Below are 71,728 nucleotides of genomic sequence, written 5' to 3'. Positions count from 1 at the left end.
TCTCAAAGTAAAAATATTTCTGACGCCGGGACGTAATGTTCCCTACTGCTGTCGAACTGGAGGGACCGTGTGATTCCACTTCCAGTGCATCAGATAAAAGCGATGTGGATGACGGGCCCACTGCCGCTTCCTCAGAAGTGGCTCAGTAGAGCCTGAGAGTGGCTCAGTAGAGAAGACTTCTCACAGAGGTGGCCGCTTCTCAGCCAAACGGCCTCCAGGTCACTCAGGACATGCTCCCAATGACGCAGTCCAGCTGGAGGAGATGCAGCCCCCATCTTACAAGTTGAGAATGGATTCACTCAGTCATTTCAAAAAGACCCGGGCCTCGTACATCTCCATACTGCAAGGAATATCTTATAGGATGGAGTGAAAGTGCCTATTTGGTACCCCAAGATTTTCACGTGGTCGCTAAGACATGCTTAAGCCCTTCTCGGCACATGCAATGGAGGACGTGGTTCAGTGATAAGGCCAAGGCCAAACTTCATGACTTAGGTCATTCTGGGTGAAAATTTTCAGAGATCAAATTGACCTATGAGATGTTAATAGGCAAAGGGAAATGGCACGACCCAAAAAGGCTAGTCACCTTGCCTCGTGCTGTTTTGGCTCATGTGCGCGAGGCAGCCCTGTGGGCTTGGAAGAAGATTGACACAGATGTTGAATTGAAGGGAAGCTATGCAAAAATGGTTCAGGGGGCCTCGGAACCATATGCAGACTTTATAGGGAGGTTGATGGATGCGGTTGCGAGACAGGTTAAGTGTAAAGTGACTCAGCAAAACCTGTCAAAACAATTGGCTTTTGAAAATGCTAATGAGGACTGCCAGGCTATTCTACATCCTATTAAGGAAAAGGAGGACATAATGGGGTACATAAAGGCGTGTGGTAATGTGGGTTCTGTTAAACATCAGGCACAGATGAATGCTGTTGAGGCCTGTGCAATAGAGACAGGCTCAGAATAAGTGTTTCAATTGCGGGAAATGAGGCCATTTTCGATAGGATTGCAGGGAACCCTAGGGACCTACTTCTTTGAAAACACCACCCAGGCTCTGTAAGAGAATAGCACCTCCCGGGCCCTGTCTCCCCTGTAAGAGCGGAAAGGGATTTGATGCTATGGGTAACCCGATTTTGGGAAACCAGCAAGGAGGCCAGCCCCAGACCCCGTTAAATCAGGGGACATTCCGGACTGCAGCCCCTCTTCCAACCTGGTGCTCCAAAGCTCCATTCAGTAGATGTCTTGCAGCTAGACGCAGCAGGGAGCATCATCTTGGATATTTTCTGCCCTGATACAGTTACTGTAAGTCCCACCCAGGGTCCCTACAAATCAAATTCTAGTGTAAAGGGACCAATCCCACAGGACTACTCTTAGAGAGAAGCAGTTGGAGTATTAAAGAAATTACTGTTCATATTGGGGTCATGGATTCTGATTATACTGGGGAAAGAGTAATTGTTATTCCGGTACCAACTGTTTGGACATTTGCTAAGGGGGAGTGCATAGCTCAGCTTCTGTTACTTCCTTTTGTTATGTCCAGTCAGTCCACTTGCCCTCCGATGGGAGGCTTGGGCAGCACTAATTCTTTGATTGCCTATGTCACCCCTCTTAGAGAGGGCAACTGCCCACTTGTAAACTCTTGAGATCCATGGAAAAAAAATTAAGGGAACAAGACTCAGGGGCCGACGTCTCTATCATCTCTACCCAATACTGGCCTCGTAACTGGGCCGTGCAGGCAATACCTTATGGTTTACATGGAGTAGGCATGATGCCTTCTTCTGTCCAGCAGAGTATCAGAGGGATAAAATGTATTGACCCCGAGGGTGTTACCGCCACTTTCCGGCCCTATGTAGCCCCCATACCTCTGAACTTACGGGGACGAGATTTACTTGAACAATGGCCAGTGGGGTTTAGAGTTCCCACTCCGCCTCCCCCTCTGAGCCTCTGATTCTGAGGCCACCCCTTTTTAACAGGAGACACTGCGGCTTTATACCCACCTCTCCACATTTGGTGGACATGTAGACTGTCGCACTGTCACACTGTCATCCCGTTGTTCATTGATTTGCTCAAGCAGGCACCAGTAATGTCTCTATTGTGAGACTTGTTGTTACTGTTTTTGGCATATCGAATACACCATGGGTAGCTTGCCAGGCTCCATGCGGGCAGGATACTCTCGGTAGCTTGCCAGGCTCTTGGAGAGGGACGGAGGAATCGAACTCGGGTCGGCTGCGTGCAAGGCAAATGTCCTACCTGCTGTGTTATCGCTCCAGCCCAGTGGACATGTAGAATATTTAAAGCAAAACCAAAAAAGGAGGTATTTCTCCCACTTGAATTGATGAAATTGGCACGTCCAATTCCATCGGGGAAACTTCATAGGGGGGAAAGTCTATGCTTATATTTTAACAGGAGACAGACCCTCCGAGAACCTCTGGGTCCCGCTATGCCTCATCTGGAGCTGAATTCATCTGCCGGGTTCAGCCCTCCACCCCAGACCACCAGAGACTCCACATCCATTCAAACTTCAACTGCTTGATTTGGCCCACAGACTGCCAGAGACCCTTCAACTCTCCAAACGCCAGCCAGCCAAACCAGCTTCAGCTGGAAGTCACAAGGAAATAAGAGGAGGAGTCAGCGCCAGAGAACCTGTGGAAAGAGACCTCTAGCTCCTTCACCCGACTGCCCCACCGTTTGTTAGACTCCTGATTGCTGTGACCACGACCGCTGCTGCTGCAGGAACAGCTCTTCAAACCTCCGTCCAGAAGCGTGATTTCGTCCAAACGTGGCAAAATGACTCTCACCACCTCTGGACGGTGCAGGCGACTGTCAACCATGATGTTGAGCAATGACTGGACACTATATAACAAGCATAGCTTTTCACTGGGCTCTTCCATGTCTCTATTATACATTAGGTTTTTAAAAGCAAGGACAAATCATCTTTGAATATCAAGAAGCTTCTCTGGCTTCTCGAATTATTCATGTATTGTGTAGGACAGTCAAATGGCTATTCGATTCCATCTAACCGCTTTCTTTTTAAAAATTTTACTCTTTTTTGGGGGGGCTGGAGTGATAGCACAGCAGGTTGGGTGTTTGCCTCGCACGTGGCCAACCCAGGTTCGATTTCCAACATCCCACATAGTCCCCTGAGCACTGCCAGGAGTAATTCCTGAGTGCAGAGCCAGGAGTAACCCCTGTGCATCACCAGGTATGACCCAAAAAGCAAAAAAAAAATTTTTTTTTTTTTTACTCTTTTGAGCCAGAGAGATACTACAGCAGGTAGGATGCTTATCTTGCACATGGCCAAATTGGGTTTGAACCCTGACACTCCACATGGTCCCCCAAGACCACCAGGAGTAATCCCTGAGCACAGAACCAGGAGTAAGCACTGAGCACTGCTAGATGTGTCCCCAAAACAAACAAGCAAACATGAAACAAATTTTATTTTCTACTTAGAAACATATTTCATATATAATACTATTACAAAATTCAGAGAAGAAAATATGACTTTAAGTCTAAGTTCCTGGGCCAGAGAAACAGTAAAGGGTTAAGGTACTTGCCTTGTATATGGTAAACCTTGGTTTGATTTCTGAGTTCTGCCAGGAGTGACTCCCTGAGCAAAGAGCCAGGAAGAAGCCTTCAGTAAACACACTGCTGGGTGTGGCCAAAAAAACAAAACAAATCTAAATCAAAGGTTCTCAAAATTATTTGGCATCCATTCCCTTTTCAGGAAACAGAAAAAGGGGGGTGGAGGAGAGAGAAGGAGAGAGAAAGCGGGAGAGAAAGCGAGGGGGGAAGAGTGAAAGAGAGAGAAAGAGAGAGAGAGAGAGAATTTCTCAAGACTCCTCTGGAAATCTACTTTCTTGAAATTAACAGCATAAAGCGCCCCTTAGACCAGTCTGGACTCCCCATCAGGACTGGCACATTCGCCCCCGCCCCCAGGGGGCAGTATCTACCACTTTGCTTTTTGGGTCACACCTGGCAATGCACAGGGGTTACTACTGGCTTTGCACTTAGGAATTACTCCTGGCAGTGCTCAGGGGACCATAAGGGATGCTGGGAATCGAACCCGGGTTGGCCACGTGCAAGGCAAACTCCCTATCCACTATGCTATTGCTCCAGCCCCAGTATCTCCCACTTTGAGAAAAATGGATAAATAACACTGTAACAGACTAAAGGGATTTCCCTCCTTCCTTAAGTTATTTAGGAAATATTGATTTGAGATTTTCATAAAAGGTGTGGCATTTGGAAAGAGGAGTTTCCCTGTTGCTGACAATGACATGGTCCTTCTCAGTTACACAGGAGGATCAAGAGCAGAGAGGGAAGAAGTGACAAAATATTTTCCAATGAAAACGTTTTCCTAGTGGCTTTTTAATTGTCTTTGTTTGGGGGGGGGGCACACCTGACAGTGCTCAGGGGGTATTCCTGGCTCTGCATTCAGGAATTACTTCTGGCAGTGCTCAGGGACCATATGATATGACAAGGATTGTTCAATCCTGGGTCAGCTGTATGTAAGACAAGCACCCCACTTGCTGTACTATCATTCTAGCTCCCTATTTGGTATTTTTGTAAAATAAAATGACTACTATATCCGGGCTCTGCAAATTACTGCTGGAGGCTAAGAACTGTAAAGCAGTTATGTCATTAATCCGGCAACTTAACCTCACGACTCGGACTCTGGAAGACAAATTTGAGGTGCAAAAAAAAAAAAATCCTAAAGATTTTGTTTGTTTGGGGCCACACCTGGCAGTGCTCAGGACTTGTTCCTGGCCCAGCAGTCAGGGCACTCCTGGTGAGCTTCAGGAGACCATATGTGGGCCAGGGTTTGAACCCTAGGCTGGCCATATACAAACCAAGCACCCTACCCTACCTACTGTGCTATTGTTCCAGTCCCAAACCCTAATGAATTTAACTTACAATATACCACCTCTTTCCCAATCATTTTTCTGATCTCTCTATCTATCTTCAGGTATTTTTCAATATTAGTAGCACTGTACTGTCTGTAGCAGTGTCGTCCAGTTGTTCATCGATTTGCTCGAGTGGGCACCAGTAACATCCCCATTGTCAGACGTATTGTTACTGTTTTTGGCATATCCAATACGCCATGGGTAGCTTACCAGGATCTGCCATACGGGCAGGAAACTCTCGGTAGCTTGCCAGGTTCTCTGAGAGGGGTGGAGGAATCGAACCCGGGTCGGCCGCGTGCAAGGAAACACCCTACCTGCCATGCTATCGCTCCAGTCCTCAATATTAGTAACTACAAAAATGGGCTGAAGCCTTTTCAGACACAATTTAAAAAGTGGTGCATGTGGTCTTATTTTCTTGTATAGAATTAATTTTTCTAAGTCTCTAAATTTGGCACCCATGGGCTGCTGGAAAGGGAGAAACAGCACTTCCAGGGGGAGGGGGAAAATCATGTTATCAGAATGCAAAGAAGGTGGGGAGAAGGAGGAAGTGACCATGGACAAACGTGGAAACAGACCTGAAAGTGAGGCCAGAAGCCCCCACCCCGCAGTTCCCCACCCCCCTCGCCTGACTATTGCAGACCACGTCAGCAATGATGACCGCCCAGAGGTCAGTGCCGAAGGTGAGGAAAAGAGAGAGAGCGTTGCCCAAACCGTTCAAGAGGAAGCTCTCTGTTGTCTCAGCCACCAAGGGGGTGCCAGCTGGAAACAGTGACACAGGAGTGGGGCCGGCCTGGTGGGACGCGGCACTGGGGAGCCAGCACAGCAATTACACAGGAGAAACCACCCATCAGCACCACCCCGAGTGGCTCAAGAGCCTCGTCTTGACATCAACCCCCTGGCAGGGACAGGAGGCCATGGTGGAACTTCATGCCGAAGACCCCAGAATCTCTGAGGAGGAGACAAAGCATAGAGGCCATGATGGGATTCATGTAAAGGGCTGAAAATGTGCCAAATATGTCACTACATAAATATGTAGTTACTAATATGAAAATATGTCACTCGGGTAGTGTCTGCTGAGGGCCAGGAGAATGGGTAGAGGGAAGAGGAAGAGAAGGAGCTGGAAGCAGAGCCCCCTGCACCCCCCAGGTTTCAGTAGAAATGGCCTTGCCCCCCCCCCCACCAAAGGCACATGAAAAAATGCTCCACATCGCTAGTCATCAGGGAGATGCAAATCAAAACAACAATGAGATACCATCTCACACCACAGAGACTGGCACACATTCAAAAGAACAAAAGCAACCAGTGCTGGCGTGGATGTGGGGAAAAAGGGACGCTCTTTCACTGTTGGTGGAAATGCCAACTGGTCCAGCCTTTCTGGAAAACAATATGGACAGTCCTTCAAAAACTAGAAATTGAGCTTCCATATGACCCCGCAATACCCCTTCTGGGAATATATCCCGAGGATATATAAAAAAAAGCACAGTAGAAATGACATCTACCTATATGTTCATTGCAGCACTGTTCACAATAGCCAAAATCTGGAAACAACCCAAGTGTCCCAGAACAGACGACTGGTTAAAGAAACTTTGGTACATCTACACAATGGAATGCTATGCAGCTATTAGGAGAAATGAAGTCATAAAATTTGCTTATAAATGGATAGACATGGAGAGTATCGTGCTAAGTGAAATGAGTCAGAAAGAGAGGGACATACATAGAAGGACTGCACTCATTTGTGGAGTATAGAATTACATCACATGAGGGCTGACACCCAAGGACAGTAGATACAAGGGCCAAGAGGATTGCCCCATAGCTGGAAGCCTGCTTCATGAGCAGAGGGGAGAAGGCAGATGGAATGAATAGAGAAGGGATCACTAAGAAAATGGTGGCTGAAGGAATCATTCGGGATGAGAGATGTGTGCTGAAAGTAGATAATGGACCAAACATGATGACCTCTCAGTGTCTGTGTTGCAAGCCATAATGCCCAAAAGTAGAGAGAGAGTATGGGGAATATTGTCTGCCATGGAGGCAGGGGGAGGGTGGAAAAGGGGGTGGATAACACCCAGGATATTGGTGGCAGGGAATGTGCACTGGTGGAGGGATGGGTGTTTGACCATTGTGTGACTGTAACCCAAACGTGAAAGCTTGTAACTATCTCACGGTGATTCAATAAAATTAAAAAAGAAGAAGAAGAAGAAGAAACGGCTTTGCCCCGGTCTGTAGAGTTTGAAGTAAAGAAAGTGACATTAGGGGATGGATACCTTGACCGGAAGATCCGTTAGCCAGCAGAAGTCTGCAGTCTCCATTACCATGGAAACCCAGTGAGAACTGCTCGGGCGGCCTCCCCAGCCCTGGGCAAGATCAGTCACACTGTCCACACCAACAATTTCAGATCAGTCCCATTGTCCACATCTCCAGTTAAGATCAGTCCACATCTCCAGTTTGGTCTGCCCCTTCCCTGCCGGCTACCTGAAGGAACTGTCGGGCTGAACAGGAACTTGGGTGGAAGAGGCCTTCTGGGTCGATAAGACCAAATGTCCCTGCTTTTATTTTATTTTTTATTTTTTTTATTTTTGGGTCACACCTGGGTTACTCCTGGCTCTGCACTCAGGAATTAACCCCTGGAAGTGCTCAGGAGACCATATGGGATGCTGTGAATCGAACCCGGGTCAGCCGTGTGCAAGGCAAAAGCTCTACCCACTGTGTTATTGGTCCAGCCCCCAAATCTCCCTGCTTTGTAAGGCCCACAACCGTAGGGGAAGCTGCCGCCACCCGCACAGCTCCACCTGGGGTCAAACGGCCCCAGGGCAATCTGAAGTTCCTCTGTGCAGACAAGGCGGAGCCAGATGAGCAGGATTATCACCGGGGCCTCTCGAGGGAGGGACCGTCCCTCTGCAGCTAAGACAGAGGAGCAAGGTGTGCCACGGCCCCTGCACAACACCCCGCACCCCCAGGCCCAGTCCAGCCACCACAGCACCCCCCAGGCAGCACAGCGGGCGCAGGAGCGGGCAGTGAGGGGACAGTGGACAGGGTGGGACGGGGAAAGGGAGTGAACTGGGTCAAAACGTGAATGGGATTGGGACCAAGTTGGAGCAGAACCTTCCCCATCACGGTCCTGGGACCATCTCCATAAGGAACGTGCAAAGTCTCAAGAAAAAAAGAGGGAGAAGAAACAGACAGCTCAGGAGGCTCCTGGGCAGCCTTTCCCGTAAACCCAAGGCCGCGCCCTGCCGCCGCGGGCAGATTATACGGGAGGAGGCTGAGCGGCCGAGCAGGGCTGAGCAGAGGAAGGAGCAAGAAGTGGAGCAGGAGGAGCAGGAGGAGGAAGCGGAGTGAGAGCAGAACCCAGAGCCGGAGCATAGCTGGGAGAGGGACAGGCAATGTGACAGGGGGACTCTGGACAGGGAGAGGGACAGGGAATGTGACAGGGGGACTCTGGACAGGGAGAGGGACAGGGGATGTGACAGGGGGACTCTGGACAGGGAGAGGGACTGGGAATGTGACAGGGGGACTCTGGACAGGGAGAGGGACAGGGGATGTGACAGGGGGACTCTGGACAGGGAGAGGGACAGGGAATGTGACAGGGGGACTCTGGACAGGGAGAGGGACTGGGAACGAGGCCGGGAGAGGGACCCAGAACACCAAGTGCCACAGCAGGAACGGGGGTCAGAGCACACCTGTGCACGACTGGGTGGGCGTCGCTAGCTGGGGGACACCGGGGACAGCTGCAGGTGGCAGCGACCCTGCCCCTGGTGCTCAGGGCCACAGAGATGGGTAATAGATACAATCCACTCCGGAACCAAGGGTCTCCACACCATCTGCTCAGTGCTGAAGCTCGGTTGCCGCCCATCCCCCCTCGTACCAAATGGAGCAGTGGCCGTTTTGTTTTTCCCTCCTCTTTCCCACAGCCTGTCTGGAGACTTGGCCCACGCCTCTCTCTCTCTCTCTCTCTCTCTCTCTCTCTCTCTCTCTCTCTCTCTCTCTCTCTCTCTCTCTCTCTCTCTCTCTCTCTCTCTCTCTCTCTCTCTCTCTCTCATTTCTCATTACTGAGCTTGAGAGGGAAGGGTGGGCCAGTGAGGGAGGAAGACGGTTGGCCAAGAGGTGGGGAGCAGCCAGGAGCCCTAAATAGCTTTCGTCTTTTCATCCCTCCTGCTCACCACCTCCCTTGGCTACTCACAGCCTCTTTCTTGGGACCAGCCGGCGCCAGGATGGGGTCAGCTATGAGGCCAACCCAGGTTTGATGCTTGGCACCCCATCTGGTCCCCTAAGCTCTGCCAGGAGTGATTCCTGAGTGCAGAGCCAGGAGTAACTCCTGAGTATCACCGAGTGTGACCCCAAAACCAAAACCAAACCAAGCCAGAACCAAAAATAAGAATAGACCCAGGGAACCAACCCCCTGGTAGGAAGGACGACTGGGTGTTGATGAATTATCAAAGTGGAGGAACTCGGCCACAAGGACCCCCGCCCCTTCTCCCTTTTCTGGCCCCTCTGTGGCGGAGGCACACTGAGCCCCTTTTAGAATATCAAGTATTTTATCTCAGGGACAGGGAGTGCTGAAGTGCCGTGGGGTAGGAGTGGTCAAACATCCCCAAAGTCTTCCTATTTGAGGTAATTTTTAACCACTTTCTAAATACATTTATCTTTCTGCGACTCTAGGAGACAGAAATAAACTCAGCTTGTAGTTAGTGATAACACAGAATCATGCTCAGGTGATGGAAAATACCACCCTCGGGTGACTTGCAGGCCTAACCCTGGGCCCTTGACAGATTTGTTTTTTCCTTTCCGTAAAGAACAAAAGTAGTGCTTCACTTTGTTTCACACGGAGCGTCTGATTATACCTTTGAAGATCGGGGACAAAGGTTACGCAGCTTTACGAAATTTAGGGACACCGTCTCTGTACCACACTCGGCTAGGTTGTGGGCTCACGTGTGTATGCCTGTGTGTGAGAATGTTCTGGAAGATGTGGGGGAGGAAAAGATGAACAAGGCGTGAGGTCAGCTCTGCCCTGGTGTGGACTCCTGGGGATGGATTCAGGGCTGGCCTCTGAAAGTCAAACGAGCATAGCACTGAGGAGGAAGTTCATCAGTGTTGAGTAGGATCACTCTCAGAATGTTCTAGACTCTTTTCCCAACTATCTTTCATTTTAGTTGCTTTTGTTTTGTTTGGATTTGGTTGGCAATGCTCAGGGCTTACTCCTGGCTCTGTGCTCAGGGATCACTCCTGTCTGGGCTTGGGGGAGGGGATGATCTGTGGTGCTAGGGATTGAAGTGGGTTGGTCAAATGCCACGCAAGCACTTTAAGTCTTTTACTCTCTCTCTAGCCCTCATTTGACTTGTTTTAAAGGTCTATTCACCAGGACTAGAATCTATTATCTTTTATGACTTTTCCCAATTTCCTCCCCCAATTCTTAAGTAACATTTTCTTCCAGTGAAATTGTAGGGTTTTCACAACACCCAAAAGGAGAGAGAGATATCAAATTGGAATGCCCCGCCACAGAGGCGGGGTGGGGTGGGGGGATGGGACTGGGGGTGGTGGTGGGAGGGATACTGGGTTCATTGGTGGTGGAGAATGGACACTGGTGGAGGGATGGGTTCTCAAATATTGCATGAGGGAAAAACAAGCACGAAAATGTGTGAATCTGTAACTGTACCCTCACTGTGACTCACTAATTAAAAAATAAATAAATTTCAATAATTAAAAAAAAGAAATTGTAAGGTTTTAAGAGTATTATAAACAGTGGTACATTGGTTTGAAAAGTACCATCGGTTTAAAAATAAAAAAAATCTAATTAAGGGCAGGAGAGATAGTACAGTGGGTAGGGAGCTTGCCTTGTACGCAACCAACCTGTGTTCATTTCCCAGCATCCCACATATTTCCCTGACCCCTATCAGGAGTGACCCTTCTGAACACAAAGCAGGCATAGGCTCTGACTAAGTACCTAAGCACCCAGTTTTTGAAGTCAGCTGTGCCCCCCCCCCCCCCCCCCGCAACAAAACAAAAAGAAAATCTGAGTAATACTTAACGCTTTAATTCAAGTGCTTTTGTTTTGTTTTGTTGGGTATTGGGGTCATACTGGGTCACACTCAGGGCTATTACTAGCTCTGGGCTTAGAAGTGACCTCTGGTGGTGCCCCCTTCTCCAAAAGAAAGTCTTTCAATTATTTCCTGTGGTAAATTATATCCATTCATCCAACTTTCTTATTTATTAAATTTTTGGTGGTGGGCCACACCTGCTGATGCTCAGGGGGAACCCCTGGCTCTATGCTCAGGAATTTCTCTTGGCAGTGTTTGAGGGGCCATACAGGATGCCGGGAATTGAACCCAAGTCTGTCACATGCAAGGCAAACACCAGCTCCCTGCACTTATCACTCCAGCCCCTCAACCAACCTTCTTTACAGGGTGGGGGTTAGGAGGGAGTTAGGAATCAACCAAAAAACAAGACTTAAACAGCATCATGGGGCTGGAGCAATAGCACAGCGGGTAGGGCGTTTGCCTTGCATGTGGCCGACCCGGGTTCGATTCCCAGCATCCCATATGGTCCCCTGAGCACCGCCAGGAGTAATTCCTGAGTGCATGAGCCAGGAGTAACCCCTGTGCATCGCCAGGTGTGACCCAAAAGGCAAAAAACAAACAAACAAACAAAAAATACAAAAAAACAGCATCATGGGAAGTGCTTCAAAGGAGCTGCTCAGAAGGGTTACTAGCAGTGTTAAGGGCTAGGGGATGGAAATTTGGTTGAAGGAGTCACTGGGACATGATGCCACCATGGAGACACCATCCTCTAAGGAGGGATGTCTCTAAGGCAAAGGCAGGTTCACAGGGCTTGTTCCTGGATGACGGATACTCCAATTGCCAGTGTCCGGGATGTGATGAGAGGACAGTTTACTCCATGTGAAAACATAAGGGAAAGTCAACCTTGGATTTCCCAGAGTCTCAGAAACATTTGGGGCTAATTTAAAGGCTGTGGTGGGCTTTAAATTAGGAAACGTGGTCTCTGCCAGGAGGGACATGAGACAAAGGTGAGATTCAAGGTGGAGGGAAGAAAGTGAGACAGTATCTAGAGAGTGAAGGAAAGTCCAGAAAGGAACTGAGAGGACTAATGAGGAAACAGACAGCTGAACATTTCAAGCTGTTGTGTGGGACCGGCGAGGACTGTCAAATTAATGCACTGTGTCCTTTTGGCCTTGACACTTAAAACTTACAAGATAATGGTCTAGGTAGGTGCTAGGAACACGAGGGCAACCAAACCAGCCGTGGGTTGAAGATGTAGTAGAGAGGTTAAGGTGCTTTCCTTGCCCCTGGGTTTGATCCTTGCCATCCTCTATGGTCCCTTGAAGCTCAATCAGGAATGATCTTTGAACACAGAGGCAGAACTAAGCACTGAGCATCATCTGGTGTGGTCCCCCCAAAAAAACAAACAAATAAATAAGTAAACAAAAAAACATCTGAAGAAGCATTAAACATTCAAAGATCAGTCGCACAAATTCTCAATAGTTTATTAAACTGGATTGCTGGCAGTGGAAAAGGCTTCCTTTCCTATTTTGAGCTAAAATTCATCCACTGGTAACCTGACACCGCTAAATACATCACCCAAGTCAGTCAGTTGCATTACCACAGAATTTGCCGGTCATTCCTGAATGACATATTCTAATAATCATCTCTATTTCTAGTAATAACAATTTATTATCTTATATCTAACCCCGGGCTGGAGCGATAGCACAGCGGTAGGGCGTTCGCCTTTCACGTGGCTGACCTGTGTTCGATTCCTCCACCCCTCTCAGAGAGCCTGGCAAGCTACCAACAGTATGGAGCCCGCACGGCAGAGCCTGGCAAGCTACCCATGGCGTATTGGATATGCCAAAAACAATAAGTCCCTCAGTGAGAGACGTTACTGGTACCCACTCAAACAAATCGATGAGCAATGGGATGACAGTGATACAGTGACAGTGATATCTAACCCCAAGCATCAAGAGGATCCCTGAGTGCTGAGCCAGGAGTAAGCCTTGAGCGACCAGATGTAGCTCAAATCCCATCCCACCCCCAGGTACAAAAGTAACAAAACAAACACCAAAGTTCCTAGAGTATTCAAATAAAATAGTGGTTAACAGAAGGAAGTGGTGAAGCACCTGGTCTCTTCTGAATTAATTTTGTTTGCACGCTCCAAGGTGGACCTTGGCTTAACAGAGACCAACAACTGTTGACTGAATAGAGCTCCCAGCAAAACTTTCAGGGGGTCACAGACTTATTTCCCTCCCCCATTCAAGAGTAGATGTGGTACAGGGGCTCCTGGGCCTCATCCTTCCATTACATCCCAGGCATGCAGTAAACACTCCAGAAATTCTTCCTGAGAGTTGTCCTTATTATTGAGCTCGGGTTTTACCAGTAACATCACCTCCTTTCATTTTCTTCTCCCTAAATTTTGGCTCTTTCTTCCTCCTCTTCTTTCCACTCCTCTTCCATGGGTTGATCCTCTCTGGCTTTTCACGCGTATTTTGGGTGTGAGTCTTTCCCTACTGGCCTTTCCAAGATGATTTTTGATGCTCGCTCCTTCTTACCCGACTGTCCGACTATACTGAGGGGAGGTTGCATCTTCTGAATAAACCCCGGGCACTGATGACGAAGTGATTCATCAAGGGCAGACAGCACAGAGCTGTCACACGGGGCTGCAGGTGTCCTTCCCAACGGGTCAGCTGCGGGGAGCTTCGTGCGCGTGCCTATGTCTGTGCATTCCACAACCCATCGCTGCAGTAATAGAGGTTGAAGCCCACCGTCTCCCCCCCTCTCCTCTTGTGGTCTGTTGACTCTTCCTTGTCACGAATTAATAATAATGCGCTTGGCATTAGCAGATACTCACACTCATTATGTCTGCGGTTATCCACGGGTCCTGGGCTTCACTGGGATGTTTAATCATCCGCAAAAGCACTTCATTACGCTTTCGACTCCACTGCCACGGACATTATTTCTTAAATATATTTTGATTTAGCTCAACAGGGATTCATTCATTTCTGAAAAAGAAAGTGACAATTATGGTGTTTTGATAGGGTGCATCTGACGGTCATTCGTCTTTGTGCATTCCGGCACTAGAATTGTTTCCAGCGGGCTTAAGAGAGCGACGTGAAGCTAACTATGAGTTTATTTGTTTGGCCTCTCAATAAATCATACCCCCGTGATACTAGCATCTTGGATTGAGAGCTAACACGGTGGGTTTGCTTACTATTTTTCCTAATCCCCAATCAATTCCCCCAAAATGATATTCTTCACCTCGCTCAGTTGAAGAGATTGAGGCTTAGCAGATTTGATAACCATTCGGCTCAGTTTACTAAAAAGGCGTTCCAGCGCATAATTTCCAAAGGGGATTCTATTTTATTATAAATGGGTGAAGAATGGTGGGAATGAACAGAAATGCAAGTGGGTCCAAGAGGGAAAACAGATAAAGCGATTTCCCCTTGACACAGACATCCCCAGGAGGCAGCCAAGCCCCGGGTTCCTGTCAGCAATTTCTAACACAGCTGCTAGAGGGAGGTAAGAGGCTGAGAGAACAGCAGACCTGGGAAGGTCGCCATAAACCGCAGAGAGAAAATAGACACACTGGAATGGGAATAGGGTTGAGGCCACTTGCTACCTTCATCAATTCACCAAGCGTGCTTATTCATTTATGTACGTGTGCATTAAATTATTGGAAGGTCACCCCTTGTAGTGCTCAGAAGCTATTCCTGGCTCTAATCACTCCCGGTAGTGGGAGCAGAGGGTTGTATGAGGTTCGGGGATTGAACCCAGGTCAGCGTGCGGAAGCTAGGTGAACGCCTAACCCTGGTACTATCGCTCCAGCCTATAGCATGCTAATTTAAAATGCATGCTAATTTAAAATGCAGGTTCTGGTGGGGGGGGGCGCAGGGGGGTGGGGAGAGGAGGAGTTGGAGAAATAATACAGGAGTTAAGATCCTTGCCTTGCATGCAGCCGATCCTGATTGAGCAAATCCCCAGCACTGTGTGTGGAGTGCCCCAATCACCAGCAGTGATCCTTCAAGCACAGAGCCAGGAGGAAGCCCTGAGCACAGCTGGTAGTGGCCCTCAAACCATAAATCCATAACTAAAGTACAGGTTCCTGAATAAGAGTCAAACTCACAATATACCTTAAAGAACAGCTACTATCAAAAACACAAGAACAACAAATGTTGGTGAGGATGTGGAGAAATGAGGACCCTGAACTGTTGGCAAGAGTATAACGTGAGGGCTGGAGCAATAGCACAGCGGGTAGGGCGTTTGCCTTGCACGCGGCAGACCCGAGTTCGATTCCCAGCATCCCATATGGTCCCCTGAGCACCGCCAGGAGTAATTCCTGAGTGTAGAGCCAGAAGTAACCCCTGTGCATAGCTAGGTGTGACCCAAAAAGCAAAAAAAAAAAAAAAAGAGTATAAAGTGGGGCAGACACTAAGGAAACACTATGGAGGTTCCTCCAAAAATTAAGACTGGGCACCTGATCCAGCTGTGCCACTTTTGGGTATTTACCCAAAGAGATTGTGGAGCATTATTTACAATAGCCCTGATATAGAAACCCAAGTACCCATTGGCAGATAACTGGACAAAGATATGTTACCAAAAAACACTGTGATCTCACTGTATCGTCACTGTCATCCTGTTGCTCATCGATTTGTTCGAGCGGGCACCAGTAACGTCTCTTGATTGTAAGACTTATTTGTTACTGTTTTTGACACATCCAATACGCCATGGGTAGCTTGCCAGGCTCTGCCGTGAGGACACGATTCTCTCAGTAGCTTGCCAGGCTCTCCGAGAGGGGCAAAGGAATTGAACATGGGTTGGCCACATGAAAGGCGAATGCCCTACCGCTGTGCTATCACTCTATTGTTAAAAAAAAAAATGAAATCCTGCCATTGGCAGCCACATGGGTATAACTTGAGGATAGATGTTCCGTGAAATAAGTAATAATGGAAACGACAACCACAATATGTGAAAAACAAAGAAACAAAATGATAGGCTGGAGAGACAGTATGGGATGAAGATGTTCCACAGAACTGACCCCAGTTCACTATTAGGCTCTGCATATGACCCCCCAAACATCAGGAGGATCCCTGCGTGCAGAGGCAGGAGTCGGCCTTGAGCAACACCAGAGGTAGCCCAAATCCCATCCCACAGAAGGGAGGCGTGAAAATGGTCTACTGGGTAAGAGGAATCAGCGGTGGGCCAGAGCCAGCACAGTGAGGAAGGCACTTGTTTTGGATGAGGCTGACCCAGGTCAGTACCACGTATGGTTCCCCGAATGCAACCCCGGGGGATTCCTGAATGTTGAGCCAGGAGTGAGACTTGAGTGCCACCAGGTACAGCCCCCAAACCAAAAAGAATAACAAAAAAGAGATCAATTGTATAGTGAAAGATGGAAAGTTGACTTTTGGCGGTAACCATGACATGGTATAATAGAAGACTAATCTGTAACGCTGTACAGTTGATGCCTATACAAGACTGCGAACAAGTGATGCTTCAGTAAAACAAACCAAAAAAAAGCTACCTGCTTTCGACCTAGTTCTGTTCGCTTAGGCCTAGGGGGAGGCGGCAGGCCAGGTGTATTGTGGACATGCAGTGGGGAGCTGCTAATTTAAGAGATGGGAACATGGGGGTGGGAATGGGTCTGTGGCAGGAAATCATGATGGAAAAACTGAATGTTTCCATCTTGGTCTTCACACTTTACTGAAAGTGTGAGCTTTGCTAGAACATAAACTGAAAAGAACGAGCAAAGGAAAACAGAAGAAATCATTTATTTAGGGTTCAATGGGGTTATCTGGGGGGGAAGGTGAGAAAATTTCGAAAAATGTAGCACTGACGTCCCATTGTTCATCGATTTGCTCGAGCAGGCACCAGTAATGTCTCCATTGTGAGACTTCTTGTTACACATTGGACTTGTTACACAAGGACTTCTTGCTCTTGTTTTTGGTATATCGAATACAGCACGGGGAGCTTGCCAGGCTCTGCTGTGTGGGTGGGATACTCTCGGTAGCTTTCCGGACTCTCTGAGAGGGATGGAGCAATCAAACCCAGGTTGGCTGAGTGCAAGGCAAACGCCCTACCCGCTGTGCTATCGCTACAGCCCTTAGAAAAATATATGAAAGAAAAAAATTTAAATCACAGAAAAGTTCACCTCTAGAGAAAAATATTAAATAATGAGGAAAAAACAAACAAAAAGTCTGAAAGGAAATTACCGTTATGATCCTGGCTATTTCCTTTCAATTTTTAAAATTTTGTTTTCTTTTCAGTGTTTAAAGGCCAATATAGTTATATGATTGATATTTGGGCTGGGGAAACTTTTTATTTTAGTTTTGTTTTGGTTTGGGAGCTACACCTGACAGTGCTTCCTCCTGATTCTGTGCTCAGGAATCACTCCTGGTGGTACATGGGGGACCATATGAAGTGCCAGAGGTCACACTGGGTCAATCATACACAAGGCCTTACTCCCTGTACTATCTCTCCAGCCACTAAACTTTTTTCTTACACTGCATCTAGCATCATTTTTATCAAAATTTTTAAAGTTGAATTTCAAATTTGCTAAAAATTCTATGTGAAAATAACCCCCATAATATTTTTCATTTTTTAATGACATTTTTGTCACTGAACATTTAGTTGCTTCTACTTTTGCCCCAAGATACTCAGTAAGTTAAACATGGCTTTTATTATTACAATTCCACTTTGGAGCTGGAGTGATAGTACAACAGGTAGAGCGTTTGTCTTACACCTGGCCTACTCAGATTCAACCCACATTCAATCTGTGGCATCCCATGTGGTTCCCTGAGCACTGCCAGGAGTAATTCCTGAGTACAGAGTTGAGGACGGCCAGGTGTGACCCCAAAAGTTCCCCCCTCAAAAAAATAATTTAAATACTAAAATAAAATTCCACTTTACAATGTAAATCAATTTTGGCCTTGCATCACTTAGTTCTGGGTTGCTCTTCAACCCAGTGCTCACCTTTGAACTCTGTTTTGCTTATCTCTAAGTATTTTTGCTTGCATTGGAAGCAATGGAGAAGCCTCCATTCTCTCTTGAACATGTATTTTGTCTCTCTCCTCTCAAGTTTTTCTAAATAAATTTCATTCAATGAAAATTATCTTGCTTTGCTGAGAGAGAGAGAGAGAGAGAGAGAGAGAGAGAGAGAGAGAAGTTCAGGCATGTTTCACTGCAGTAGTTCTGAAAGATCAGAAAGTATTTGGGGCATTTATTTTTAGTATTTTGTATTGTGAGATGCATGTTGACCTCATTGGGTTTCCCTGGGAATAAATTTCTCTGGACCGTCCACCGGGAGAGGGGTCTTGCATTTGACTTAGATCAGTCTATTATCAGAAAGAATGAATGAAAGCTATCTTAATAAAATCGAAACCAGGGGATTTTGCTGAAGCTGCTTTCAAACCATGAATGACCTATGCTGACATAAGGAAAGAATAAAGATTACAAGGGTTGGTTTCTATATGATTGTTTTGGGGGTTTTCCAGTTTAAAAAGTGTTATTTACTAGCACTGTAAAATGGATGCCAAAAATATGTCTTCAAATGCAGAAGAGATAATTAGGTTTCACTGTCCTGGGTCAAAAAGGAATTACTTTCTGGCCGATCTCTAAAACTTTGGCCACCTGCCTGGTATTTCTCCTCAATTTCACACTTTGGAAAGGCCTCCAGGCAGACACCATTCAGGATTGGTACCAATCGTGATGGGTCATAGCAACATAACCCTTCACCCACTTCTCAAAGCAAACTGCTCGTTTTGAATCTATAAATAGAAGGATTTCCAAAATTAACTCAGCTTATAAAAATTATTGGTTTTGTGTCATGTTTCTGTAGCGATTACAAGCCAGCAAAATGCACGGAATTTATAATAAAGCTATCTCACCTAAATCTTCAAGCTGATAGAATTTTAACTAGATTATGTTCATTTCCCCACAAAAACTAACCCTAGGCAAATTTGTGGAAAGGACCAAAAAGTGTGTTTAGATATTCTTCCATTGATGTTTTGGGGGATCCTTACATGTTTTCTCTTTACATGAAAAACATTCACACCAGGTTAAAAGCATAAGCAGCCATGTAAAATGTTATTCCTCCTGGATACTATCATTTATGGGCAACATTTCTCAAATCTTTAAGGTGTGAAAATCTTAGTTTCAATGCAGCTCCTAGTTCACCTTGCTGGATAAGGCCCAGGAACCTACTTTAGGGACTCTTAAGTAGGTGTTGGAGAAGCACCCCGGTAAAAAAAAAAAAAAAAAAAAAGTTAGAATGGGTGGAATATCACCCACCAGGGGCCAGGAATGTGGTTCATCGGTAGACCACTTGACCTATAAATGTGAGGTCCTAGGTTCAATCCCTGGCAACACACACATACACACACACACACACACACACACACACACACACACACAACTGAATTGATCAACTTTGGTCCTTTGCCTGTGGCTCCTCAAGCGAGACCAGTAAGTATTCTCAATGTGCCCCCACCCAGATCAAATTTATTCAACTTTCCATACATCTGGCTGTTCATTCCCCTACTCATTCACTTTATAGATACACTGTAAATAACAAACTCTCTTAGGGAACTGAAGTGAATGCATGAGGGGTGAAGTTTCTTAAATGGAAAAAAATTCTATCTGCCCAGAAATTCAAATGGAATTTGGTCAAGCTAACAAGAACCACAGGATGAAACAAATTTTTTTTTTGTTTTCTTTTGGGGTCACACCCAGCAATGCTCAGGGGTTACTCCTGGCTTTGCACTCAGGAATTACTCCTGGCGTTGCTTGGGGACCATATGGGATTCTGGGAATCGGACCTGGGTCGGCCACGTGCAAGGCAAACGCCCTACCCGCTGTGCTATCGCTCTAGCCCCAGGATGAAACAAATTTTAAATGAGATCAAAATGTTTTGGAAATTTCTGTTTACTTATTTCTACTTTTGTTTCAAAAAGTGATTTAGGATGGGTCTATGGAATATACATATAGAATAGAGCAGAATAAAAGTAACACTGACCAAGAAGCTAGAGAAATAGATGAAACACAAAATGTCTGAGCATTCATTCTATACAGTTAGAATAATACAGTATGTGGTCTCTAGTTTTCTTTCACCAACTAACTGTGTTTTCTGGGTCCATTCATTTTGCAGCATGGGTCAGACTTCATTTCTTTTTCACAGATAAATAATATTCCATTGCATGAACATTCAATGAATAGAATGATGGAATCCATAATTCTAGTAATAAATATTATTAACAATGCAGCTATGAACACTCATGCATAAATTTTTGTGTGGACATGTGTTTTTATTTTGGGGGGAGTTATACACTCAAGAGGAGTACTGCCCAGCCAGTTATTCTTATATTTAACATTTTGAGGATTTTCTGGACTGTTTTCCACAGTAGTTGTATGTTCTCATATGTCTGGGCCAGAAAGATAATACAGGAGTTAAGACACTGTCTACACATGGCTAACTCTGTTCTGATCCCTGGCACCACTTATGGTCCCCTGAACATCGCCAGGACTGATTCTGAGCACAGAGCCAAGAACAATCCCTCAACAGGACCAGGTGTGGTGCACACACATACACACAAGCACATACACACACACACACACACACACACACACGAAAAAAGTTTGAGAAGTTCTGATTTTTCTCTAACATTTGTTGTTATCTGATTGTGATTATAGCCATCCTGTTCAAAGTGAAATAGTATCTCCTTGTGGTTAGATTTGCATTTCCCTTATGACTAATGATGTAAAACATCTTTTCATGTGCTTATCGTTTATTTTATTTGGAGAATGTCTGTTAGAATCCTTTGCCCATTATTTAAATGGTGTCATTTGTCTTTTTTAATTATTAAATTATAAACACTCTTTACCTATTTTATAAAGAAGCTCATTATGTTTGATTTATTTCCGTTGTATCCTTTGAAGCACAAAACATTTAATGTTCATGCAATCCTGCTTATGTTGTTTGTGCTTTGGGCATCTTATGTAAGAAACCATGGTCAAGTATAAGGTCACAAAAATTTACACTAACATTTTGTTCTAGAAACCTTTTTGTTTGGTTTTGTTTTGGAGATCACACCCAGCAATGCTCAGGGCTGACTCCTGGCTGTGTGCTCAGGGATCACCCCTGGAGGTGCTCAGGAAATTATATGTGATACCAGAGATCCAGCCCAGTCAGCTGTGAGCAAGTCAAATGCTCTACCCCTGAACTATCTGCCCAGCCCTCACTTCCTCCTTCTCTTTTATAGTTTTTTTAGTTTGGGTGGTGATTTTTCACTTTTTGCTTTTGGGTCATACCCGGTGATCCTCCAGGGTTACTCCTGCTCTGCACCCAGGAATTACCTCTGGTGGTGCTAGGGACCATATAGGATGCTGGGAATCGAATCTGGGCTGGTCGCCTGCAAGACAAGTGCCTGATCCGCTGTACCATCGCTCCTACACCTTCTACAGTTTTTAATTCTGGTTTTTACTGTTTTTTGTTTATTTGTTTGTTTTAGATCTCAGATCCATTCTGAATTATCTTTTTCTTTTTTTGCTTTTTTTTTGCTTTTTTTGGGTCACACCTGGTGATGCACAGGGGTCACTCTTGGCTCTGCGCTCAGGAATTACAGCTGGCAGATGCTGGGAATCGACCCAGGTCAGCCGCATGCAAGGCAAACGCCCTGCCTGCTGTGCTATCATTCCAGCCCCTCTGAATTACCTTTTAAAGTATGTTTAAATTAACTAAAGAACCATGATTTACAAAGTATCGATCGTTGGGTCTTACAATGTTTGACAATGCTTACAATATTTTGACACCAATCCCACCACGAGTGTCACCTTTCCTCCACGAGACCCTTTGCTTCCCTCCTGCCACCCCCACTCCTCTCCTTTCATAGGCACATTTCAAAGTTTTGTGGTGGGAGTTTTGATCTCCTTGTTTTCAGCGTTGTTGACCCAGTGCTTTGGATATGCACTATTCTGAGTTACTTTTTGGGCATAAGGTGTGAGGTGAGGGACCTATGGCTATCCCTGGATTTTTTTCTTTATACTTCCATAATGTATTTTAATTTTTTTTTTTAGTGGGAAAAGGTGTTTATTTTTTCTATCCTGGATTGTTTTTATGAAACATTTCGGTATTATAATGACTGGTCCTAGGATACACAATTTTGTATCTTTTTGAATGGATAGTGGTTGATAGCAGTGTCTACTATCACAAATTCTCATCTAAAAAGACCCATAAAAGGGGTTGGAGTGATAGCACAGTGGGCAGGGTGTTTGCCTTGCAGGCGGCCGACCCGGGTTTGAATCCCAGCATCCCATATGGTCCCCTGAGCACCGCCAGGGGTAATTCCTGAGTGCAGAGCCAGGAGTAACCCCTGTGCATCGCCGGGTGTGACACAAAAAGCAAAAAAAAAAAAAAACAAATAAATAAAATAAAATAAAATAAATAGACCCATAAAAAAGACTTTGGATTGGGGTCAGGGAGGAGGGTATGGATATGTCCTGAATCAAACTCAGGTTTCATGCACGTAAAGCATTTACTCTGCACTAAGCTAGATCCCCAAGATGTAGGAGACAGAAAGCAGATTAGTAGTTACTTAGAACTGAGGAAACAGATAAAGGACTGCTAAAGGAAAAGTGTTTTGTTTATTTTGTTTATTTGTTATGTGGGGCTGAAGCGATAGCGCAGCAGGTAGGGCGTTCACCTTGCATGCAGCCGACCCGGGTTCGATTCCTCCGCCCCTCTTGGAGAGCCCAGCAAGCTACTGAGAGTATCTAGCCAGCATGGCAGAGCCTGGCAAGCTCCCTGTGGTGTATCCGATATGCCAAAAGCAGTAACAACAAGTCTCACAATGGAGACGTTACTGGTGCCCGCTCAAGCAAATCGATGAGCAAGGGGATGACAGTCATACAGTGATTTGTTATGTGATTAAAAAAAATCAGATTGATTATGGTGATAACTCTATAACTCTGAGCATTGTAAAAAAACTTTTGAATTATATGTTTTAATGAGTAAAGCAGATGTTACCCTTCCCTCCAAAAAACCCTAGCGGAGTTCAAAGCATTTTAATAAGGACATGGGTCACTGATGCCGGCTTGGTGCCCACAAAATCAGGACTATCTAGGGATAGTCCAGTTCTATCTTTCTGGAAATCCACCATTAATATCATTTCTCCTGTCTGAGCTCTGATAAGGGGAAGGTAGCAGAGAGTTCAAGATAACAGTTTCTGGCAGGACTCTAACATGCAATTTTTTAAAAAAAATTATGATTAAGGATGAATATACTTACTTTGGCAATCCCAAACAGGATTTTTTTTTTTAGTATTTTTTTTCACGTGTTCTGATGCTTTCAATATATTCTGTTGAATGTACTTGGGGGTCTTTTGTTTAAAGCACTGTTTGGTAATGAAGCTATTGCTTAAATGGACACAGTGATTTTCGTCAATAGTAAGAATCATTGTTCACGACGTAAAATGGACTTTAACCACAGAACTAACCATGACTTATACGCAGTGAATTGAAAGACACTGCAAAATTAAATTAAATTTTAAAGAAAGCCACAGAAACTGAGCCCTGAGAGGTAATGCAGAGGTTAAGGCACTTGCCTTGCTTGTGGCCAATGTAGGTTTGACCCCCCCAGCACCACATAAAACCCCCCAAACACAAGAGTCATGACTACTTCCTGAGCACCACAAGGTCTGACCCCACTTTCACACCCCCAAATACCGCAGAAACTATAAAAAAAATATTTTTTTCCCTGTTTTGGGGAAGAGCAACAAAGCTCAGGGGTTTACTGTTTCGGTGCTCAGAAGTCATTCCTGGCATTGCTCAGGGACCATGCAATGTCAGGGGTTCAAGTCGGGGGGTTCTCACATGAAAAACACATGCTTGAGCTTTGAGATGTTTATGGGTCCCTGAAAGAGATTTTTTTTTAAAGCATAGTGCTCAATGAGCAATCTCACGTAATTCACCGCATCTCGAGCTATTTTGCTGTCTGAAGCCTGTGGAGTCCCCAAACCCTCCCCCCAAACACTGGCTGGGATGCGCGGCTTTGTGTAGAGCAGACGCCTCCCCTAATCACTGGCGCTGCAGCCACAAAACGACAAACCGACAAACCGTAACATAAAAGGCCCGAGGGGGCTCATCTTGTTCTTGCTTCCATAGTCTTCCAGAACTCTCTTCTCCCTGACGGTCTTTCTAGCGAGGAGCAAGTAGAAAAGGAATCCAGGAGAGCCTTAGGAGGTGAGCAAGACGATCACAGCCAGAGAGCCCAGCGGTGGATACGGAGGAATAGCCCCGTGGCTTAGAACAGACACCTACGCTGCCTGGCAAGTTGATGGCCCCGGGTTCGAGTCCCTGGTTCCTAGAATCCCTGATTTTGGCAGCTCTATCTTCGATCCTCAGTACGACAAGTAATTTCTGGGGACTCCAGGATGAGAAGGGGGTATGTACCATGTCCAGGACGTGTGGTTCCTGGTGAGCATCTATCTGTGCAGGCACCACCTCTGTGTGCACCCCCTCCACACCCACCCTACGCACCACCACAAAACCCCCATGAAGGGAAGGAGTGGGGGAGGGAAAGAAAACAAAGAGCAAGGCTTGCAAACGTTACATCACCTTCCGAGAGAACCAGCTGGCCACCCCATTTTCAGAAAGGAGAAAAATCACCAGGCATCGTGCTGGATGTTGTCACGGTCACTGTCATCCCGTTGCTCAGTGATTTGTTTGAGCGGGCACCAGTAACGTCTCTCATTGAGACTTATTGTTACTGTTTTTGGCATATCCAATACGCACGGGTAGCTTGCCAGGCTCTGCCGTGCGGGCTCCATAGTCTCGGTAGCTTGCCGGGCTCTCCGAGAGGGGCGGAGGAATCGAACACAGGTCAGCCGCGTGAAAGGCGAACGCCCAACCGCTGTGCTATCGCTCCAGCCCGCTGGATGCTGACCTCCCTAAAATCAATAGGAAGTTGCTTCTGAGGCTACCCCCCCCCCCTTCTGGACCCCTGGGGAGGTAGCATCACCCCCTTTTTGGAAAACGCTGCTCTATAAAATTAAAAGGAAAAACTGTTTGATGGTTATTCAGGGATGGAATAGAAGGGACCTTGGAGCTTTACATTTCTAACTATCTTAACTGATTTTTTTTTTTTTTGGTTGTTGTTTGGTTGGTTTTGGACCTCACATGGCTCTGTGCTCAGGGTTCACGTGGTGCTGGGATTCAATCCAGGGTCGTGGCCATAGCCACATGCTAGGCCAGTGTCTTAACCTTTGTACCATCTCTGTGGCCCTTAGCTGATTCTCCTAAGCACAGGGAGAATCACATTGTGTTGCTGACCTGTTATTTTGTTCCAGGAGGAGAATGGCTGTCATACTGCAAAGAGAGACGCAGAGAGACCTGAAGCCCGCTGTGGACCGAAGAGCAAACGCTCAGCTCTGACCCTGACTCTAAGCCCGACTGATGCAGGAATCCAGCTGCCTGCCAGGAGCCGCACTCTGGATGCGTGTGGACGCTCTTCCCCAGGGTAACCAAGCAACAAGAGCAACCGCCGACTCTCTCGGCCCTTCAGCTCCTGCAACCCTCTCGTGCTTCCCACGCCAGTGACCTGGGTTTGATCCTTAGCACCCCATATGGTCCCCTGAGCCCTGCCAGGAGTGACCACGAGTGCAGAGCTAGGAGAAGCCCTGAGCCTCACCGGTTCTGTGCCCAAACCCCCAAAATAAAATAACATTAGAGAAGGAAAACTTGTGCACGTCTCCTTCCATTCATCCTCATTTCCACCATCGTCTTTGATGCTTTCGCAAATCTCAGCAACACTTGACTTCTCTCCTTTGGGGCTGGGAGGGGACAGGCACATGGCAGTGCTCTGGGACCACTCCAAGCTTGTGCTTGGGGGTCACTCCTGGGATGCTCAGGGGATCGTGCAGTGCTGGGGATCGATCCCAGCAGGCACATGAGTTTCCCCACCCCCCCCAGCCTTCCCCCAGGCCCCTGTTCACATCGATATCACCAGGACTGAGTTCCCAGCAAACATGAGCTTGTTGTGTCTTGGGTTTTTTTTAAAAAAAATTTCCCCTTGACTCTTACTCCCATAACTTTGCACTACAGTAAGCACTTAAAAAATCTTGTGAACAAATTAATATAGGAACGATACCTAAGAATGAGGAAGAAATGACTAGATTGATGAATCAAACAAATGAATGCTTTACTTAGCTTTCACCCAAGGTTGTTTTGGTTTTTTTTTTTTTTGATGAAATTTGCTTAAAAGAGAGTACAGCAGGAAAGTTCCTTACCTTTCATGCAGCTGAACTGGGTTTTATCCCTGGCACCACAATATGCTTCCCCATGCCCCATCAGAAGAAACCCCAAAGTACAGAGTTAGGTGTAAGCCCTGAGCACAGCCGGGTATGGACCAGGAGCAAAACAAGACCAAGAAAAAGCTAGGGATTGGTGGCTCAGGAGTCGCGGCAAGTGCTTGTCTAAGGCTCTGGCTTTGATTCCTGGCCCTGGGCGGGGAAATCCGAGGTATGTTAGGATTTAGTGTCATGCTCCGAGGGAATTTGTACTTGATCCTACATGGAACCCCCCAAGTCATTCTTGGCAGCCGCGGAGTGGGGGGGGCACAGACAGTGTTGCTCAGGGGCCACTCCTGGCTCTGTGCTCTCCCATCGCTCCTGCTCAGGGACCATATTCAGGGCTGGGGATCAAACCTGGGCCGGCTGCCAGCCCAGCGGGGCAAGTGCCGTCACCCCGGCACTATCTGCCCCGAGACTCGGGGTTTTCCCCAAGCAAGTTAGCTGGTGGGAAACGCAACGCTGCAAGGAAGTACAGCAGGTGGGCCCCTCCGAGAAGCCCCTGCACAGCCTTGGTCATCTGTCGGGTCCTCTGGAGGTTAGTTACCTCGGGAAGGAGGAAGGACACTTCGGCATCCCCGTTCCCGGAACGCAGGCAGAACAGCGAGCTGCACCCCTGGGGGTCGGCGGGGTGGGGGCGGGGGCGTTCGGGGGCGCGGATCCCTACTTCCTGACACCGGGACTGGCTCCCAGGAAACCTGCAAGCGCCTCCCTCCACACTCGGCCTCACAGCCCAACCCCGGCCCTTTCTCGCGCCGCAGCGAATTTCTTGTGATGCTAATGCAGGGAGGGCGGGGCTGGTTACCAGGGAAACCCCGGCGCGCCGCGCCGGGGTTGGGGCGCTCGGAGCCAGCCCAAACCCGGGAGGGAAGGGTGGAGTCCACTCCCCAAACTGGGCAGTGCCACTGAGGGGCTGAGGTGTGTGTGAGGGGGGGGAGGAGTCTGGGTGCAACTGGGGTGGGGGGTTCTGCTCACTTAAAGAAAGTAGATTTCGGGGCGGGGGTGGGGGTGGTGGGTGATACATTTTTTTCCCCCAGAAAAGAGGCATCTCTAGGCTGCAGGTTGAACCCCACTGCGGATGGCAAGTGAGTTCACCCCTCCTTCCGGCATACTGAAGAAGGGAGCTTGGGGGGCTCCCAGCCGGGTGGCCTTGGGAAGGGCTGGGGGAGAATGATGGGCTGAGGAGGGCCTGGGAGCACAGCGTGCTTCACACCTCACCTTGCACCCCTCTAGGTCTGGCTGTTCCCCCTTTTTACTGTAGGGATGATTTATTTAGCAGTGGCTGCCTAACCGGGTCCCTTGGGTGCTGTTCTCGTCAACAAGGCAAGGCTGGAGAGGGCTGTGGGGCTGTTTCGAGCCCCGTTGGGGTGCCGGCATCTGTGATCTGTGTGTGTGTGTGTGTGTGTAAGATGAAGGTCTCACCTGTACAGTGGGTCCCCTGCCTTGGTCACTTTGCAAGTGTCTGAAAAAGCACGTGTTGGGGCAGGGAAGCTGACCCACCCCTACCCACATATTGGAAAGGTCGCCAGGCCCTCTCTCTTTTCTGGTATTGTTTCCCAGACTAACAGATTGAGCCTGCAGAGTGTCAGACTCACCAGAGAGCACCTGCAGGAAACTTTAGTAATCTGCGAGCCGCCGCTGACCACTGACCACTAGAGGCCGACTGGCTGCAGAACACTGTAGGGTGGAGCCGCGGAGTTCCCACAGGGCTGCGGTCCTAAAGCAGGCAAGACCCAGACAGGGGAGAGTGAACAGAGGCTGAGCTGCCTGCCGTGGGGCTAGAGAACTAGTTTAGAAGGGCAGGCACTGGCCTGGCGTGCAACCAGGACAGCTATGGGCCTTGCTGGAATCCCAGCACCCCCTAGGGCTCCTGAGCACAGGAACTCCCGAACACAGAGCTAGGAAGAGCCCCTGCACTCCAATAAAAAGTATACAAGAAAAAAAATTTTAAAATAATTAAAATTAGGGGCCAGAGCAATAGCACAGTGGCAGGGTATTTGCCTTGCACCCTGCCAACCGTGGTTCCATCCCTGGCACCCCCTATGGTTCCCTGACACAGAGCCAGAAGTAAGCCCTAAGAACTTCTGGGTGGGCCAAAAAACATCCAAATGCAAAGGTGCAGTTATCATTAAGTTCATTTCTCAGGATTGCGGGTGCCCTCTCGGACTCATCCCCAATCCTGAGCCCATTTCAGTGTTGGAGGGGAGCTGGGGGGGGCGTGGATGCTCCTAAAGGACAGTCAGCCAGGACTGGGATAGTGTCACTGCGTCTTGCTCTCTCCTCCCCAAGTGTAACTGTCCTGAGTGTCAAGTCTATGCTCAGCTCTTTATAAAAGGGCACCCCAGGGCCGGAGCCAGGGTACAGCAGGGAAGGTGCTCGCCTTGCACTTGACAACCCGGGTTCCATTCCCAGCATCCCAGAGGGTCTCTGGAGCCCCACCAGAAGTGATCCCTAAGGACAGAGTCAGGGGTGAAGCCCCGGGCACTTCAGGGGTCCCTGGGTGCACAAGTGCCCTCCACTTCTCCCTCTAATCCTATGAGAAGACTGTGGGCCTCAGAGGGAGAAAAAGCACTTGCAGCCCAGGGCAAACCTCCGGCCAGAGACCTGAGCACCTTAGTTTCCTCAGACAGAGCGAGACGTGGGGACCAGACGGAGTCAGGGTGGGTAAGTCACGTGAGGGAAGCCTGGGTTCCATCCCCAGCACCACACACTCACGAAAGCGGTGGAAACAAGACACTGGGGAAATACAGGTGATGTAGAGTCTGGCGAGCCTGGACTCCACTCTGCCCCCTCGGGTCCTGTCACGACAGGAAGGAACACGTTAAGAACCAAACCGAACTGAACCCAAACAAGACCCAAACACCCTTTTCCAAAGGGGAGACAATGGGTTTTAAATTCCGACGGACTAGCCCTGAACGAACGCCAGGAACTATCTCCCCTCAGGAATGACCTGGGATCCCTTGGGATAAGGACCCAGAGTCCCGTGGGGCTCCTGGATTCCACACTGTGTTTCTCTGGGTGGAGAGCGGCTAAATGTCAGAGAGTCCTGGGCTCTGCTTAACATCATATCACTGACTCCATTCTGATCACATCTGTTCGGAAGACCACTCAGGCATGTTTCAGAATCATATTCTGCGTCCAACTCGTAGGGTGAAGTGGAATAATTACCGCCTTTGTTGAAGCCCAGGATGAGATCTGTCTAACAGATTGCTTCCCACTCCTTCTCAGTATACCATTTTCCCTTCAGTGTTTCCAAGCTGGGGGGTGGGGGAGAAATCGAATCATTCTGCACAACGTAGACAAAACGCTGAAAGGAAAACACTTCAACTGAAGTTTTCTGACAGTGCAAGTGTGTCTGTAACTGAAGGGTGTATGTTCGGGGGCAGGGAGTGGGGTAAGGCATGCCCAGGACAGAACTCAGAGTTTTGTACAGGTGAGGCATGAGCTCGACTTCCAGTGCCACATCCCTTGGCCACCAGTGGCATTTTAACAATAATTTTCTAGGGGGCCGGAGAGATTAACACAGTGGGCTGGAGAGATCGCACAGTGGCTTGCCTTGTAAGGCAGCCAACCTGTGTTCTATTCCCAGCATCCCCAAAGCCCCCCAACCCCACCAGCCCCATCAGGAGTGATTCCCGACACATCAGGAGTAGGCCCTGAGAGCAGCTGAGTGTGGTCCAAAAACACGCAAACAAAAAGGTGTGCTATTTTTTAAAATCCGATTTTTCAAAATCTAAGTTAGGCTGGACAGTTGTTAAGTTTAGTGACATGTAAAGAGTCCCCACCAAGTCATGAAGCCCTCAAGAGTCTCCATAGAACTATTTCCCCCCAAAAAAGAAACTGCATGCCCAACCCAGGTTTACAAAGACCTTGAAGCACTGGTTGGAATCTACAAGAAGAAAACATCTAACCCCATCAAAAAACGGGGCAATGAAATGAACAGAAATTTTCTCAAGGAAGAAATACAAATGGCAAAAAGGCACATGAACAAATGCTCTTCGTCACTAATCATCAGAGAGATGCTGATCAAAACAACCATGAGAGGGGGCTGGAGCAATAGCACAGCGGGTAGGGCGTTTGCCTTGCACGCGGCCGACCCAGGTTCGATTCCCAGCATCCCATATGGTCCCCCAGCACTGCCAGGAGTGATTCCTGAGTGCAGAGCCAGGAGTGACTCCTGTGCACTGCTGTGTGTGACCCAAAAAGAAAAAAAAAAACCAAAAAACCCAGAAAAAACAACCATGAGATACCACCTCACACCATAGAGACTGGCACACATCCAAAAGAACAAAAGCAACCGCTGTTGGCGTGGATGTGGGGAGAAAGGGACCCTCTTACACTGCTGGTGGGAATGCCGACTGGTTCAGCCCTTTTGGAAAACAGTGCGGACGCTTCTCAAAAAATTAGAAATTGAGCTCCCATTTGACCCAGAAATACCACTCCTGGAAATATATCCTGGAGAGGCAAAAAAGTATAGTCGAAATGACATCTACACTCGAATGTTCATTGTGCCACTATTTACAATAGCCAGAATCTGGAAAAAACCTGAGTGCCCGAGAACAGATGACTGGTTAAAGAAACTTTGGTACATCTACACAATGAAATACTATGCTGCTATTAGGAAAGATGAAGTCAGGACCTTCGCATATAAATGGATCAACATGGAAAGTATCATGCTAAGTGAAATGAGTCAGAAAGAAAGAGACAGACGTAGAAAGATTGCACTCATCTGTGGAACATAAAGTAACAGAATGGGAGACTAACACCCAAGAATAGTAGAGATTAGTACCAGGAGGCTGGGTCCAAGGCTTAGAAGCTGGCCTCACACGCTGGAGGAAGGGGCAGCTCAGATAGAGAACGGAACACCAGGTAAAGTGTGGTCTGAGGACCCGCACGGGATAAGAGATGCACACTCAAAATAGACTATAGACCAAACACGATACCACTCATTGCCTCTATTGCAAACCACAACACTCAAACGGAGAGAGAGAACAAAAGGGAATGCCCTGCCACAGAGGTGGGGTGCGGTGCGGGGGATGGGGTGGGAGGGTGGGAGGGATACTGGAAACATTGGTGGAGGAGAATGGGCACTGGTGGGGGGATGTAAACAAAATACAAACATGAAAGTTCATAAGTTTGTAACTGTACCTCAAGGTGATTCACTAATAAAAATTTTTTTTAATAAATTAAAAAAATAAAAGACCTTGAAGACTGGGAGGATGTACAGTGGTTAGGACACGTGCCCCAAACGCCCCTGACACAGGTTTGATTCAGGTAAAACATGGTCCCAACACACAGCTGGGTTTGGCCTTGGAGTCCTCCCAGTGCTGTCATGGTGCCCGATGTATATAGGGCTCCATAGGGTTCAAGCAGCATCGGGGCCTTGTGCTGAGCTGATGGTCTGGTTGGATGAGAACTGCCTGGGGGGAGATCCAACCTCTTGAGGATGGTCAGGGCGGCCCACAGAAAAATACCCTGAGTCCAGGCAGATGGCTCAAGGGCTGATGGCATGTTGAAGGCCCTGAACTGGATCCCTGCATAGCACTTGGTATAGCCATGATGGTCCCCAGCACCGCTGGGCCCTTGGCATAGAAAGGTAGTTCATACCCATAAGGCACTGCAGGGAGTGGCTCTCAGGCCTCAGGTACTGATGGGTGTGACCCCTATTATAAGGGGGAAAAAAAAACAGACCTAATTTTTATTTGATTATTTGGTTTGAGTTCAGGGCTCTGAGGCTATACCTGGCTCCTTAGGGGTCACGCCCAGCAGTGCTGGGTGACCATGTAGTGGCCTGAATCAAACTCAGGATTTTTTTTTTTTTTTGGCTTTTTGGGTCACACCCAGCAGTACACAGGGGTTACTCCTGGCTCTGTACTCAGGAATTACTCCTGGTAGTGCTGGGGGACCATATGGGATGCTGGGAATTGAACCTGGGTCGTTGCGTGCAAGGCAAACGCCCTACCCGCTGTGCTATCGCTCCAGCCCCAAACTCAGGATTTTTTTATGCAAAGTACAAAGCACTCATCCAGTCTGGTGGGCTAGCTCTCTGGCCCCTAGACCTTCTTTTTTGTTGGTTTGTTTTTTGAGTAACACTCAGCAGTGCTGAGATCTTTCTCTTGGGGCTGACTCCTTGTGGGACTCCAGAAGCCTTTTATGGTGGTGGGGCTCAAACCAGGGTCGGGTCTATGCAAGGTACCACCTTTGCTGCACCTTATCTCTCTGGTCACTAGATCTCATTATCTTTCTTTTTTTTTTTTTCTTTTCAGGTCACACCCGGCGATGCACAGGGGTTACTCTTGGCTCATGCACTCAGGAATTACTCCTGGCAGTGCTCAGGGGACCGTATGGGATGCTGGGAATCAAACCCGGGTCAGTCACATGCAAAGCAAATGCTCTCCCCACTGTGCTATCACTCCAGCCCCCCTAGATCTCATTTTCAATCAAAGAAACTGGAATCAAAGACCACAATGTTTAGGGCCAGAGAGATAGTACAGAGGATACATAGTGAGGCATATGCTTATGGGTCCTCCAGACACTGCCAGCAGCGTTCCCCAAGATAGGTAGTCCCGGGGTCTGGAGAGATAGCACATCGGGTAGGGCGTTTGCCTTGCACGCGGCCGACCTGGGTTCTAATCCCAGCATCCCATATGGTCCCCTGAGCACCGCCAGGGGTAATTCCTGAGTGCAGAGCCAGGAGTAACCCCTGTGCATCGCCGGGTGTGACCCAAAAACCAAGAAAAAAAAGATAGGTAGTCCTGAGCCCCATTTGGTGGGTGTACCCCACCACCCCCCAAGAAAGGCCACAACTTTTTATGGGTTGTTTCTCACCGGTATGGGTGAGTAAAAGAGTAGTGAGTGCCTTTTACCCAGTACCTGTGATACGTCCTGAGCTAAGTCTTGAAAGCTTTAGTAAGTAGGAAATGATGAAGAAGCTAAACAGGGCTGACTCAAACCCCCAGGCTCAAAAGCATCTGTTGGTTGGGTCAGAGTGTATGAACATTAATTAGGTCTCCTGAAAAATATTGTCAAATTACTTCCCAGGAGTACACAGCAAAACAAACCCTCCTACCAATCAGCTCTACCCTCGTCCAAGAAATTCATCACAATTTGAACAAAGAGAAGTGCAAAACTGAAGTGTTCATTAAGAAAAATAGTGGAATTAACTATGCTAAGTCCTATTTCGCTCTTCCTAAAGATGGCTCTTTTGAAGAATTTTGAAAGATTATGCAAAATGCTCCTAATATTGTAAGCCAATAAAACACTGCAGCCAGATGACCGCTTAGAGAGTCCCCCAATCACAAGAAATGAACTCCAACATCACTGTTTGGGGAGTAGGGGGTGGTGTGGGGATTTGAATCACAATTGGAAGTGCTCAGGACTTACTCTTCACTTGGTGATCAGGGGCCACTCCTGGCTGGTGCTCGGGGAACAACTGGGCTTCAAACCTGGGTTGGCGGCAAGCAAGGCAAGAGCCTTAACCCCCGTACCATCTTTCTAGCCCCACGGCACCATTTTTTTTAAATTATTTTTTTGTATTAGTGAATCACTGTGAGGGTACAGATACAGATTTACACATTTTCGTGTTTGTATTTCCGTCATACAATGTTTGAGACCCCATCCCTCCACCAGTGCCCATTCTCCACCACTGATGAACCCAGTGTCCCTCCCACCCCCCAATCCCATCCCCCCCACCTCACCCCGCCTCTGTGGCAGGGCATTCCCTTTTGTTCTCTCTCTCCTTTTGGGTGTTCCCACTGCACCATTTTTTATGTATCTGACTCTTAAGCATTTATAATCACTGGCACTGTATCACTGTCATCCCGTTGCTCATCGAATTGCTTGAGCGGGCACCAGTAACATCTCCACATGAGACTTGTTACTGTTTTTGGCATATCCAATACTCCCTGGGTAGCTTGCCAGGCTCTGCCGTGGGGGCAAGATACTCTTGGTAGCTTGCTAGGCTCTCCGAGAGGGGCAGAGGAATAGAACCCAGGTTGGCCCTGTGTAAAGCAAACGCCCTACCCTATGTGCTATCACTCCAGCCCAGGCATTTATAATAGAACACTTAAAAATAAAGATACCCTCATGGTCCGAGAGATGACTCAGGTGGCTGGAGGTCACCCCCAGGTTTGGTACCCACATGGTAATCAGAACATCATGGGGCACAGCCCCATGGGACAGCCCCTGACCACTGTAGTGTGGCCCCTAAACAAACAACCCCCAAATCAAAACAAGTAAAAGTAAAGACAGCTCAAAATTCTATTATTTATATCAGCATCTATGAGATGAAAAGAGGATACTGTTAAAAGAAAATTCAGAGAATTGATTTTTTTGAAAATAATAATATGGGCGGGGCTGGAGAGATAGTATAGCAGGTGGGGAGCTTGCTTTGCGTGTGACTGACTGAGGTTCAATCCCTAGCATCCCATATGGTACCCCAAGGCACCTCCAGGAGTAATCCCTAAGCATAGGGCCAGGAGTAAGCCCTGAGCACAGCTGAGTGTGACCCTCCAGAACAAAACAAATACAGTAAGACATTAAAAAACTCAACATGAGAAAATTATTTTTAAAATATCCCCAGGGCCAGAGAGATAGTATAGTGGGCAGGGAACTATCCCTGCACACAGCCAACCGGGCTTCAATCCCCAGTGCTCCACATAGACTCAAGTCCTGCCAGGAGTGATCCCTGAGCACAGAGGCAGAAGTAAGACCCTGAACACCACTGGGTGTGGCCCCCAAACAAAAAATAAATAAAAAATACTTCAGAAAGCAGAACAGAAAAACAGTGTCAGAAAAAGAAGAAAATTGGGGCTGGAGTGATAGTACAGCAGGGAGGGCGTTTGCCTTACACGCAGCCGACCCGGGTTCGAATCCCAGCATCCCATATGGTCCCCTGAGCACCGCCAGGGGTAATTCCTGAGTGCAGAGCCAGGAGTAACCCCTGTGCATTGCCGGGTATGACCCAAAAAGAAAAAAAAAAAAGAAGAAAATAAGATGCGCTTCCGGTAATCTGATATTCGAACAATGAGGTCCCCCCACATGGGAAGGGGGTCAGAGAAATTAGGGGAAAGAGAAGAGAGGAACAAAGCAACAATTTAAGAAAATTTCCAAGACAAAAAAAGATCATAATGTTCCAATTAAAAGGTGCCTTCATGTCTTCATCAGTGAAATTGCATCCCCATCATCATCGTCCTCCAACCCTGGGAGAGACAAACAAGCTTCCAGGTAGTGCAGAGGTCTCTCCAAAAGGTTCAACTATAAGGTTGGTACCCAGCCCCAACAGTAGCCCTGAAGCTGGAAGGTTGCTGCTAAATGTCTTCAAAACGATGGAGGAAAGATAATTTCCAAAATAGAATTCTAAACACTTGGAGGGGGAGATTTTTCAGGAGGATGGGGGTTAGAAGTTTACCTCCCATTTGCCTTTCTCAGGAAGCTACTGCAGGATATGTTCCCACAGAAAGAAGGCATAAATGAGGAGAGAAGGAAAGCAAGGGGTCAAGAAGGTAGAGGGAGGGCCGTTAAAGAGAGACAAGGTCACTTTCTTATTGCACAGTGGAAAGTATACAGAGATAATGAAAATGGATGGGCAGAAAGTAGAAATGCAAGTGTATGACTTCGACCTAATGAGTTAAATACAAAAACTATCAGCCAAAAAAAAAAAAAGAGTAACAGTGAAAAACTGAAGGTGGCAATCAAAGTGTTGTAAACACACAATTATTTGATTCTATCTAGCATGCACGTGAGTAACACTGATAAGAATAGAAATAAAAACTTCAAATTGGTAATGTGATCACTCAATGTTGGCAAGACTGTATGTAAGATGTACCAACTGATCCAAACATAGTGCTTCTGATGAGCTAACTTCATACAGAAATAGCATACTAAGAATGAAGAAGCTGACATATATCCTAGATACCATCTTGCACAAATATCAGGTGCCTCCAAGAAGCCTTGGCAAGTGTAGGGTCATAGCCAGTGGATGCTTGAAACCCTGTCAACTGTCTGAAGAGCAGATATTTGGGGTTGTCAGTGGAACTGTTCCAATGAGCTTCAAAGCCAGATATATAAAATCTCTCCTTCTGGGGGCTGGAGCAATAGCACAGTGGGTAGGGCGTTTGCCTTGCACGTGGCCGACCTGGTTTCGATTCCCAGCATCCCATATGGTCCCCTGAGCACCGCCAGGGGTAATTCCTGAGTGCAGAGCCAGGAGTAACCCCTGTGCATCAGCGGGTGTGATCCAAAAAGCAAAAAAAAAAAAAAAACAAAAAAACCAACTCTTCTTCTGTACCACACTCAGAACTGCTGCATGTTCTTTTTTTTTTTTTTTTGGCTTTTGGGTCACACCCGGCGATGCACAGTGGTTACTCCTGGCTCTGCACTCAGGAATTACCCCTGGCAGTGCTCAGGGGACCATATGGGATGCTGGGATTAGAACCCGGGTCGGCCGAGTGCAAGGCAAACGCCCTACCCGCTGTGCTATCACTCCAGCCCCCATGCTGCATGTTCTTGTAAGTGTGGGTCCCGCTTGTATTTGGAGGTGAGAAGATCGCAGGTGAGTCTGCATCGATTATAAGAGTGCTCAAGAAACCCGGACTCTTGGTGAAGGAACACAGAAGTTGCCGGCTCAGCCTGAAGAACTGTGACGTCAGGAATGCTGCCAAATAAAGCTCTCCAAAAGTCAGCTGTAAAGGCACTCGGGGCATTTGAGAATCCTCCGGCTGAACAGAGTCATTTTACAAGCATTTGAATGTTGGAGAAGTTGTATGGAATATAACACTCTTGCTGGGATGTGTCTGATGCTAAGTGGCTGCTTCCTACTCCGAGCCAATGGGGTCAGCTGCTTCTGAAGTCAGCACTCAAGAGGAGAGAGGACATCAGGGCCTCAAGATCATAACATGAGAGGTTGGGTCTTAGTTCAAAGAGTAGCTGTTATCTAATATGACTATAAATTAACATAGCAAGGTGCTTACCACAAATCCTTATTTTAGGACTGAAAGTTCTGCCCTTGATTTAAGTAGTGAGTATTATATAAGTTTTGAATAACGAATGACTAAGAGTCCAGGATTTAGGGACATTTTAATTACAGTTTATGGAGACAAGATCTGAAATCCTGCTTATGTCACAAAGATCCATAAATTACCCAAAGTGAGAGCCGAGAGGGTGTAAACTAGAGCCAATTCGTTGCTATTAAAAGATAGGAAATCTACTCCTAAGATTTCAGGCAGGGTTTGAGAATTTATTGAGTAAAAAATGTTAGGTGCTTTGTTTAGAAAATTTAACCTTTTAAAGATAGGTTAGGTAACATTTCAAATCCATGGGAGAAATTTGCATTTATATACTTACTATCTTGTAAAGCTGGTGAAGAACTTCATCAATAAATATTTGGTCTACCATATAAAGTAAGCAAAGACAATAACTAAGTATAACAAAGAGAGGCAAACATGAATAAGCAGATGTTTTATGGTAGACACATGCCAGACTAGGTATCATGAAATTTAGATTCTAGATTTGCTATGCAGCTTAATTTTGTCCCATTGGGCAGAGCACTTAGTTTTTTTTTTTCATTTTAAAAATGGGATAGAGGGGCCAGAGAAATAAAATAAGGGGGAGGGTACTTTCCTTGCATGTGGCCAACCCAGGTTCGATCCTCAGCACATGATATGGTCCCCAAGCATAGAGCCAGAAGTAAGTCCTGGGTACTGCTAGGTGTGATCCCCAAACAAACAAAAAGTGGGATGCTGCAAGGACAAATGAGATTGTGTTCTATAAAAACAATTTACAAAGTATAATTATAAGCAAATGCTTACAAGTGAGCAAATTACACACCAGGCTATGGAAAGGGGAACTTCACGGGTTAACCTTAGGTATTCTGGCCTTCCAAATATGACGAGCATTAGGCTTCTGGGGATTTTCTAAAAATCTCTAACTTGAACCATCTCTGCTGATGTTCAGAGTTTCATACCTGTATTTCAAAAACCAATGTGTGACGCACTCATTGTATCACACATACCACCACAATTGACATCACTTGGCTTCTGTACACTAGAGATCCGGGTTCCATCAAGCTAAGTCAGAAGACTGCAATTCTCAAAGTCAAATATCTAGGCGACCGAACCACTCTGCAGTATGTACTCACGGCCAGCACTTACCAGTATGGGTCACAAATGCAGCTCCTGAGGAAGCTCACTGTGCAGAGCACCTGAAATGAGAGCAGCACTGAGCTTCAGTCCAAACGGCAGGGGTCCCAAGAAATCCAGTTGGCTTTGGCATGAGCAAAATCAGCTCAACGTGTTGAGATTTTCATGCATCCTTTAATTTTTGCATTTCCCCCCTATAGACCATAGCAAATCCTTAGAGCATTTGTCTGCTTAGCACAATTGTCCTGGGTTTCACAGAAGAGGCTACTGCATCCTCTTTTTGGTTTGCGTCAACAGCTGGTTTCCTCTGAGCTGTCACTAGACAGCAGAGGTGCACAATACATCTCTTCTTAGAATTCTGGGCCCTGTGTGCAGAGTCGACTGGATGGAGTTATCTTCCAGACTCCACTGAGAAGTTGGCATTAGCTCTGATCTTAAGCTCTAGGAAACGCAACAGGTTGTTGGTTTCTACTAAACTTAGAAAACTTTGTGAAACTCTCCTGAAAAAAGCACAATGGCATTTTTGGAAATGAAAGTGAAAGTCCTGAGATGTAGCAGATGAAGAGTTCAGAAATAACACACAGATCTGGATATTTCAGATTCACATTTTCATGTTTACTGTGCCTTTTAATTTTATTTGAAGGGGCAGTCCTGATTCTGGAAGGACTGAGTGGGGAGACGGCTTGACAGGCTGGAGAAAAGTTTAGCATTTGGAGGCCTGGGCCTGGCCCCACCACTGCACAGTCCCACAGCATTGCTGGACGTGACCTTGATGGGAACAGCCCCTCTGCACTGCACTGCTGACTGTGGCCCAAAAACATGGAAGGAAGGAAGAAGGGAAGGAAGGAAGGAAGGAAGGAAGGAAAGGAGGGAGGGAGGAAAGGAGGGAAGGAGGGAGGGAGGGAGGGAGGGAGGGAGGGAGGGAGGAAGGGAGGAAAGGAGGGAGGAAGGGAGGAAGGAAGGAAGGAAGGAAGGAAGGAAGGAAGGAAGGAAGGAAGGAAGGAAGGAAGGAAGGAAGGAAGGAAGGAAGGGAGGGAGGAAAGGAGGGAGGGAGGGAGGGAGGGAGGAAGGGAGGAAAGGAGGGAGGAATGATGGAGGAAGGAAGGAAGGAAGGAAGGAAGGAAGGAAGGAAGGAAGGAAGGAAGGAAGGAAGGAAGGAAGAAAGGAAGGAAGGAAGGGAGAGAGGGAGGGGAGAGAAGGAGGGAAGAAGGAAAGAATGAATGAAGGAAGGGAGGGAGGGGAGAGAAGGAGGAAAGGAGGAAAGAAGGAAGGAAGGGAGGGAGGGAGGGGAGAGAAGGAGGAAAGGAGGAAAGAAGGAAGGAAGGGAGGAAGGTAGGAAGGGAGGGGAGGGAGGAAGGCAGGGAGGGTGTGAGGGAAGAAGGAAGCCACTAGGGAAATAAGAGAAAAATAAAAATGCATGACAGACGCATTTTCTTAGGGCCAGAAGATGACCAAAAAGAGCTAGAGTACATGTTTGACCCCTGAGTTCAATCCCTGACAACTGCATGATCCCCTAAGGAACTACCAGATGTGGTCCTGAGCACTGCCCCAGGAGTATCCAGGAGGATTCTCTAAGCACTGCTGGGTGTACCCTCCACACCACCCACAACCAGAAAGAAGACTTTAGTTAATTTCTTTTTTGGCTTTGGGGTCACACCCAGCAATGCTCAGGACTTACTCTTGGCTCTGTGCTTGGGGATCACTCCTGGCAGAGTGGAGACTGAACCAGGGTTAGCTATATGCAAGACAAGCTCCTTACCCACTCTATCACTGTTCTGGCCTCAACAAGACTTTTTAAAAAAACATATTGCCACATCATACTGCATCTAAGCACTATGGCACATCAGGTTTTTTTTTTCTCTTCTTTTGTGCACTCTTATTATTACATTATAATACAAACACACATATAGTTGTCATTTAGGAGCTTAAAATGCTGATTGCTCGAAGCTGCCAAAAACTTTCAAAATATAATTTTAGAAAATATATTCTGAGAATAAAAAGCATAGAACATTTATAAAATAGATGGAGAAAAATAAAAATTATCCATAGGGGAAAAACAAAGTGGTCTATAATCCTATGTTTCAAAAGGCAGATCAATGCCTGGGTGTGCCTTCTTCCCTCTGAAATGTCCTTTCTTCTTGGCTCGCTCTTTCAGGCCTGTGTTCTTCCTAGCCCGTGTTCTCTCTGAAACACAGTCCTCTCTTTCTTCCCCCTCATGTCTTCCTAGTAAATTTCTCTCTCTCAAAAAAAAAAAAATCTTGCTTCACTAAAAATAAATAACCTTACTTCTTTATTTTCGTTTTGAGTTTTGTGGCCACCCCCCGCAGTGCTCAGGGCTGCCCCCAGCCGTGCCGTGAGAACCAGGAGGTTCAGAGAGAGACACAGAAATGAGGACAGAGGACAAAGGTGCTACCAGAGGCCATAAATTGGATTCTGGGCAGCCAGTAGCCTACGCAAATGGATTCTAAGCTTCACAGGGTCCTCACAATGAAAACCGAGTCGCATCCAGAAGGGCGGCTTTCTTGGGAATGAGACCCCAGAGAAATCTTGATGAAAGGGAGCAGGATGAGGTTTGACCACTATAGCTCATGCTCGCGTCTAGGGAATGGGAGATTGGAAGTTTCGCTCTGCTTGCCCACTCCCGACAGAGCAAATCACCGCAGCATACTTAACAGCCTCATTCTTATCATTCGGGGGGGGGGGGGAGGGAGTGGCCACACTCAGTGGTGCTGGGACACTCCCCCCCACAGTGCTCACAGGTTGCTCCCAGCAGTGCTCAGGAATCATGCAGTGGGGACCCAAGACTGAATCCCAAGTCCCACACAGCATGAGTTCTAGCCTTTTATACTATGGGTTTCTGGACCCTCAAGGTAATTTTTAAATGCTCAAGAAGGGCCACTAAAGGCTACAGAAACAAGAAATGAGTCCTCATGGAGCACAGATCTGGAGTGTAAGTAGCTTATTTAAATGCAGGCAGAAAAATTATAATAGAGACGAGAACAAGGATGGGATTAAGCAAATCCCATCTGCTACCCTAAAAATTTTAGGCTAATGCAGACACCAAAGATCATCTTTTATAAAACTGTTATACTGGTCAGAATCAATATCCTAAATTAAGAAATACTGAATCATATCAGGACAAAACTGACTATAGACTCTGTGAGTCATCCTGGAAATGGCAGTCCATTATACAGAAAACAGAATGCACCCACAGTGGAAGTATCTGCCATAGTCTCATCCACTTTTGTAAACCTTGTGTGAACTATTTTGCAAAATCCATTCCACCAAACACTTGTATTTTTCAACTGGATGCTTTGTAGGGAAACCAACTCTCTCTTGTTTTCCCTCCATCCATTCCTGCTCCGGCTTCCTTGCTCCTATCCTCCCAATCACTGTCACAAATCTCTCATGGTTGACTCACCTCCAAGTTCAACATATTCATGTTTCGTTGGCGCTGATTTTCCCGTGGTTTCTTGTATCTACAATGTCCTTTCTGATGAGCTCATTTCTGAGTTTTCATTCACTTTGTTCTCTCAAATGATTCCCTAACTCCATGACGGGGCACTGACATTTGGATCTTCTATTTTCTTCTTCATGTGACTCTCTGCTTTTTATGTCTCACTTCTAATCACTCCCCAGCATCATCATTACATCAGAAGTTTCTAAAGCAATTTGTCAGAATCCCTCCAGTGACTGTCGTTTTCCAGAGAAAAGTGACTGATTTTGTCCTAATAGGAAACAACAAAGACCCCATTAGGATTTTCCAGCTAAACTGGTTGGATTTTTTACACTTCCACACAATCTTTGTGTCTTAGGAATATAACCTCTCATAGCTCACTAGTATTTTCTCTCCTACCAGTTCTCAGAATCCTACACTTCAGGGTGGGGTGTTTGGGCTGTACCTGGCAGTGTTCAGGCATCACCCGAGGTGATTCTTGGGGGACCATAGAGCAGTGGGTATCTAACTTTGCTCCAAGCCAGGTTAGTGCCTTAACCCCTGGACTATCTCTCCAGATCTATCACTGAGTTTTCTTTTCTTTTCTTTTCTTTTTTTTTTTTTTTTTGCTTTTTGGGTCACACCTGGCGATGCACAGGGGTTACTCCTGGCTCTGCACTCAGGAATTACCCCTGGCGGTGCTCAGGGGACCATATGGGATGCTGGGATTTGAACCCGGGTCGGCCGCGTGCAAGGCAAACGCCCTACCCGCTGTGCTATCTCTCCAGCCCCCTATCACTGAGTTTTCTTAATATACACTTGGATACTCACCCAGATCATTTTTCTCTGCTGGGAAATGTAGTGACTAGCTAAGTGGTCTGCACTGGAATGATCAGGTTGTTTCATGAGCTTGCTTTTCTTATCACAGGATAGGCTGGGAAGACGGCATATAGACTAGCCTGGACCAATCATAATCACCCACTTCCTAGAGCACAGTGATTGGGTCATTGAGGGCCATGTGACCTGAATGAGCCAGAATCCTATTTCAAGAGTTGAGGGAGAAGCCCCACTTTCCCCCTTCTATATGGAGGGTGTGTGGGAATGAAAGCCTAGACCTGTTGGGCACTACATTTCCCACCAGAGAAAAATGATCTGGGGAGTAGCCAAGAAGCAGACAAAGAATTCTTTGTTCTTTTCTCCTCTTGTCATTCTGAGATTTAATCACCCAACTATTCAGTCCTGATAGCCACTCCATGTATCATTTCAATAAGCTCCTCTTCTGTGTTTCATCTGGTTTGAGTTGGGTTTCTGTCGTTTGCGACCACGAGGGTTATGATTCATATATTATTTAAGCTGCATTTTGAAATCTTTGTAGCTTAGATCTAGAAAATGGTAACCCTTCTGGGTGGATTGTCTCAGACTATATTTGGAAAATCATGCTAACTTTAAAAGATAAATAAATAAAAATCCTACAGATCACTTTTTTTCCCCAAACTCTTTTGTTCTCCAAACTTAGTTCTGAAATTCTTCCTAGTTTACTCCCTCCAATCTTTTGGTTATAAAACTCTGAAAACAGATTCAAGCTAGAATTTATTTTATCTTCAAAGAAAGCAAACTGAGGGGCTGGAGCAATAGCACAGTGGGTAGGGTGTTTGCCTTGCACACGGCCAACCCGGGTTTGAGTCCCAGCATCCCATATGGTCTCCTGAACACCACAAAGGGTAATTCTTGAGTGCAGAGACAGGAGTAACCCCTGTGTATTGCCAGGTGTGACCCAAAAAGCAATAATAATAATAATAATAATAATAATAATAATAATAATAATAATAAAATAAAGAAAGCAAACTGAAAACTCCCTAAAGTCATAGACTTTTACATGTTGATTATCCTTGAATAGCAAATACGTTTTGAATGCTCATTTTGAGCCAGATGTGGTAAAAATTTCACTCTTTTCAGCACCTTCCAAATGTGTAAAGTAGGAATTATTATTTCCATTTACCAGGATAAAGCTGAAGTGGAGAGAAGGATTAATTTGCCTTAGGTCAGAGAGTTAGCAAGGAGAACTGGAACTAATCCCTGAATTTTAGTTTGCACCAGAAGAACTGTGATGCATGTTTAAAGGGCAGATTTTTGCAACCAACCAATTCAGAACCAGACAAAGAAAAGGTTCTGATGACTTAAGAGGTTGGTTTTTATTTTTTTATATTAACCAAAAATTCCTGATCTTTCATCTGTAGCCTCAGTGATTTTAACTTGGGTTGCAAATATATTTCATGTTTGATTTTTGTAATAGAATGAGATTCTACCACATGTGGATCTGATATTTGAATTATCCTGACCTTGCTTCTGTAAATAATACCAAATATATACCCTTCAGGTATACTAGAGATCTTAATCTTGAACCGATTTCCACCCCACTCTCTGCAAAGGGGTGATGGAAACATTTGAGAAAGACATGACCAGAGAACATGCTGACTCCTCAGCCCTTCAGCGTTTCTTGCTCTATCACTCAAACAGAATACAACACCCAAACCCACATGTTTAGACTTAGTTCAATTCAATCCTCTTCTGATGAATTAGCTTCCACACAATGGCCAGGAGACTCAGTCTTCAGCCTCTCCTCCCCTACCCCGTCCCACCCCACCAGCCCCTTCACTTCTAGAGTCACAGTTACTGAGATCGCCCACAGATGTCCAGAGATAGCTTCAGACAGTGCCATGAGCTCAAATTCTGCTTCTCTCGCCTCTGGCTCAATCCTTCTGGGGACTTGTTGCTTTTTTCTGTCAAAGGAGTACTGCTGCTACCAGCATCCTAGGGGAATGGTGAGGAACGAGCCCAGAACGCCTGTCTGGTGATCAGAACACAGCACACAGTGCACATCTAATGAATGCCATCCACCAGAAAGCGAGTTCCTCTGAAGGCAAGGGCAAGGTCTTGTTCATGATTTGACCTCAGGGCTCAACACAGCAGATCCTCAACTGGGAATGGAACCAAGAGCTTCCGAATCCAGTGGCTGTGCTGGGTCTCCTCTTTGTTGGCCGTACTGTGACAGCACCTCATCACACACACAGCGGCAACCTCACACCAGTGCTTCTCTAAACAGCTCACAAATGTTAACTCGGGAACGACCGACACAGTTCTGGGAGACAGGCACAGCAACTGTGAGCAGAGTCCAAAGGATGAACCGTGAGGCAGCGGGGTGGTCAGTCATTTGCTCAACCTCACAGAATGAGCAAATGGTGGAGCTCAGATGGGAAGCTGGGGGGGTCTGGTTTTAGGGTCACCCTTTGGCCATCGGGGGCTGCTGATCATTTTCCTCCTCTTTAAAAGGCTTCTGTTGGGCCCTGAAAATATCCTGTCTTAATCTGACTCTCTCCTTGGTGCTTTTCTCTCTGCTCATTTCTGAAGCAGAGATGACAGTTCTTAGAACTTCGTCCATGTTCATTGTCTTATGAGGCGCCCCCTGCAGTTGATGACCTTGACTTCTCATGCACCCTGAGGATTCCCAAATCTTTATCTATATTGATAAATATACCACCGCCGGCAATGCTCAGGAGCCACTTTCGACTCTTTTCAACATGTATTTCCCCTTCCCCCCTATTTATCACAGCAAATGATGCTGCCACCCACTGAAGTCAGAAATCGAAAAACCAGCCAGAACCTAACTCTCTACTTGAAGTTAGGTTCAAATCCTGCTTCCGTCGCCTTCTGTGGGTGTCCCTATGCAGGGGGAGGGAGCTCCTTGTTCTCAAACATTTCCTTAATCCTTGTTCTTTTACCTTACTGGCAGAATTTCGTTTTTCTGTTTTCTCCTCTTTTGGTTTTCGGGCAACACCCAGCAGTGCTCAGGGATTATCAGGGGATACTCCTGGCTCAGGGTTCAGGGGCCCAATCCGGGCAGTGCTTGGGGGAACAGTGTGGATTCAGGAGTCTAACCCAGGCCCCCACACATGCAAGGCAAGGACTCACCCCGGGCCCCCAGATTCTAGTTTTTTAGTGGGACTCCCTAAAAACCGGGGTGGGAGGGGCTTAGAGGGCCAAATAGCCTCCCAAGCTGTGCCCAGGGGCTTCTCCTGGTGATTCTCACCTAACAGGTCCAGAGGGGCAATGTCAAGGCTGAAGGTCATGATGCTATTGAGGCCTTGTGGTGCTGGGGAGGCCCAGGTTGCACCTGGCAGTGCCTGGGGCGGTTATGTGGTGCCAGAGATGAAAACAGGGGTCAGCCACATGCAAACCGTGAACTTTCATCTCTGGCCTCTCTCAGGCCCCTGACTCTAGCTTTTTAAGTTGCTCTGCCTCTGACTCACAGCTTCAGTGCACCTCCCTCACAGCTACTAGGAGGACTAAACAGAAAAATACAGTCGAGTGGGCGCTGGCCTTGCATACAGCTGGCCTGGTACAACCCCCAGCACCACAGACAGTCCCCCGAGCTCCACCAGGAGTGATCCTTGACTACACAGCGCCACAAGTAAGCCCTGAGCACCACAAGCCCCAAAACCTTAAAATAAATGAAAGAAAGAAAGAGAAAGAAAAAATAAAAGAAAAAAGGAAACACCTGACAACACTTTCTTGGCCTGGCAGGCAAAGCATTTCATGCTCTGACCCATCTCTGGTCTCATCTGCTTTCCCCTCACCCTTGAAAACCACTTGTGGGAGCAATTCCAAGTGGCTTGAGGTCACCTCAGGTGCTGGGCACGTAAAACCCTGCCACTACCTCCTCCCCTGGGAGCCCCCTTTTCCAGCTCTCTCCCTCATCACTCCTGTTCCTGCAAGGCTCAGGCCCTCAGGCCCGGGGCTGCAGCTCTGTGGCGCAGCACAGCTGAGCCGGAGTATGACCCTGTACCTTCCCGCATCTGCAAGTGTCACGACTCGCAATGTCACACGAGTGGGGCCGCTGGCACCCCACAGCCAGCAAGCACCACAAACTGGGGTGCAACCCCCAGAATCCAGACAGCAACAGTCACAGGCAGAAGGAGAAAACAATTCTGTGTGGATATAGAGAGCAGATTTGGACTCTAGGTTTATATAAATATTTGTTTTTGTTGTCATTGTTGAATAGCACAGGTAGGGCGTTCGCCTTGCATGTGGCTGACCCGGGTTCGATTCCTCCATCCCTCTCGGAGAACCTGGCAAACTACCGAGAGTATCACGCCGCACAGCAGAGCCTGGCAAGCTACCCATGGTGTATTCAATATGCCAAAAACAGTAACAACAAGTCTCACAATGGAGACGTTACTGATGCCCGCTCGAGCAAATTGATGAACAACGGGAAGACAGTGCTTCAGTGTAGTGCTATTGTCATTGCTGGGTCACCAACAGCAGTGCTCAGGGCTTACTACTGGCTCGGTGCTCAGAGAATCACTCCCCGAAGTGCTCAGGAGACCAGATGGGGTGCCAGGAACCTGGGCTGGCTTCATACAAGACAACGGCTTCCACCCAATACAATTTTTTATTTTAAGCATCGGGATTTGGGGAGCAGATCTGAGGCCATAGGTTTGATCCCAGGCACTACCACAGACAAAGCCAAATCCCAGCAACACTGGGTGGGGTTTCTTGGTGCCACCCGAAGGTGCAAAGTCTTCAGGGCACTATAACCATAAGAGTGAGCGGGCACAGGCCAGCGTGTGACCCCAGTGTGCGCAGGGCTGTGCAACCTCCAGCTTAACCCAACTGTGCACAAATACAACTCAACCAGGAGACCCCAAGAGCACATGTACAAGACTCTTGAACAATCATACAACCATCCCCCATTTTCCTCCCCCCTCCCCACTGCCGTCACAACAATAGTGGCAGCAACAAAAGGGGAACAAAAGCAGAGGAAATTAATCATGCTTTTTTAAAAAAAAAAAAAAAAAGAATGGTATCTGGAGCCTGAGAGACTGCACGACAGTTATAGCACTGGCCTGACAGGCAGCGAACCTGGTCCGACCCTAACACCCATAAAGTCTCCAGAGAGCCGCCAGGAGTCAGCCCTGAGTGCAGAGCAGGAGTTAGCCCTCAGCACCACTGGGTGTGCCTCCCCCCCCAAAAAAAAGAACAAACAAAAAACCCCAAATAAACAAAAATGAGATCTTTTGCTAGGGCTGAGGCTCAGTGTTAGAGAGTTTGCCTCCTGTGTGGTGTGACCCTGGGTTTGATTACTGGCAAGGCATGTTCACTGTCAGGATCAGCCTCTGAGCACTAAGCTGTGAGTACCACCTAGTGCCACTGGATTTAAACCAAAATCTACCACCTTCAAAAAAAAAGGATCAGGGGCTGGACTGACAGCACAGCGGGTAGGGCGTTTGCCTTGCACTAGGACGACCTGAGTTCGATTCCCAGCATCCCATATGGTACCCCGAGCAGCGCCAGGAGTAATTCCTGAGTGCAGAGCCAGGAGTAACCCCTGTGGATCGCCGGGTGTGACCCAAAAAACAAACAAAAAAAGGATCAGATCTTCATAAAACATTATATAAACAGAACACAAAGAGGCAACTATTTAACCGACTTTAGCTGCCTTTCCCTCCTCTTCCCTTTGCAAAACTGCTTTCTGTTCTATTCCATAAAACTACTTATGTTTTCAGGCTGGAAAGTGCAGTGGGTAAGGTGCTTACCTTGCACATGCTGACGAAGGTTTGATCCCCAGCATCCCATATCTTCCCACAAATTTGCCAGTGGTGATCCCTGAATGAAGAGCCTGGAATAAGATCTGGGCATAACTAAATGAGGTCCCCTCAAAAACCAAAAACTACTTATGTTTCTTTTGACCTACTAACTACAAAAAATCTGCATACATTTAAAAAAAATACTTCTTTTCCATTTATTTGCTCATTTCCTTATTCTTTGCTATGCCAGGAATGGCACCCAGGGCCTCACAAATGCTCTACCCCCAGTGATAACATAAACTGACTTTTTGTGTAAATTCACTTAAACTCACCTACTTCCTTTTTGTTCAAATCTATTATGGTCATTATATGAAAATAAACAGGCCCCCAGAACACCCACAACCTTATCCCCAAATCAAACGTATATTTTAGTCTGTCCATCTTCCGTTCAGATCCTTATCTGAGAACAGAGTCTGTCTTTTGCATTCACAGGAATGAGTCCCATAGAATTTCATTCCATCTCATCATTGCTAATACCCTGCAGTGCTTCTGTTAGTGGTTTTTCACTTCCCTCTCCTGCTCATCCTTTCCACGGGGAGCCCCATGATAACACTTGGGCGGCGGGGGCTCTTTCTCCTGTTCCATCAATTCCATTTGGGGAGGGGTTGCCATGTGTCTTATTAAAAGGAGGATCCATAACCCATGCTGTCTTTTCCTCTTGCTTTTCTCATTTAACAATGCATGGAAATCTCTCCAGGATAATAAATAGAACACCAACTCATTCTTTTAGCTGCCTGATATCCTAAGGGATGATGACAGCACAATGGATTCAGCTATTCCTATGTGGATGGACCTTTAGCTAGTTTGCGGGCCTATGCCACTCTACAAATAACCTCACATACCTCTCCTGGTACCAGATTCTTGCCTTTGTTTCTGTAGGATTTAGTTCCTAAATGAGAACTGTTTATAGTAAGTAGGGTGGAACTTGACTTGCAGATAGAAGCCAGCAGTCCAGTGCCTTACATTCAGACTTCCAGTAAATGACCATAATGGCTCAGATATCTAGCTCTGTGGTTACCTAGCAGCCTTTTGATGGGGAAAAATGTTTCCTGGCAACTAGTACGAAGACATCATTGAATGAGAATTTGTAAAGTACAAAAGACAGAACAGAGCACATAGCAAGTGCGAGTCATTGTTGCAAAGCCTATTTCCTGTTCTAAGGACAGGCTGTTTTAGGTTGGCGAAAGATCAGGGTTATTTGGAGCTCTCGTGCTGGATATGAGCCCCTGTCCTCCGGAGCTAATCAAGCTGCAATATGCTTTCAACACAATCAGTTTTGCACGCTTTTGCCCAATGGTGTTACCTTGAAGCGGGTTAACAAGACTTAAGGAGGTATCTATTTAAGGCAGTGTGTATAATAAAAGGGACCAGAAAATTGACCCTTGGCTCTTGCCCACTTGCTGGCGCTGTGGACTCTGAGCAAGCCTCCATATCTCACCATATAAAACAGAGCTAAGAATACTCAAGCTACCCACCCTGTGATATTGTCGGGAGGAACAAATGGAATTACGTAAATGCAAGTGCTCCAAGAGAGCTGCACATCTATTAACACGGTTAACATTATTCTGATGTTTGAATCAGCAACGTGCCCTGTCTGGTGGCACCTTTCCTGTTCTTTGTGTCACCAGGAAAGAACATATTACCACTTAAAAGAAGATTGAACTGGTCTGCAATCATGAAGTGCACTGTGAAAGTACAGTGCAATCAATATAAAAATAACAGACTAGATGTCAGTCGCTGGTGTGAGCTGCTGTTACTGTTCAAAGGATTTCTATAACAGGGAAGGTCTTTGCAAAGCTGCCTCGGTTTTCAGTGTTTCATAGATAACTGAGGATAAAATAATAGAGTCTGATTTCACCCCCCCTTCCCTTACGTTTCTATTTTTAACTCCTGTACAGTATCAGATGTAATATCCTGGTGTTCCTTCCCTCGTCCTGGCTCCTTCCCATAAAACACACACATGCTACAAGAATCCAGCTATACTTGGGATGCTTCCTGTGCAATAATTGTTCTCTTGCAACCGAAACACCAAGAAAAACTAGAGGCAACCTATGTGGTAGGTTTGTGGCTGGGAGTGCAGAAGCTGCCTCACAGATACGAGAGATCATTCATTTCAGAAATGCCTCCGACTTGCAGTCTTCAGTCTCTGGCAGGACAGAATGTTGGCGTTAAGGAGCTCCAGAAACCTCAGTGCCAGTTGAAGTTTGGCAGTTGGTTCCTTCCAGCTGTTCTTAAAGGCATTCTCTCTGCAAGGATTTAAAAGTGGCTCAGAGATATGACTTAAGAGTTTCATGTTTAGCTCTGTGAGTTTTTGAGACTTCCCTTTGGAAATCAGAGAAAATGGGATTGTTTTCCAACAGTAAAGGATTTATAAAACTCTGTAGAATAACACCCTATAAGGTTTGCACAACTATCCATAGCTGCCACATACAGTGGGGGAAAAACAAGTCATTCTGTACGGAGCATACAATGAAATGAATTATTAATGGTGATGTTTTACCTTTCAGTGGTTTTTGGTAGCTGCAGGGAGACGATCCAAGAGGAAGATAGGCAGAACCTTAGGGTGCCTTCAAGCTGCAGACTGCTCAGGCCTTTGAAGTCATCATTTAGGGGCTTATCATGCTCTTAATTATACATCTGTTGAATAAAAAGAGAAGAGGGGGCAGGTGGAGATACAGTACAGCATGTGGTCAATCCAGGTTTGACCCTAGGCATCCCCATTTGATCTCCCTGGGCCAACTAGGAATGATCCTTGAGTGCAGAGCCAGGAGTCAGCCCTGAGCACCACCAGCCCAAACAATAGCCCCTCCTCCCCAGTCATCCACAACCACCACTGGAAAAAAAAAAAGCCGTTGAAGTTGCCTTTCTTTAAAATTCTTTTCCAGTCTCAACCCTTTTGGGGAACTAAGGAAAATAGGGAGATTTCTGACATTGATCATTTTATATTACTTAAAAATGTTAAATGTACTAGAGGTGGAGTGATAGTACAGCAGGTAGAACGACCTGGGTTCAATCCTTGGCATTCCATAAGGTCCTCTGAGCCAACAGGAGCCCAAGAGCCAGCAGGTGGGTATGGGTCCCCCACCTCATAAAAAAGAAAATGAGTTAAATGTATTAAGGTGTTTTTTTTTGGGGGGGAGGGGGCTGAGAGGTGTCAAATGTCAATGCTCAGGACTTATTCCTGGCTCTGCACCGAGGAATTCAGTGCAGACTCTGATTCTGCTGACTCTGCTCAGGGGACCATATAGGATGCTGGGGATTGAACTTAGGTCAGCCACCCGCAAGGCAAATGCCCTACCTACTGCAGTATAGCTCAATCCCAAATGTATTAAGTTTTAAAATGTATAGCAAGTAATGGAAGCACAGCAATAAACATTTTTGGACATATTCCACATTTGCCTCACTTTACTAAGATACATGGAAAATATGACATTTACATGTGTATATGGGCTGGAGCAATAGCACAGCAGGTAGGGCATTTGTCTTGCACACGGCTGACCTGGGTTCGATTCCTCCATCCCTCTTGGAGAGCCTGGCAAGTTACTGAGAGTATCCCGCCTGCACAGCAGAGCCTGGCAAGCTACCTATGGCATATTCAATATGCCAAAAACAGTAACAAGTCTCACAATGAAGATGTTACTGGTGCCGGCTCGAGCAAATCAGTGAGCAACAGGATGACAGTGACAGTGACAATGATGTGTGTATATATATATGTGTATACATACATATTTTTCTGAGAAGACAATTTATGAAATAGATAAATTATAGAAATTGTTATATAAATTATGGAAAGTTTAGTTTTCAAAGTGCGTAGATTTCATGTAAGCGTCAAATTTCTTAAAGAAATCACACTGTGTACAGTTTCACTATTTAGGAAACTATTTAGTCAGTAATTCATTTATTACACAAAGCAAAACATTCTTATCACTTAATAAATAATTAGAATTTGAGTGACCTCTTAAATTTGGTGCATTATAGAATATGAAACAATTAGCAATTATTAAGCAATTATGTTGCTTAGTTAATTATGATAGTTTTTCTATAAGTCAGAAAAGACAATTTTTTTTTCTTGAACTAGCCAGCATAGGAGTAAATAGTCTATGGAAAAATACCACCCAGGGCTGGAGGGATAGTACAGTGGGTAGGGTGCTTGCCTTGCATATAGTCAACTTGGGGCTCAATCCGTAGCATCCCATGTGATTTCCTGAGCCCTCCAGCAGTGATTTCTGAATGCAAAGCCAGGAGTAATCTTAAGCACCACAAAGTGAGGCTTTGAAACAAAAAAGTTCCGTCTAAGCAGCTAAAATTCACTCTACACTTTGCAGACATTTGAAAGATGGAATTGAGCATTAGTAACAAGCTTTGGGATATCAGATATATACAGAAAATATACTCCCCCTACACTTTAATTTTAAAAGTTTATACCAAAAGGATGGTTTTTATATTCTAAAATTTATTTTAAACTATAATGTAATTGTCCAGTAGGTCTTCATATTGGATATATTAATGTGAACAAAATTTTTAAAGTAATCTCATTTCTTCTTCAGATATGTCTTGCAGCTATTGGTAAGTGAAGTCTACCTCTTTTTTTTCCCTAAAATGGGACTTTCTGAAGAATCAAAACTGTTCCTCTTTTCCTCCTAATATAAATTCACATGCTTCAAGAGTTTTAGTTTCTGAAATTAGAGCAGCATTAAAACTGATAAGATTAGGGGCTGTAGTGATAGCACAGCAGGTAGGGCGTTTGCCTTGCACACGGCCAACCCGGGTTTGAATCCCAGCATCCCATATGGTCCCCTGAGCACCGCTAGGGGTAATTCCTGAGTGCATGAGCCAGGAATGACCCCTGTGCATTGCCGGGTGTGACCCAAAAAGCAAAAAAAAAAAAAAAAAAAACTGATAAGATTAACAGCAACAAAAGTAACGTCCTGGTGTAAAATGCTATAGGGTATATGCAAATTTTCCATACTATCTTCTCAATTTTCCTATAAATCTAAATGTGTTATTAAAAATAAAGTCAAAGGGGCTAGAGTGATAGCACAGTGGATAGGGCATTTGCCTTGCATGCAGCCGACCTGGATTTAATTTCCAGCATTCCATATGGTCCCCTGAGCAGTGCCAGGAGTGATTCCTGAGTGCGTGAGCCAGGAGCAACCCCTGTGCATCCTGTGCATCGCAGTTGTGACCCAAAAAGCAATAAAATAAAATAAAATAAAATAAAATACAGAAAATCAAAGTTTAAACTAGCAAGAACAAAGCTTCTTTCTGTTTTATCCAATCTTCTTCTGGAACTATTTCTACTATGAGATTTAAGTATTCAGAGGTAAAGTATTCAGAGGTAAAACAAATATTAAAATATTTCTATACTATTTTTACTTTAAATTGCTATATTATTTAATTCTGGGTAGCCACTTATAGATTGTGGTATAAACCTTATTAATATGTTTTATAAGTACTATCAATAATGGCATAGTGGAGATTTTTATTATTAAAATACATAGATAAAAACATATAGACATTTTTTTCTCCCTATTTTCCTTAATAAGGTATAATCATATGTTTTATTTGTTTTACAGAATTCAAGGTTTTTAGATTTAAGAGTTAGATTATTTTTTATTGGTAACATTTATTTTAATGTGTATTTTATAGTTACTAAAGCATTTTCTAAACATCAGGGCTAAAATCATGGATTTTTGGGACTTTTATTCAATACAGGATTCAACAAAAATGAAAGCAGTTTTACAATAGTTGATACTGTATAATTTTATCTTAAGTCAAACTGGCATTTTAAGAATTACTTTTGTTTGTTTGTTTTTTAGGTCACACCCGGCAATGCACAGGGGTTACTCCTGGCTCTGCGCTCAGGAATTACCCCTAGTGCTACTCAGGGGACCATATGGGATGCTGGGAATCGAACCCAGGGTCGGCCTCATGCAAGGCAAATGCCCTATCCACTGTGCTATAGCTCCAGCCCCCTTAAGAATTACTTTAAAACAAATCTGCCCTGGTACTTGCTTGTCCTTTTGGCTAATTTATATTTTAATATTTCAAAAGAATATATTATCCTACTTAAGGTTGTAACCATGTAGTTGCATGTCTCAAACAGTGGTTAGAAATACTGAGGTTTGGGCCGGAGTGATAGCACAGCAGGTGGGGTGTTTGCCTTGCACGCGGCCGACCCGGGTTTGATCCTCGGCATCCCATATGGTCCCCCAAGTACTGCCAGGAGTAATTCCTGAGTGCAAAGCCAGGAGTAACCCCTGAGAATCACTGGGTGTGACCCAAAAAAAGCAAAAAGAAAAAAAAAATAAAGAAATACTGAGGTTTAGGGTTAATTCTGATACTTAGGTGACATTTTCTGAGTTTAATTTTTCATTGCCCAGCTGTCTTTCAGGAACTGGCATATTGATTTTTCTAATTAATAGTCTATGTAGTGGGGATGCTGTTTTTCTACTCTATTGCTAAAGAGCTGCCTGGCACAGCCACTCTAAGTGATGCGCTGGGATGGTATCTTATAAATGCTCAAGGTACAGCTTCTAATGTTGAAAAATAGAAAAATAAATGGACCTTGATGAAGTGTGTCTTCTTTTGTCTCTTCCCAGGAAAGTTGATTTCAGGTATTTCTACTGCTGAAATGATTAGCGTTAACAGCTTTTTCCCTCCATTTTCTTTTACAGGACCTCTTCATCTTCCTGATCTATGGGGTGTACAACATAGAGGTAAGTCCGCTCGGAGTATCTCAAGGTTGACAGAGTGAATGAGAGAAGTGACAGGTTTCTTATCTTGATAACTGAAGAACAAAGTTGGCTTTTCAGATGAGTGTCCCTTTGCCCTTCATGCTTGAACTAGCTTATATGCATCCCAGCCGCCCATTAAACGCTGACACCTAAGTGAAGGGACAGCCTCATTTCTCAAAGGCAGACACTAATATTTTACTACTGCCTTAAGTTTTGGAATGTTCCGTCTTTCACTTGTAAACGATATGCCACAATTTAAGAGTCTTACAGTCTAAGCAACAGAATGCTCTTCTATAGCTGCTTGGAGTGAGAAAAACACTACTTGTTATCTCAAAACACTCATTAAATATTGTCTTTTGAAGTTTTTGAACAGGCTCAGAGGGGTCCCTCAGGGTTAGTTAATAATCTTTATGGTCTCAACTATGGAATTTCTCGGAGAAGTTATTTATTATTTAATAGGAGGGTTATTTAGCTAGAAATGTCAGAAAATTGGCAATTTTACTTTAAACATTAGGTAAATAAATCATAGTTCTTTTAGGAAAAACACTTCTGTCATTCATAAGTACCGTTAGGGAAGTTGCTGGTTGAGATTTTTGCAGGCTTAGTATGATAACCAGGGCACGTTTAGACACTGAATAACTATTTGGATCTTCGTTCATCTGACTTTGATTTCAGGAACCGACTTCGTTTTTTTTTCCCCCCCTGAAGACGGAAATTCACCTGAGCTTACATTTCTCCGTGCTCGACTTAAAGGGAGGGACAGAGAATCCCAGCACAGCTCCTACAAGGGCCTAGGGCTGAGTTTTTCCAAACGTAAGGGGCCGAGCCGCACTATAAGGCGGAAAAGCAACTCACTAGCCAGACCGAGCAGGTATGTGGGCATTTAAATACCATCTGATGATGAGGAAGCATGTGTGGGGGCGTGTTTTATAGGGTTACTGCCCCCGGATTACACGCGGCTTCCTTTTCCAGTAGCCTTCAGGTAGGTTGGCACCAAGACAGGTTTTTTTTCTTGCCACGGTACCTCTGATTGCGGTTTCAAGGTAGCCTCCGCCTACAAATGCAAAGGACACGCGCCCAGGATTCGTGTTACCAACCTCCGCAGGGTTAACAGTGGCATTCTAGTTTTCTTAGCGCCCACCCTTTATAACGTCATGCTCTTGGGCCGCGGCAAAAGGGCGCTCAAGGATCCAGTGCAGAGTTAGGCTTCTGCCTCAATACCTGGCCTGTAAAGCGAAGAAAGCCCCCAGGTTCGATCCTCAGTTTCCCCCCCACCTCCTCCCGCAGCTTTCCTCTGCAGCAGCTCCCACGCCACGCCGCAACTGGGTCCAGCTTAACTTCCCGCCCCTTGGGTCCTCCCTCCTAAGCGTCTTTCCCCCCCAGAAGCCCTCACCCACGCCCACCCCCTTTCGGGCCACCCACCAATCACGCGGAGGCGCCTCGGAAGCCTTTTTTTTTTTTTTTTCCTGGGCCGCTCCAAACGCCCTCCCCTGCAGCCCCGGGCCGCTCCTGCGCCCAACCGCCCCAGTGATTGACAGGCCGGCCGGGCGGAAGCTGCGGCGCATGCGCCGTGGCGCGGCCGGGCTCCCCTCCGGCCGGGCCGGGGAGTTCCCAGCAGACACCGCGGCGCGGCTGCGCAGTGCCGGGGAGGCTTTTAATTCCATTGTGGAGAGGACGGCGTTATTTTTATTAACTGGAGGCGACGGCGGCTGCGGCGGCGGCGGTACCCGTAAGTGCGGCGGGCGGGTCGGGGAGGGCGGCGGGCGCGGCCCGGCGGCGGCGGCGGCCCGGGGGGAGCGTGCGTGCCGCCGCGGGAGGCGGCCGGGCTGGGAATTGAGGGGCGCGTTGCGGTCTGGGCGGCGGCGCGGCGGGGTCCGGGGCGCCGCGGTGGTCCCGCGGCCCGGGGCCGGTCCCAGCCTCTCTTCCTCCCTCTTCCCTCTTGCTCCGCCTCTCCCCCAGCCAGGCCTGCTCCGGGGTATGAAAATCGGCAGCGGGTTCCTGAGTGGCGGCGGCGGGACCGGCAGTAGCGGTGGTAGCGGCTCCGGCGGCGGCTCCGGCGGCGGCTCCGGCGGCGGCGGCGGCGGCGGCGGCGGCGGCAGCAGCAGGCGGGGAGAGATGGAGCCCACCTTCCCCCAGGGTATGGTCATGTTCAACCACCGGCTGCCCCCGGTCACCAGCTTCACCCGGCCGGCGGGCTCGGCCGCCCCTCCCCCGCAGTGCGTGTTACCCTCCTCTACCTCCGCAGCCCCGGCCGCCGAGCCCCCCCCGCCGCCGGCCCCGGACATGACTTTCAAGAAGGAGCCGGCGGCGTCCGCCGCGGCCTTCCCCGCGCAGAGGACCTCCTGGGGGTTCCTGCAGTCCTTGGTGAGCATCAAGCAGGAGAAGCCCGCCGAACCCGACGAGCAGCCGCCGCAGCAGGGCCCCCCCCACCACCACCATCACCACCACCACCACCACCACCACCACCACTTCGGGGGCCTGTTCGCGGGCGCCGAGGAGCGGTCGCCAGGCCTGGGCGGCGGGGACGGGGCCGGCCACGGCGTCATCCAGGACCTCAGTATTCTGCACCAGCACGGCCAGCAGCAGCAGCAGCAGCCGCCGCCGCAGCCGCCGCCGCCGCAGCAGCAGGCAGCCCAGCACCACCGCGACGTGCTGCTCAGCGGCAGGACTGATGACCCCCATGGCAACGAGGAGCCAAAGCAGGACGCCAATGTCAAAAAGGCAAAGAGGCCAAAGCCAGAATCTCAGGGAATCAAAGCCAAGAGGAAGCCAAGTGCATCTTCCAAACCGTCGCTGGTTGGAGAGGGGGAGGGCGCCGTCCTGTCCCCCAGTCAGAAACCTCATATCTGTGATCACTGTAGTGCTGCTTTCCGGAGCTCCTACCACCTGCGGAGGCACGTCCTCATCCACACCGGCGAGAGGCCCTTCCAGTGCAGCCAGTGCAGCATGGGCTTCATCCAGAAATACCTGCTGCAGCGGCACGAGAAAATCCACAGCCGGGAGAAGCCGTTCGGGTGCGACCAGTGCAGCATGAAGTTCATCCAGAAGTACCACATGGAGAGACACAAGAGGACGCATAGTGGAGAAAAGCCATATAAATGTGACACTTGCCAACAGTATTTTTCACGGACCGATCGACTGTTGAAGCACAGGCGCACGTGTGGGGAAGCCATAGCCAAGGGAGCCGCCAGCAGCGCAGACCCGGGGGCGGCGGCGGCGGCAGCAGCGGCGGCGGCGGCAGCGGCCGGGGCGGCCTCCGTGTCCAACCACAACAGTATGGGCAATCTGGCTGTGTTGTCTCAGGGAAATACAAGTTCCTCGCGGAGGAAAGCGAAGTCGAAAAGCATCGCTGTCGAGAGCAAGGAGCAGAAGCCCGGGAAGGCGGGCGAGTCGCCCATTTCCAACAGCCTGAACTTGCAGAGTTACTCGGTGGAGATGCCTTCCGCCTCCTCCAGTGGCGGCATCCTGGGCACCGGCATCGAGGAACTGCAGAAGAGGGTGCCAAAACTGATCTTCAAGAAAGGAAGCAGGAAGAATACCGAGAAAAACTACCTTAACTTTGTGTCGCCCTTGCCAGACATCGTGGGGCAGAAGCCCCTGTCTGGGAAACCGAGTGGCCCCCTGGGCTTGGCGTCCAATAACAGCGTGGAGACCATTAGCCTTCTCCAAAGTGCAAGTGGCAAACAAGGTCAGATAAGTAGCAATTACGATGATGCCATGCAGTTTTCCAAGAAAAGAAGATACTTACCAACTGCCAGCAGCAACAGTGCCTTTTCTATAAACGTGGGACACATGGTCTCCCAGCAGTCCGTCATCCAGTCTGCAGGTGTCAGTGTTCTGGACAATGAGGCCCCCTTGTCACTTATTGACTCCTCAGCGCTCAATGCTGAAATTAAGTCTTGTCACGACAAGTCTGGAATTCCTGATGAGGTTTTACAAAGTATTTTGGATCAATACTCCAACAAATCAGAAAGCCAGAAAGAGGATCCCTTCAGCATCGCAGAGCCACGTGTGGATTTACACACCTCAGGAGAACACTCAGAATTGGTCCAAGAAGGAAGTTTGAGCCCAGGCACCCAAACGCCTGTGAATGATAAGGCAGCCGTGTTACAAGAATACTCCAAATACCTCCAGCAGGCTTTTGAAAAATCCTCTAATGCAAGCTTCACTCTTGGACACGGTTTCCAGTTTGTCAGTTTGTCTTCGCCTCTCCACAACCACACTTTATTTCCAGAAAAACAGATATACACTACATCTCCTTTGGAGTGTGGTTTCGGCCAATCTGTTACCTCAGTGTTGCCATCTTCATTGCCAAAGCCTCCTTTTGGAATGTTGTTTGGATCTCAGCCAGGTCTTTATTTATCTGCTTTGGATGCTACACATCAGCAGTTGACACCTTCCCAGGAGCTGGATGATCTGATAGATTCTCAGAAGACTTTAGAGACTTCCTCGGCCTTCCAGTCGTCATCTCAGAAATTGACTAGCCAGAAGGAACAACAGAAAAACTTAGAGTCCTCGACAAGCTTTCAGATTCCATCTCAGGAGTTAGCTAGCCAGATAGATCCTCAGAAAGACCTAGAGCCTAGAACAACATACCAGATTGAGAACTTTGCACAAGCGTTCGGTTCTCAGTTTAAGTCGGGCAGCAGGGTGCCAATGACCTTTATCACTAACTCTAATGGAGAAGTGGACCATAGAGTAAGGACTTCAGTGTCAGATTTCTCAGGGTATACAAATATGATGTCTGATGTAAGTGAGCCATGTAGTACAAGAGTAAAGACACCCACCAGCCAAAGTTACAGGTAAGGTCCCAAAAGTGACCGGGCTGGAGGTTCTTATAATGTAATTTTGTTTTATTTTGAGAACACTGCCATTGGAATGTTTCTACACGATCCTATTAAGAATAATGTAATGCCCTTTCAATGCAACTTTTCATATTTAGTTTATTTTGTTAGCGTGATTTTAGCTCTGTTTGTATTATGATTTTTAATCAAAATCAATAGATTAAAAATAGTTTGACATTCAAAGTGACAATGTTTAGCAATCAAATTTACATGTGTAGATTGTCAGGGAATAGCCCAAAAGTTTTAAATGCAAAAATTTAAAAAACCTTCTACAAAAAAACACAAAAATACAAAATGCAAAAAAAATAAACAAAAACTTTGTTGCTAGGATTAAGGTTATTCTAATTGCTTTACTCTCAGGAAAGTGTAATAACGCATGGAAATTCTGTACGTTATCACTGTAATGGAATATCCAATTTACAGATAGTATGATATAACATTTTGTCATTTAAGTAAGGGATCGAAAAAACATTTCAAATTGCTCTTTCTTGGGGCTGATGTGATAGACATTTCATCATTTAAGTAAGGGATCGAAAACATTTCAAATTGCTGTCTCCATCTGGGCTGATCCAAAATTCTGAGATATTGGCTACCTATATTTTGTTGCAGCTTTTAAATGTACTCCGAACTTCCAAAGCACATTCATTCCAGCCTGGTAGAACAAATCTTCTTGGATCTTTGATCAAAGCCTGGAATGATAGCTTTAATAAAAGGAAAAAAAAAAAAGCACCCTCTCCTTTTCCAACCATAACAAGGCTGTAATTCCATTAAGGGTCTACTGACAAGTGGCATGGGGTTGACGCCCTAGAGGTTGGTTGATTCCAGTATTAAAACCACGTTGGAATTAAAATATTATTTGAAATTGGGGTATGCATTATTATACATGGCTTAAAAAAATTATTCTCTTGTCTGTGCTGGTACATATCACCCACACTTTTGTTTTTTATGCTCTTGTCAATCTATCCTGTTTCTTAAGAGTTCTGGGCTTTCCATTTTCTCTGTTCTCCCTACTTTGACAGTTTTAATTTTAGAATGATTTACATTCCAGTTGGTAATGTATTACTCATTTTATATGCCTTATGGCATCCAAATAAATAATAGGATAAATACCCCACCACCACCATTTTTTAAAAACAGTACCCCATGTAGATTTCCATGTATAATGAAATCCCATGTACTCAAAGCTATAGATACTAATAAAGTGGTAATTCCAACTGGTGACAGAACTAGTGTGAGAGATGAGTGTCTGCATTTAGTAATGACATCAGAACCTCTCTGTGAAATTGCAGCCTTTAATGTACATTTTGAAAGGGTGCATTAGTCAGTATTGTACAGGGGTCCTGTAAAGTCATCAAAACTTGCTATGAATGCTAATTGCCATTTGAAGCTGCTGATAAGACAGTAGCTCTGCTCTAAACCACTTTTTAGCAATTGTATTTTTTTCCTGATTATATTTTTTAATGTACTTTGATGTTTATGCTGATGAGTTTTTTTATGTACTTTCAGTGATGTTTCAGTCTTATGTACTCTTCTGGCGTCAGAAAAGTACCACTGGTTGTTTGCAGTCTTATTGTGTAATCAGCCTACCACAGGCTTCCATGTATAATAAAGTAATTAATATTGTGCAAGTGTAAAACACTTCTGTTATGAAAGCAGTGTTTGGAAAATAAGAAATTATTAAAAAATGGTTACAAAATGCTAGTTAATTTCCTTTCCCACTTTTCCTCCCATAAGCCTGCTTTACCAGGCTAAAGGGTCACCTTTTTGTCATTGCAGGATTCTTAGAAAATGTGTTTGATTTTCTAAAATACACTCAATACTAAAAAAAGTCTGTATTATTTTGGTGAGGTAAGTTCTGTTGGGTACAGAGTACAAGCTGTAATCTTTTCAAGGGATGGAGAGGACCTTTACCACTGTATCTTAAGCTGTATGATTTTCCTCCAGTGTTTTGTTTTATACAGGTTTTGAATTTCTTTAACTTTTATTGTGTGTACTGAATACTGCATATGTATTATTCTGATTGTTTGCTCTAGTTTACTACCAATAAAAGACCTGTTAATCACAAAATTGAAGAAAGGAGATATCACTTAATATCCAGTTAACATTTTTCAGATTTTTTTCCTGTTACTTATATTGTATAAAATGTCCACATCATGGTTATCACCTGCAGCTTAGGGACTTGTATTTTGTACTTCAAAGAGTTAAGTATTTTCTTGTTCCTAGATTTGTGCTGTTTGAAAATTCATTGAATATTTCGTGTTGGAGACATAGTACATGGAACAATAGAAATTAAATATTGTTTGTTAGAGCGTTTTCTTCTTGAGATTGGGTTTGTCATCCTACATAATCCAGAGGGCTTGTTAAATGCAGCTTTATTTTAAATCAGGTTCCAGTGTCTTTTGGTTCTACCCGGGTACATTATTTTTGCCTCAAAAATGTAATAAAGTGGCTGTGGCATAAATAAAAATGGCCTCAAGCATTTAAAAATGCTTAAGACCAGGAAATGAACTGTTATGTCACACTTAACGAAAAAGGATGAAAATAGGGAGGCTCTAAGACAAATACTGAAGATGGCAGGGAAAGTGTTTGAGAGTAAATATATTAACTTCTAAGAGTGGAGAAAAAGTGTAGATAACTGTAAAGTGTGGAAATTGTGCTTTGAAAATTAGTAATCACAGATGTTAAATTTGTAGGAATTAGAAACTGAAAAAAAATGTTTTCACAGAGTAGGTCTTTGAGGCTTTGTATTTTTTTTTCTATACTATGATTGAGAAATGATAAATTATTAAGCACAGATGGATTTGGGTTGTTTTGGTTTTGTTTTTTGTTTTTCAGTAGAGAAATACCTACTTTGTAGTCCCTTGTGACTGGGAAAAGTAAATTAGTGTTTCCTTTGCCCAGGATTGATGATTCCCTAGTTTGGGTCATTTTCCTGAGCAAGAGTCGCCTAGCAAATTCTCCCTGGTTCTGCTCGGAACTCCCCCCTAGTGTCTCTGTTCAAGATTCACCGGAACAGAGTCTTGTTTTACATACTACTTCCCCTTTTTAAAAAAAAAAAAAATCATGTAGAATGTCTGTATCTGAATATGGTCATTTCAACATTAAACCTTTTGCGTTTAAGGTGTTAAGAATACTAAGACTTGGAAAATTATCTTTTGCGTTTTTCATGTGCTGCTTTACAGTCAGGATTTGGGCAAACAGATGAGCAGCTATGGTCAGTACCTTGAGAGGTAATCTAATAATGGGAACAGTGAAAGTTGTGTCATGTTCATGTTTTTTTTCCTAATTGCAAATAGTGATGAAAATATTTCTCTCTCAAATTTAGTTCTATGTATAATAATCAGGTGGGACATGCGGAATTTTTTTTTTCATTGTTGGTATTTGACATTTTGTAGTTCCTTGCATGTAAGCTTGAACTTGGTGACACTTTCATCAATGTGAGGGTGTACAATCCTTAGCTTCCCAGTGCCCAAATTCTTGTTAGACTGAAGAACTTTGCTTCCCCACTCTCCAAAAGCAAATAGCTTGTAGACTTCAAAAATTACCATTTTAGAGCTAACTGGATCTGCAGAAGGAGCTTATCCTTTTCTGAGTTTAGGGGCCTCTTGGTTTCTGTGATCTGTAATGGCAGCATTTTATCTCGGCTGTGGTACAACTGAACAGATGCAATGCCTTTGTTAGTCTCGTGACGTTATCCGTGCCTGAGAGTGCAGGAGGCTGGCTGGGAATGGTCCACAGGTATTTTTGTTTGCCCTCTTCGTATGTAAGAGGAGAGGGCTGTGGTAGTTCACCAGTCTCCTTGTACCCTCTGAGCAGATAAAGAGTTCCGGGTAGATTCTGAGAGGAAAATGTGTAAATCCCACTTACATATTTTTTTTTATATCCTTAAAGTTTCATTTAAAATAAACGTCAGCATATGGACGGTATTAAAGAATACTCTAAATCCTGATGGGAAAAATACTCTGGTGGGAAAGAAAAGTTCCCTGTGAGATTATGGTTGGTTTTACAAAACGATTACCCCAAGGACAGCAGCTGCTTTTAAAATGATTTGTTTGCTTTGTACCTGTTTGGCTCTTTAGAAAAGTGCTGACTGTTTTTGAGTGTGATTAACTTAAGCATATTCTATTTACATTCTAGGGGAGAATTGCATATTGCATAACAGTTTTTAGGGCTGCAGGCTCTTTGGGGCAGCTGTTGATAGGATGATGACCCGCCCCCCCCCCATCCCAACCCTGTATAACTAGAAATATGTCAGCACACAGGAGTTACAAGCCAGTCTACATGTTTATAAGATGCTCTCCCTGCCCCCAACTTCCCAACCCCCCCCCAAATGAGACTTAGGTTAAGCATTCTTGCTTTAAAAATACTGCAGTGGCCGAAGAGAGACCAGTTGACTGAGGGCATGCTTTGCCTACATGCAAAGTTAGGGTTCAGTTCTATTCTGGTTTGGTCAGAAAACAATAACACCCCTGCCAAAATATTGAAATCTTAGTGTGCAAATAAACTGGAAGGTCAATATCTAAATCAAAAAATGTGTCAAATACTAAATTTCTCTCTGCAATTTAGCTTTTAAGGAGTCTGTGTTGGCTATATAATAGCACATACATAATAGAGTTTTCTGATAAACTGGTCAAATAATAAGTAGAATAGGATTTATGAAATCTTTACAGTTTCTCGTTTGATAATAAGTACCATAGAGATGCTAGCCTGGACAATTGTTCAGTGTTTTCTGTCAACAAAGGAAAGTTAACAATGTATAATGACTGCAGTCAGCCACTTGTAGTCCCACAGAAGTGGCGTCCCTCAGATGGAAATAGGCAGAAATGAACTCATAACCAACCCCCTACCTTTTCACCTAGAAGTGATCATGTACGATCTTAATAGCCAAGACTATTTCATCCAGCCTAAGTTGTGACTAGCTTGAAAGATACAGTGCAAACAAGCCTTGTCAGGCATGTTATATGTTATAAAAGAGGTGTCTTTTTAAAAAATGGACTGAAAAAGAAAAATTCGATGATTTGGACCTTCTCTGCCAGTAGGAAATCGTGCCCTTTGTAGGGGATAAAAGAATAACTGGGCCGAGGGTGTGTGTTAGGGAGGTAAGGAAGAATGAAGAAGAGGGCTGGGTGTTGGCCTTGATCTTTTCTCCTCCATTCTAAGATAATTTGCTGTTTCAGTACTGACGGGTTCTAGAGAATTTAAGTAACTAGAAGGATAAAGAGGAACTTTGGTTAAAGCGCTGTTCTACTTTGTCTTTCAGTTCAGACTTCTTTTGGTACTTTGGTATGAACTTTCGTACTGTTGTGGAACAATTAATAAATAACAGACAACTGGTGAATTTCTGTTTACATTCCCAATTTAGGAAAAGATGGCTAATCTTTGTGTTTATGTATTAAGTCTTTAGTAACTCTAAAATTGCACAGCCCCCACTGATGGGTGAGAATTTTAAAATAACACCTCTTACCCAGTTACAGTCAAAATTATTGTTATATGGGATCAAGTGAGTATGTGCAAAATTTAGGGATTAAGACAAAAATTGAATCTACATTCTCCAACAAAGTGAAAAAAAATTTACAAGTACAGTGTATAAAGGCACTGTGTATGACAAAGGGAAAAAGTGTGAGTGATTGTAAAACATTGGAAACTCCCCAATAATTATTTTTAAGTTTTGCTTAGAAATGTGTTTAATTTTAACTTGTGACTGGCTCATTTGTTCCTTCTGCTTAAAATAAGAATGTTGTATTATAAGTGTTATTTATTGGAGGGCTAAAAGTTATAATTGGGAGCTAAAATTATACTTGATTTTGGGATAAGTACAGCTTTTAAAATCTGGAAGTGATGTTTTGGATTAATTTTGTCAAAGAGTGGATTGCAAAATTGAATGGCGAGATCAGCAGTATAACTGGTTGCACATAAACTAGGCCCTTCGTTCAAGGAAGCCAAGTGCAAACATTTGAGAGTTCCTTCTCAGGGAAGAGAATGAGAACTGTAAATGGGTTTCATTGTGGGTCTCTCTGATCAGTTTCAGTATAGAAATGGAAAAAATCCTCAGAGACTGCAGCTTTTTTAGAAAGCGTGAGATGAGACCCGGAGTTTCATCCTGCATAAGTCAGAGGAATGCAAGTCATGAAAATGCTTCACATTTAATAGGCAGAACGTAAATTTTACTTTCATGAGCTGAGCCTTCAAAAACTGAGCAAGCTTCATGACACTGCAGAAGTGCATATGAGCCCCCTAAAAATGTATCCGGTACGGCTTTCCGCCTTCGTTAGGATAGCATTTCAACGAGCATCTTAAAACTGTGCTAATGGTGCTAAGGGTTTCTGTGGAATTTGTTTTCTTTGGATTCAAGAGAAAATGCTGCAGAAGCTCCAAGCATTTAATTTTGTCGTGGAGTTCACTAAGGAATTATGCATGCTTTTATATGCAGTCACATTTAAAATAGTTTGTTTTCTTCCCATGACAGGGATTGAACCTAGGCCCTCACACATGGAAACCATGTGCTCTGCCATTGAGCTCCATCCTCATCCAAGCTGCCTTTTGGTCATGCCAGTGATTTAGCTGCTCTCTTAAAGGCTTTGCAGGAGAAATCCGAAACCATCCTCTCCCCTTTAAGTAAAAGCTGTTGGGGACACAAACCCAGCAATGCTGCAGTTGGGACAGACAGGGACATTTGTCCTGCAGTGCTGAGGTTGGGGGACAAGGCCATTTCCAATAGAGTTCCTGAGTCTGTGCAGGGGTGAGCCCAGGGCTCCTTGTACATGCGAGCCAGGTTCTCTGTCACATGAGTCACATCCCTGGCTGACTTTTATTATCAGGGAAAAATTAGATTAGGGCCAGAGTTGGCATAGATTGTTTAAAAGTTATAAAACACTTAGTGAAGGGCGACCGCGGTGAAAAAGTAAGATGTGTGACTTTTAGAAGTTGTTGGAACATGTCACAGATTTGTCTTTGCAGGCGAGGATGGGCTATTGTATAAGGACAGAGGGAAAAAGGGATCTGAGGAGGCTGGGATTAATGGCCGCGTTTACCACAGTCTTACACTTGAGACCTTTCAGATCTGAATTAGCTGCATTTGGAAGACCAATAATAACGGTAAACTGATATGGGTGCCTCTAGGTACCTGCTGGACTCAAAGTCAAAATTTCCATTATAAGGATTTTAAGTAGTGTTTCTTATAAAACAGTTGCACTCAGTTACTTCGTGTGGTCCATGGTGATACTTTGAGTGGTCAAGTAAATATGATCACAAATGCCACCCTCTGAGAAGACAAAATGGATTGGGAAAGATTTATTATAGGATGAGTAGCAAATTAGATCTTTGTTGTCATTTTGTTTTGTTAAATATCTCAGGAACTGATGCCAGGTAGAAAAGAAATATTAAAATAATATTTTGTTTGGGTAATAATGCCAAGTGTGTGTCTGTTCAAATGGGGGATAGATAGTGTAGGGAAAAAATGAAAAGCAGGAGAGGTAGTACAGTGGACAGGGCACTTGCCTTGCACACAGCTGAACCCGGTCTGGTCCCAGTCATCCCATCTGGTCCCTTGAGCCCCGTATCGGATGATCCCTGAGTACCAAGCCCGGAGTAAGTCCTGAGCACTGCTGCCTGTGGCCCAACCCCCAACATAAAAAGGAAATGTTTTTTGCCTTTAGATACTGTCAGTTCATCTATGTATGAAACTGAAGTTTTGCATATCATGCAAGAACAATGTTTTAGTAATGGATGTATATAATAATTAACTAATCCCAACTTCCCATCGCTTTTAATGATAGAAAATGTTTTCTCTAATTTCTAACCTTCAAATAAATAATATGCATTTAAAACATAAGAAAATTTCACTGTATTATATTCAGTCATTACCCAGCTGAACCAATATGCCATCTGGAACTAAAACACAAAAACACTTTGAACGATCTGAGAGTACTGTCTGTTACGAATGTTTAGTACCAAAAGGCCAGTTGGAATTTTGGCAGTTTAATGTGAGAGCAGAAATTAAAAATATTTGCAGAATTGCCTTTCATAATACAATTAACAGTTTGGTTTTTAAGCCTTGTATAAATGATTTTTTAGATGATTAAGTTCTCACTGTTTCCTCCCTCCTGCCTCCATGTACTTGCTTTCTAATAAAAAATCATAATACAAATTATGGGGGATATATATGTATGTATATATGCATATAGGCATATATATTTCTTTAATTATCACGTTTCCAGGCTTGGGATGTGGCCCAGTAATAGAGCACTTGCTTTGCATGTGTGAGGCTTTGGTCCAATGATCAGCACTGCCAAAAAAACCCCATAATAATTATATTTTTAAATAGAATACTAGCAGGACAGATGGAGGGGACATTGCAGAGCAGTGAGTAAGATAGATGTGTTTAGAGCTATTAAATGGTAAGGAGAAAAAGGAGCCATGCTTAGCCTACCAGCAGGAAGTGAAGGAAGACCACTGCCTGAAGCCTGACTCAACTTGAGTTTTGGAAAAGTTTGTTTCTGATAAACATGCCTAGACATTTGGGCTTACCAGGACAGATGATATTTAAAAAAATTTTTTTTTAATTTTTATATTTTAAGATAATTTTTAAATTTCCTAGATCATGTACAATCGGTTTAAGGTACGTCCAGTTTGTCCTTGTGTCTCAAGAATAGCCACTTCAGGGGCTGGAGCGATAGCAGAGCGGGTAGGACATTTGCCTTGCACGTGGCCGACCCGGGTTCGATTCCCAGCACCCCATAAGGTCCCCTGAGCACTGCCAGGGGGTAATTCCTGAGTGCATGAGCCAGGAGTAACCCCTGTGCATCACCGGGTGTGACCCAAAAAGCAAAAATAAAAAAAGGAATATAAAAAATAAAAAAGCCACTCCAGTGCTTTTTTTTTGGAGGTGGGGGAAGAGTATTTGGGCTACTTTGACTGTACTCAGTGCTTACTCCTGGCTCTGTGCTGAGGGGGTAACTCCCGGTGGTCCTCAGGGATCCTATACAGCGCCGGGGGTTGGGGTCAGAGTTAGTACAAAGATAAAGGCACTTGCATGGGGCCAACTGAGTACAGCTTGCTTGCAGGAGCCCTAGATGATTCCTGACACCACACAGTCCCCTGAGCACAAGCTGGGAGATGCCCGTGAGCATCAGATAAATAGAGCATTGCACGATTGCTAAAGACTTTCATGGGTAAACATTTCTGAGTTGGAAATGATGCTCAACATACCTCTTGATTTTGGTCCCAGTTAGATGATTAATCCAGATGTCAAAGGAAGGGAGAAGTGCCTAGCCTTGAATTTCGAATGCATCCCCTCCTCTGTCTAGCTGCCTGTAAGCTCATCATTTTTCACTGCGCATACCCAGCCAACTTCTAATTTTAGCAGTTGGGTATGTGTTGCATTAATATTTAGTAATTTTTGTTTGTTTGGGGGCCACACCCAGCTTGGCGTTCAGGGCTTACTCCTGGCTCTGCACTCAGGCTGAACCTGGCTCAGCTGCCTGCAAGGCGAGAGCCCTACCAACTTGACTATCTCTCTGGCCCCAGTGCTTAGTGACATTAAAGTAGAATGTGAAGAACGGTTTTTGCTAACCTATTAAAATCAGATACACAGTATTTTGTATTCCTTACATAGTAATCAGAAATTAAGTTATGTCTTAATGTATGTCTGTATATTGTGTGTATATATCTTTGTGCATGTGTGTGTGTGTGTGTGTGTGTGTGTGTGTGTGTGTGTGCGTGCATACTACTGGAATTGAACTAGGTACTCCAGAGGCAAATATGTGCTCTCCCACTGAGCTCCGGACCCCGCTAAGTATAGATTTTTGGTGGGGGAAGGGCTCTTGGGCCACAACACCACAGGGTGTTCAGGGTTTACTCCTGGCTCTGTGCTCAGGGATCACGGGGCTCCAGGCATCAAACCAGGTGCAGCTGTGTGCAAGGCAAATCCCTTAACCCCTCTAATCTTCCTGGCCCCGTTTTGAATATTAAATATTTTAGTGTATTTCTTCCCAGTATATATACAGACAATGATTTCATTATGGAAAAGGTGCCCTGTAAAGATAAGGATCTGGGTTCTCAGATTCTTCAGAAAGTATTCCAGGCATCTCCTCTGTCTTAGCATGCCAAAGGAAAACCTATGGCCTGCACTTTCATGGGCAGGTGACTCATCTGAGTCTCCCGAAGCTCCCGTCCCATCTCAGTGCAATTTTCATCCTCCCAAGTTTGCTCTGGTTGTCTAAGGCTCTGGCTTTGCAGGGTGGGTCAGGAAGCTTGGCCTCACCTGGCAGCCGACGGGACATGTAGACTCTCGGCTCCACCAGAGGCCCGCTGGGTCAGAATCTGCATCCTTGCAAGATGCCCTTGAGAAGTACTGCCCTGCTGAGAACTCCTCACAGCTATGTCCCAACAGTTTTCCCTAGATTTTCCTTTCTCATCTCTAAAACCAAATTCACCAGCTCTCAGGAGTCCTTAATTCACATTTCACCAGCTTAGTTTTTGCATTTTGTATTTTGTCTTATGTTTCTGTTGGGGGAGGGGAGGCATTTATTTGGTGGGGCCATACCCAGGGGTGCTCAAGACTTACTTCTAGCTCTGTGCTCAGGGATCACTCCTGGTGGGTTCAAGGGACCATATGGGGTGTCTGGGATTGAATCTGGGTCAGCTATATGCAAGGCAAACACCCTACCTGCTCTACTATCTCTCTAGCCCTTTTATTAAAAAATTGATTTTAAGATAAAGGGGGAGCCAGAGAGATAGTACAGCGGGTAGGGTGCTTGCGTGCACACAGCTGAACTGTGACGATCTCCCACATGTGATCTCCCGAGTCTCACCAGGAACGATCCTTGAGTGCAGAGCCAGGAGTAAGCCTGGAGCACTGCCGGGTGTGACCCCAAAACCAAAACAAACAATTTAATTGATATCTAACATGCCAGTCTTAAGTGTGCAGTATCAAGATTTGATATGTAGATTCCAATGTGGTCTCCATAGTGGAGTGTGATTAGTTAATATCCACTACCACACATAGTTCCAAATACTGGTTTAGTTTTTTTTACATTACATATTACATTAATAGCACAGCAGGTAGGGCGTTTGCCTTGCACGCAGCCGTCCCAGGTTCGATTTCTCTGTCCCTCTCGGAGAGCCCAGCAAGCTATCTGTGGCGTATTCAACATGCCAAAAACAGTAACAAGTCTCACAATGGAGATGTTACTGGTACCCGCTTGAGCAAATCGATGAGTAACGGGATGACAGTGACAGTGATATATCACTAAATTCAGTTTTCTATCAATATCTAAAGTCATGAAAAAGATTAGCCTATCACTTCTTATAATCTTGTTGGTTTTTTTTTTTTTTTCAGAATTACAACGGGTAGGGTATTTGCCTTGCAAGCGACCGATCTGGGTTCGATTCCTCCATCCCTCTTGGAGAGCCCAGCAAGCTACCGAGAGTATCCCGCCTGCACAGCAGAGCCTGGCAAGCTACCTGTGGCATATTCGATATGCCAAAAACAGTAACAACAAGTCTCACAATGGAGACGTTACTGGTGCCTGCTCGAGCAGATCAATGAACAATGGGACGACAGTGCAGTGCTACAGTGCTACATTAATACAGTGAGCAAATATCTGGGTACACGCTGACTTTACCGTGTACTATTCCTGAAAGAACAAAATCATATGATGCTATGTGATGCACTTGTTCCTCTAGCTAGAACTTAAGGGAGCTTGA

The 71,728-nt window shown here is 45.7% G+C and overlaps 1 protein-coding gene, 1 long non-coding RNA gene and 1 pseudogene across 4 annotated transcripts; 2 read left to right on the top strand and 1 right to left on the bottom strand.

Annotated features, from left to right (window-relative positions):
• The first annotated feature begins 5,362 nt into the window (after positions 1–5,362).
• LOC101542320 (apoptotic chromatin condensation inducer in the nucleus-like) lies at positions 5,363–8,592 on the top strand (annotated as a pseudogene).
• Positions 8,593–12,440: 3,848 nt separating this feature from the next.
• On the bottom strand, positions 12,441–56,708 carry LOC129406584 (uncharacterized). Of its 2 annotated transcripts, none has more exons than XR_008631085.1 (6): positions 56,601–56,708; positions 50,942–51,078; positions 48,391–48,473; positions 41,783–42,089; positions 38,374–38,423; positions 12,441–13,891 (listed from the first exon to the last, which is right to left on the bottom strand). It is a non-coding gene; the product is annotated as an uncharacterized LOC129406584 (long non-coding RNA). The 2 variants fall into 2 exon arrangements; XR_008631086.1 differs by lacking the exon at positions 56,601–56,708 and adding an exon at positions 55,009–55,105.
• Positions 56,709–56,793: 85 nt separating this feature from the next.
• On the top strand, positions 56,794–67,890 carry ZNF281 (zinc finger protein 281). 2 transcript variants are annotated; one of them, XM_055144685.1, is made up of 2 exons: positions 56,794–56,907; positions 57,138–67,890. In XM_055144685.1, exon 2 carries the CDS (start codon positions 57,156–57,158, stop codon positions 59,982–59,984), a length of 2,829 nt encoding a protein of 942 aa, XP_055000660.1. In that variant the 5' UTR covers positions 56,794–56,907; positions 57,138–57,155; the 3' UTR covers positions 59,985–67,890. The 2 variants fall into 2 exon arrangements, with proteins under 2 accessions (XP_055000660.1, XP_055000659.1); XM_055144684.1 differs by having other exon boundaries at positions 57,142–67,889.
• The last annotated feature ends 3,838 nt before the right edge of the window (positions 67,891–71,728 follow it).

This window comes from Sorex araneus, chromosome 7 (assembly GCF_027595985.1).
Source record: "Sorex araneus isolate mSorAra2 chromosome 7, mSorAra2.pri, whole genome shotgun sequence".
NCBI lineage: Eukaryota > Metazoa > Chordata > Mammalia > Eulipotyphla > Soricidae > Sorex > Sorex araneus.
The sequence above is the reverse complement of the archived record's forward strand: the minus strand, read 5'-3'. Positions and strand labels throughout refer to the sequence as shown.

What these genes read in the sequence shown, in the direction of transcription:
- ZNF281 (XM_055144685.1), top strand. Translation starts at nt 57,156, where the DNA reads ATGAAAATCGGCAGCGGGTTCCTGAGTGGCGGCGGCGGGACCGGCAGT.